The sequence below is a fragment of the Caloenas nicobarica genome, chromosome 1 (assembly GCF_036013445.1).
Source record: "Caloenas nicobarica isolate bCalNic1 chromosome 1, bCalNic1.hap1, whole genome shotgun sequence".
NCBI classification, from domain to species: domain Eukaryota; kingdom Metazoa; phylum Chordata; class Aves; order Columbiformes; family Columbidae; genus Caloenas; species Caloenas nicobarica.
The window spans coordinates 45,288,825-45,360,913 of NC_088245.1; positions in this window are offsets into that span (position 1 = coordinate 45,288,825).

A 72,089-nucleotide genomic window follows, 5' to 3' on the forward strand; every position below is an offset into this window, starting at 1 on the left:
TTTTAATATGCTTTCTTGCAACATGAATTATGATTAATGAATTTCAAGGTGAATGGATTACAATATTGTGATTAAATGTAATACATTAAAATGTATCTGCTGGCTTCTCTATATTATAACGGAATTAGTGTGATTCTTTAGACTTTGTTGGTGTGAATGTTTCTAAAACATATTTTAGCCACTGCATGAGAAAGTTTTTGAAAATTGGAAGGAGTTTCTTCCAAATAAAATTTATAATTAAAGCATGTAAATGATTAATAGGGAAGAAAGTATACCATCCTTTTAGAGCAGGGACTTTTGGCATAGGTACATTCGATCTGTGGAGATTTAATACAAATTTCTTTCATTTGCCTGCTTTTAAATCATACCTTGGTGTTATAAAACAAACCCACGTTATAATACCAGTTCAATGAACTGCTTGAGTACTGTGTATCTCCACTACTGTCATACATGTAAAGTTTTGTATAGGCTTATTTTTCTCATGAAAGCAGGGAGTTTATGATGATTCATAGCACACTGAGAAAATACCTCGTGTTAAGAGGCTCATCATCAAGTCTGGTAACAAATCTAACTTAACTCAGTCACAATTAAAAATGGAACTATTTACTATAAATAATATATAAAGAATTCAATTTTTTTAAATACTTAATATTTTTACAAAGAAAATAATTTTTTATGAAGCCTTGAAGTTTTCTTTGCAAGACTGTTTTAATGAAAAGATTATCGTTCACCCTATTTTCTGACTGGAAGTATGTAAAAGAAACATACACATTCTGATTTTTAAATGTTTTTTCTTTCTGTCTGATTGTAAGAACATGAATGGCATTTTCCCTTTGGCTTTTTGTTTTCTTTGTGTTTTACTTTGGTACACACAAGCTACAGAAAAACAGATAAATATTCCAGCCCAAGGATACAGACTGAAGACTAACAAAGAAATTATTCTGTTTTCAAAAGATTCATATTTCAAAGGATGATGTGCTATGTTCCATGTACAGCTGATGGAGTACATTCTTAAATATTGCATTCTAGTCTTAAAAGTCAAAAAGTTGCAACCTCTCTGCAAGATATTGATGAAAAACTCCACTAAATTGTTTGTGCTACCTTCAATTCCCTGAACAGTGGCCCTTAAGTATTTTTTTCTAATAGGAATCATAGATCCAGGCTGCAGCATACTAATGAGACTAAGCCTACCAATTACATTTTGCTCTCCATTTCAGATCAAATGACTGTCTGTCTACATACTCATGCAACCCACCCCCTCCTCGCACCACGCTGTCCTGGTTTTCAAAAATAGAAATAATAACAATAATAATGTACTGTATCTTTCCAGTTAGCTACAACTCTATATGCTTTGTTAGGCTAATGATAAAGAAAATGCTTGAATCTCAATTTTATGGTAGCTGCTTCATGAGGATAATCAACTTGCCATGCGTCCCTGATGCTTTGCATAGCAGAACAGAGAGATAGGCTTTAAGGAGCCAGAAACAGCAAAGTGCATATAGAAAAGAAAAATAACCCACAGATGAAAAAGCAGAAGAAAGCTGATGGGTGAAAACAGTAGAACTGCTTGGAATTTTCCATTTCACTCTTTCCTCTGGAAAGGACTTTTTTCCATGAAGTGCCCTTTCTATTATTTTTCTTTTGAAGATGGTCCCTTCCAGCTTTCTGGCATCCCTTTTCTCCACAGCCCTGGTGTAGAAGATAACTAGGGTAGCTGCTGTCTGTACTCCATTCACCCAACCTGCCAGAAGAGCAATGGTTTGGGGTGCTCAGCTTCCAGCAACACATGGGAAGGTTTTTCTCAGTCTCACCACTTGCCTGCCAGATTCAGGTGGACAATCTACCATGCAAAACCATCACACCTCCTTTGAGCTCACACCCTGTACATCTGCAAAAGCAAGGAGATTAAACCAGACCCATTCCTCTCATGATCTGCCCTCCACTTCTGTATGTCTGGCCACCATCTTGCACATCAACGCTGTACTTGGTGTTTTATTAGTTGTGCCAAAATCATAACCACACCAGCCTGGGACTTCTGAAATGGTAACACAGGCTTTGCTGTCAATAAAAAAATGCCCCCTAGCCCAAGTCTTAGCCTCTTGGGTTTCACAACAGGTGGGGAATTAAGAGAGGGAGAATGAGGATACAAATATAGGCTACTTTTGTGGGAGCCAGAGGTTGGGTTTCTGTAGAGTAGCTGTAGGAAATATTTGACAGAGACTTGTAGGAGATTCAAGAACCTGAAATCCACATGCACCCAGGAGTACCATGAGCAGAGTTCGGGCAGGACTGCAAATAGACAGGTTGCATAAAATGAGAGTTAAGCTACAGTCCTTCAGCATGCTTGTCTTCACACACACCACTGGCTTCACAGACATTCGGTCTCTGATCTGCCAGAAATGGAAAGTGTGCTTCCAAGGGATATTTCTCACAGCTCTTGCCCATAGGTAGTAGCTTAGTTCATTCCCTCCATACTGGGAGGATGTTTTGTCCCAGGGGGAGAGTATTTTAGTCCTGTGGACCTGTAGCAACTTGCCCGGCTCTGGAATTTTAGAGGATGCAGAGCAGTGTGGGGGGCTTTGGTGCACCCATCTTTATAAAGGAGAGGTTCACCATTGCCCTCTGGAACCTCCCAACACTCACCTTACCTGTGGTAGCAGGAAACTAGTTTTAGGTTGATGGCTCCACCGTTGGCCTGTGGGTAGCTGAGATTTGCATTGTTATTTTACTGATGGACAACCTGTGCAGCTGGGAACTGGGGGAACACACTGAGCAAAGAAATATCCCCATTGCTTGATGAGACCCCTATCTACTGCTGTACACAGCAGAAGAACAATGCTCGGGCCATTCTGGAAACTCCTCCTTGCCTCTAAGTGCCATGGCCTTGCATTGCCCTTGTTGCAGCTGCAAACCCCTGTTCATTGTTATTTAATTAATTTCTCCTGAGCATAACACGCATTTCCCTTCCTTCCTTTTTCCTCTCTCCACAGTTTGAGTTTTGCCCTGTGCCAAGCTCTTTTGCTCTGCTTTTAAAGCAAGAAGAAAACCACCTCTCTCCAGCCTGATAGCTCATGCATGAAGAGAGGAAAATGGGATACTGACAACAGGTTGGCATGATGCCTGAAGAGTGGATGCAGCAGCCCTCAAATTGGCTGAAATTAATGAAGGAGGATGTCTGACCTATACTGTAGAGGCATTCTTGGATTGCTTAATGATGATGATGAAAGGTAATAAACTTGCTGCCTAGACCATGTGTATCTCACCTTGTCCTGAGCCTCTGAAACATTGAAAGACTTTATGGGAAGGATGATTCTGTTTCCCAGCTCCCTTCCAAGGCTGATAATATGTTCCCAACCTCCTTGCTGTCTGTTGTACAAATGTGCTGGCTGGCTAGAAAGGCCCAGGTACCCAATTTCATCCTCATCTAATTCTCATATGGCCATTCCATTTAGAGGATTCTTGGGCCATCTTCTAGTATAGATTTGAGTGATGACTCTGATTACCTTCTCTGTACAGACTCCGGAATGGGAGCAGAATGCACCCAATAGACACACAGGAGGGTGCATGATTACCCTACTGAAATTAGTGACAAAACTCCACATGTGGGAGCCATAGGTAAATTTTAGAGAACTCACTGTTAGGTTACAAGTCACTAAATGGGTCCCACTGGTTTTGAATCAAGCACATGCACTGTAAGAGAACTGAGTTAACCTACGCTAGGGCTGTTAATTTTGCCTGGTAGGCACAACTGAAAAAAAATCCCTACCACAAAACATAAAAGTTACAGGTATTCTGTCTCTCCCTTTGGAGTTCAACTACATAAACTGCTGAACTGGTACAGCTACAGGAGGGAGCAGAAAGAACTCAAAAAGGAGGGAAAGGGATGGAGAATTGGTGGTTTGCATTGGGAGTTTTCTAGGGCAGATCAGCAGTTGCTGAAGGAAACCTCTGTTCCACCAGAGAAGACCACTTTTGACAGTTCTCTATCCATCCTGTTCATCCTCCCCTCCCTCTAGGGTGCCAAATGACAAATCAGACATTTTGGCACCTATGGAGAGGCAGGATCAGGAGATCTTCAAAAGAATGAGCTAAAGAAGAAGGGATTATTGTTTATGAAGGTGACCATTGGCAGTCAGGTGTCCACCTAACAGCCCTAATTTGGACTTGATCGAACAACCTTGTTGAACAAAAAAAGAGTCAACAGGGGCAGCTCTGCTTTGATTACAAGTGTGAAGAGACATCATGACCAGTTGCAGTTTGCTTTTAACTTCAGTGAGATTAGGATTTCACCCAGTGAGTCTGTTTAATTGATGTTTACCATATTCAGTAACTTTTTACATTTCTTTCCCTTCAAATATACTACTGTCAGCTTCCAGTCAGGAATCAAACACCGGCTGCAGCCTTCAACATGGTTAACTCTACTGCAGAAACAATTTTACTGTCAGGTAAAATCTTACTCAACTATATCAGTAACTTATCTGAAGAAGAGTCATTTGCCAAGAAAGGTTAATTGACAATTAGAGGGCCTAACTCATGGAAAGGTGAGAAACCTAAATGTGACCAGGTTGGCCCAGTACCAAATATGACTGTGAGGATATATTGAACCATCCAGAGATACCTGAGCACTAAGGACAGAAAGGAGTTGATCAAAGTGATATCACAGGTAAAAGCAGGAGCAGTAGTAGGATAATCTTTTCAGAAATGTTACATTCACAGCTAAATATAAATCCAAGCTTTGATAATGAAACTTCCTATATAGAACAGTTTTTCACAGTATGCATTAAGCCCTGTTTTCTGAGACCTTAAACTAGACTCAGAAAGTATCTTATAAGGCATAGACAAAGCTGCCACAGACTCCACTATGGAAAAGATGACCTGATATATCTCTTTCTTCCATAATTTCTATAATTCTATGAGCTTTCATATTTTGAAAGTAAAATTCATTTCTGTTCATCAAATGGTGCCACTGCCTGTTGCCTTGTGAAAGTAGAAACCTCTTCCCAAAAAGTTTCAGCTGCCCTTTATTGCAGTCTTTCGTCATTGTCACATCATCATCTTCAGGCTATCTGCACTAGCAAAAAATGTTTAGGAACTAAGATTAATAACGGGTTTATTGGAAGGAGTGAAAATGCAATAGGATGCATGATTTGTAGCCTCTAGCTGTTAATGCAGCATCTTACATGTGTTGGCACTCTTTGCCTATTGAAAACAGGAATGCTGTTTCTGCTGATACTGGAAACATGGCACATTCACAACACTCTGCTCTAAGAAGACAGGTAATCGTTGACCAGTTGCTATTAATAAACAAAGAAACCTTGACTCAGACTATAGAGTGCTTTCTGAGAAGGACATTTTTTCCAGTTTACCTAACCCTATTTTTTTAGCAGTCTTGAAATGTAGTGTGTCATTTCAAAAATGAATTCAGGTTGAAACAGTGTAGAACAATAAAAGAAACAGTGGGAATGGAAATGAATTCTTGATTAAAACAGGAATGACTAAAGCTAGTTATACTAAAAAAGCTTGCTGTGGAAGAAAACTGCTCTGTCTATAGCAAGTGACTTACTTTCCCTTAGCACTCACTATGAACTACATTCTCAGAGAGAAATCAGAATTTCAACAGGACCCAGTAGGTCCAGAAAGGTGACACAAAGGAGAGCTGGACAAACAACTGTGAATAAATTCCCTGAATATTTTCTCCTGTCCTCTCTTCCCCCTCGGGTGACAACAAATCTTCATCCTACCCATTTACTCATTCTTGTGTATTGCATGCTAAGTAGTTAGTCCAAATTTCACGGAGTGAAATTTGTTCCATTGGGAAATAATTGCTCAGTTGGGGGTGAGGAAGGAGAATGTTTTATTACACATCATGGAAAAGGAGATGCGTTCGGATCATTAAGCCATTCTTTTCTCTCTGGGTAAAATCAGATCAGAGGGCACTGGAAACATGACAGCAACAGGAGCAAAGATAAATGGACATATACACAGATAAGATGGATAGACAGATATGACAGATGCTGATAACAGGGTTTTAATAAATGGGGTGGAAGAGATTACAAAAACTACAGTCTTCCTCTGGCCAGATGTGGAAACTGTTTTCTGGAATGTTACATTTGCTGTTAAGAATTCTGTAAAAGCATTAAAGTGATCTGATGTATATGATTTATAATAACTATAAAGAAGCTACCAGCCTGTAAATGGAAAAGTGGAAAGGCTCTGAGGAGCAGAAAATCACGGGACAACAGAAATAATTTGAAAAATAGTATCCTCAAGTAATATAGGCACTTTCTCACAGGCATCTCCAGAGAAGAAACTTCTTACTGAAATACACAGCAATCTTGTATCTAGTCCCTGTAACTGATTACATCATCTGCTATATTTAGAATACCTCCAGTGTAACCATGGAAACTGCTTTTGCTTAAACTCACATTATTCCATTCAACATTGGTTGACACTATAGAAATACTTTTGGAAGCTCACAAAACAATTAATGCATCACTGTTGTTATATGCCTGTGTATATAGCGATGTGGTTTTTGTCTTTTCTTGAAGTATGCATTATGCATTCCCAGAGATGTCAGATTTCTGACAAAGACTACAAAGAGCCAGATGCATGGCAATGGAGTGAGCGTACAAGACTACAGGAGAATTCAGAGTACATCCTCTGTACTTTGCTTTCAGTCCAGCTGCCTAAGGAAAGGGCTCATGCTGTCATACTGCATGCACGTGTCTGTGTGTCTGTCTTTCCCACACAACTTTTGAATCCGGTTTCAACCAAATTTGACAAAGACAGGAAGAGGAGTTTTTAAATCTCCCACAAAGTTTACAAAGATAAACACTTACGCAGAAGGAAAACTTACCAGTGATCGCACTGAAAGAATAATAAGGGCAATCCTTATTAGACCTAGGAGAATCTACAAAATGTGTGATTTGCGCAAGTCATGGAACTATTTATAATAATTATAATAATATTAGAAACCAAATAAAAGCTATACCTATGCATAGCATCACAAAAGTGCAAAAATACATTCTGTATAAAAATACAGCTTTGTAGAAGTCATTAAGAAATTGTAAACAAGTATCAGACCTTCAAGCAAATACCAGAAAAACTAGAGAGGAATTTAGAAAAACACTTGCAAGCAGAAGTCCCAGAACCAGCCTTCCAAACTGGAGGCAAATTGGAGGCAAGGAGCTACAATCTTTTCAGTAGGAAATGGTTTTAAATTTCTGCAAGTGATTATCTGAGATTAAAAGGTAAAGTTAGTACCAGGAAACAAAGTACTATAAGGTAAGTACAGATGCCCAGTTTTCACCGTGCAGGAATGTTACCATGAGGTCCCCGATTCATCTGTGCTTTTCAGCATATTTATAACTGAGCTATAAATGGGAACAAGGTGGTCACATCTGCAGACTACAGTTAATTTTGAATAATTGCAGAAGGATCTACTGCTATTATGTGGCTGAGTGATAAAAAGGCAAATGATATTCCATGGTAATAAATATGAAGCAGAGTACGTGTGTCGAAAATAGCCCAAACTATACATGTACAGGCATGAGCTCTTACCTAGCAATTATTACTCAGAAAGAGATACCGGGTTTGTGGACATGTCAGCACAAGGATGGGTTAAAAAGGCAAATAAGATATTCAGAGTTATTGGAAAATTTATCAGAGCAAACCAGAAAAAGACCTTATGTTACTTAGAAGTTCAGGGCACACACACATTTTTATGACTGTGCAGTTTTAGTCACCTCGGAAGGAATGTGAGAGAACTGGCTAACATGAGGAGGAAGAAGCAAACAGAGAGCCAAATTACAGCATCTTTTCAAGAAGAGTAGATGAGAATTCTTCAGCCCGGAAGAGAGTCAGCTGGGAGGTGGGGGGTAAGATTAAAGCCTACAGAGACGTGAATTGCATAGAGAAGATGAAGGAGGAGTAACATCCTTCACGCTGGGGAAAGGATGAAACAGGAAGAAGGGAAATGGCCTTGACCCAACTTCCACTTCGTGTGAGTGTTCTGCCATTGGCGTGTCTCTTACATGTGTCTCAGGTCCTGTATCCTGCCTCTGAGTGGTGCTAGCCAGGAATGCACCACCACATAAAAGAGACTGCAGGAAAGCAGAGGAGTCATCACAGAAGCAGGGAAGAGAGGTTTTTAGTAACTACATATCCAAATGAGCAAAACACTCCAAGACATTGCTTTTAATCCTTCATGAGCTTCATGGGTAGCGTGCTGTCACTAGCCATATCCCAGTTCTGCAGTGGCATCATGACAAGACCGACCAGATACTTCAACTGAGTGGCACAGCGCTTGCTTTGAAGACACTACAATTTTTCAGCATTTGCATCCCTTTTCTCAATAACAGCAGCCAAAACTTGCTGTTGCCTATACCTACAATTACCAAGTTGTAGCATGGGACCAGGCCTTTAGAACAAAATGGATGGTGCTGAACACCCGACATTTTCAGTAAATGGTTTGGGGAAGTGAAGGTGCTTCAGCTTAGCTCTTGTCAAGTGCCATGGTCTGAAGGCAGTAGACATCCTGCTGCCCTCCTTCTGTTCCCAGGAGGGCAACCTGCCTTCCCAGCCCTGCTCCAGGGCTAGCCTGGCACCTCTCCTTGTGCAGCCACGTTGTAGAAGAGGTTGCTGAAATGACCTAAATGAAAAATAACCAAGCAGAAAAATCTACACAAAATATTACTTTGCTGCAAATGATGGCCAACAGCTTGCCAGCTGCTGGGTGGGTTTTGTCCACATTACTTCTGTGGGAAAGCAGCCAAATAGATTTTCAGTGCAGTGGCTGAGCAAAGGAGGACAAAACGAATTGATAGTGATGGTTAGTTGCTCCAGCAGCAGGATGTCCCAAAAGTGACCAGAAAGAGACACCTAAAAGTCAGTCCTGCAGTGACGAGTGTTGAGGTCCCTTACATAGCAAGGATCAGGGAATGAGTCCTTTCTGCAGAGGGGAACTCTCCAGTCCCTTAATGGTGGCAGATCAATCACCAGTTACATTCTGCAAAAGCTTCAATATTGAACATATGAAATCCATTTTAATGTTGGCAGAAAATTATCACTCACATGTAATACACTGATTTTCAAACAAAATGCGTCTGCGTTTTTAGCAAACTCTTCCCAAGGTATGAATGCCTATTCAGTCTTAGGAGTCTCAAAGATGCTGATTTGGAAAGTATAACCTTCCAAAATATTTAGCAAACATTTCATGGTATGTCCACTTGCACCAGTGGAATTCTTTAACAGAAAAATCAGATTGTTACCAACATCCAGAAACTAATTAGGAGAGAAAAGTACATTTCAAACTGCAGATATTATTTTCTATACTCCCAGAGCATTACAAATTGAATGACAACTTGATTTTCAACCCCCACCCCTTCTGCAATGTTAAAAATGTGACTGGAAAATAATATATCACCAACCTGAAACCTTATTTTACAAATACAAGTTTTAGCCTAAGGCAATAGTTTCAAACAATCGAGCGGGAAATCCTGAAAATAGGGGCTGGAGTGTCCTCTTGGAATGGAAAGTCATGCTGAACTAGTGCTTGTCTGCATGTTGATGTTTTGTAGCATCCTTCTAATGGGGCAGAAATGATTTCAGATCTACATTAATTTGCTAAGCAAAGTCATTAGACACCTCCAACCCATTTGCATCTCACTGTAATCCTTCAGTCTAACATAGACAGTTCCATAGTCCCATATAATATGAACCAGCTGAATGGATTCCAATTTATCAAGAAACTATAAAATGCAATATATCAAGCTGAAATGGCAGTAACAAACCCAGTGATCACTGTCCCATACATTTTAGATTGTTATTTAAGGCCTCCTGGGAGATCAGTGCTGTATAACCTATTTCTCAGGATTCCTGTCAGCTATATGAACTCTTTGCAACTGCTTTCACTAATATATTATGACTTGTTTATGATACTGAAGAATAAGTGATGGGATTGGCATGGTCACGGTAGAATGGGAAATGATGTGGAAATTGTCTGGAAAGAATATTTTTTTTTCCTGTCTCAATATGTACCTACTGAAGGACAATACTGTTACTAGCCTACCCACAGGCATCCCATTGAGGTCCCTGAGACATCGTGTTTGAACCTAGATGTTCCCTGTTTGTAAAAAACATAGTGTCTGGGATACTGATCAACTGCTAAAAAATAATCACAGAATTCAGGCTCAAGATTTAACTTTAAAAGTAAATGTAGAAGTTACAAAGAAGATCTGTAGGCAAAACTTTAAATTTGTAGATTTCTTCACAGATTACCTGGCTGCCAATCAAGCAACCCCCCATTTGACAGCAGTTGATATAACAGCTCATTTTGACCTCCACTGTGTCCCTGCCTTCTCCCGCTGGAGCATAAGGCTTCCAGGAACCAGGAGACTGAATCTCTCCAGCAGAGAATTCCTTCTCCAGCTGCTGCAGATGAGATGGATCCAAAAGGTTCTTTTGGGGAAGTAACACAGCAAGTCCTTTTGGAGTGGGAAATTTCTAGTGACACCTCTCTTACTTCTCCACTTCCTCAACCAGAACTTCTCAGTGAAGAAGACTAGCCTCATCGGCAAGGCGCTGGGAAGAGCAAGCAAAAGGCAAAGCTGATCATCCTCCCTATCTTAAGTGGAAACAGCTTCTGATAAAGGAGTCTCGGAAAGCAGTTGTGGTTAAAAAGGTCAGAGAGGGCAGCTCTGGCACCATCACTGGCAAAATTTCATACCCCTTGCTTCTGATCCTTCTGGAAGCTAAGCTCCCTTGCTCTGTTTCTCAGTCCTACATCGTATGTGTTCATACCTTCATGTGCAACCCACAATGTTGTCAGCACCTTGGGAACATGTTTTTCACTCTGAGAGCAAAGGGAATCATGTCCCTCGGGTGGCTGTTGTATCCAAGCTGTTTTCAACATTTTATCATGGATTTCCCAAAAGGCTCATGCTATCAACACAATTACTCTCATTTTACAGAGGACATAACTGCAACTGAGAGCTTACCAATTTTCTGAAAGATTTCTCATGTGAATTATAGATTTAGCTCAGGAGTACATTTAAGTATATACTCAAAACCATTTACATTGCTCTCTAGGACTACACTATTAAAGACTTATTTTAAAGCCCACTTTAAATCCTGTTGATTAAAGTCCATGTCTATATGGCTTTCTGACTAAGAAAACTTCACCAAATTGAAGTCTCAGGTATAACATGGAGAACTGTAAAAAATAAAATCCTGCTCACTACAGACATCCAACAGAGCAAAGAAATATATCAAGGGCTTTCATACTTGGTGTCAGGCATGATCAGATTAGTTTTGGGTTTGCCCCAAAGAGAAAATACCAGCAGACTGAAACTGTTACACATAAAATAAGAGAAATAAACACAACAATTTCATTTGATAATGAGAATGTAATGTGTTTTCTGTCACCTTCCTTTTCCACCTGGACAAAAAAGTCTATTTGTTTTCCACAAAGCATTGAAGAATAATAAAACCATTAGTCTAATAATAGAAAGTTTCATTTCCCGCTGCTTGCAATTCTTCAGTATATCCTGCATCATTCCTACAAGGTAGTGCGTTTTGCAATCAATATGGTCCTAACTGTGCTTCTGTGACAACGTGCTTTAAAAGATTATGCTCTACTGTCATTTGCCATGCAACTCGTCTGCTCCCTCTTTCTTCCCTCGCTGCACAATGATTTGCAGGACACAGACAGAATAAGAAATTTGTAAAGCCATCACCTTATTTCATACACACAGGTACACACATCTCCCACAGCGAAGTGTTGTACACTGCATTGAAATAAAAGCCATAATGAGTAGAAGTTAAATTGTAGGATGTGTTGCAGTTGTTAAATAGAATCTATTGAAGCCTCTCTCTTTTCTGTCATAAGACATGGTATGTATCTTCACAGTATTACAATTCAAATAAATACTGAATTATAGTAGTTAGCTTCAAGTTCCAATTCTTAATCTAGTTATCTGTGTCGTACTTTTATAATTCTACATTAGAGGATAGTGTTGCTTTGACCTAATGGGAAGAGACTAGTTTTTTTGAACCTCTGCCCAACATCACGATTATATCTTGCTCACAGCACTTCATCATAGACATATGCATGCCCAGATGTGCATACACACATTGCCTAACTCAAGCTGTCAACAGAAGTGCCTGGTCTACAGATAAAATATGACCTTTTGAGGGTGAAATCTTGCCACTATTTAATGGCATGCAGTCATGCACATTAATTTTGAGAAGTTGGTGCCTTGACCACAGAGGGAGCTGCAGGTAGCAAACTGATCACAAACTGAGATTTGTCAAAGCCATCAGGAATAATAATGAGAGGCTTAAATCAAAGCTGTCTGCAGTGCACAAAGGTGTGAGGACCCTCCACTTCATGGCTCAGTTAAACCAGGACATTTCCAGCAGCAATTTGGACTTGCTACTGGCTTAGCCTGGACCTACCAAATACTTATCACTGTTTCCTGCAGTGATACTTTTCTATACACCTATGCAGCACAGGCCGACAGTGCGCAGTGTACCTGAGCCAGCTCTGGCTGCGCTGGCTTGAGCACAAGAAACAACCTCGATGAACTATGCCTTGTTCCTCTTCTGCCTTGGTAAGAAGCATGTGGTATTGATATAGGCTTCTCACCTAAGAAATGATTTACTTCCTCCTTGCTTAGCATATCAATTCAGACAACATCAAAGTTCTAGCTGACATGGTTGAAAACTAATCAGCTTATAATTTGCACAGGGTACCATGCTAGTATTGTACATCATTAATAAATATGACAAAAATCAGACAACTCTGCTTGCTGATCATTCATATTACATAGGAAATTGACTGAGAATGTAATTTAAAAAAATCTGTATTCACTCAGAATCAGGAGCACTTTTTCCCATTTTTCTTTTCAGGAGCTGTCCAAATCTTTAAAAATATAGCAGAACAGTTGATTTGATTTTCTAAAATGTCAGCTATCCCTAAGTGGCTTTTTTTCTAGATTATGAAAAGTATTGACAGGCTTTCTCATTTACAACTCTAGGAAAGTTCCGCAAATCATTTTTTTTTGTATGATTTTAAGTCAATATGTATCAGCCTATATGCAGAGGAAATGGGAGGAAAAGTGAAGCAGCTGAAGAGTCATCAAGTGAATTGCTTCTTTTCAAAGATCTACTAATTTAAAACAAGATTTTTTAGACACTGGAAATCACTCAAAGTCTTTGAAACAGCTCCACACTCCTTTAACAATAAAAATATTTTGCAGAAGACAATCTGAAGAGTTCATCTTTCTCCTCTGACTGTAGGTACAAGTGGCTTTGAAATACTCTAGCAGGAGGCAAAAGGTCCTCCTAGCAGTCCTGTGAGTTTTCTGGTGAAAATAGTCAGTAAACAAAAACCAACAGAAAATTTAGGATGTTGTCAAAGTGCAACCCAAGGGGGTAACCAGGACGCTGGGTTTCTACGACCTCTGTGTGATGCAACCCGCCTTCTACGTTTGTGCTGCCATTGCACTGCAGTGGTTGCCCATGGGCTGGTCTCAGGGGGAATCTCTCCTGCATTTCATTAAGCCTTTTACCCCCTGATGCCAGCTGTGCTGCCAAGTCCTGTGCCAGACTATTCGCTTCTTCTGCACAATCATTTTCGCTTCGGCTGCCGGCCAGGCCTGCATTGCTTTCGGTGGTACCTGGAGCTTTGTAGTGCATCTTTGCTGGCTGACCTGATGTGATCAAAGGCAACCACCACCTGACATGATCAGTGGCTTCACTGTAGATGCAGGGATGCATTTCATAGTCAAAGTGGAATTTAGGGCTTTTGATGACCATGTCTGGCTAGTCTTTCTCATTAAATTAGAAAATATTAGCAAATATCAGCAAGGGGAAAATAACTCAGAGAAATTATAGGGTCTTTAAAGACTAATATCACACATAACACATTTTTAAAAAATGTTTTGGCTTAGAAAGATCAATTAACAAAAAGAATAGACTAAACTAATCTCTAAGTGCAAGCATCATGGAAAGGACTGAATGCTTAATAATTTCAGACCATGACAAATAATAACTGAGAATAATGCTTCTCTCAAGTATAATAATACTAAGGATAGTGATGCCATTTTAGCTGGAAAAAGTGGAAGAAATAAAAGTGTTTGCTCTGCTTTGATATTTAGGATGCAGTCTTTGACTTTCTTAAGATAAAGTTGAAGAAGGAATGAATTATTCATATAAATGTTGCCGTAGTAACACGGCAGCAAATAAAATAATGAAAGCAGCTCCTTGTTTTTAAGGGGGAAACTACAAATTTCAGCCTGTTGGCTCTGCAAGTTCAACACTTTGTACACTCTGAGGCAACCATAACTCATGCCTACAATGCAACATATCAGATCTACATGATCCTGATTCCCCCCGCATGATCATTTTTTGCATTCAGAATATTTGAGCATCACCCAAAACCTAGTCCTGCAATGACTGGAGATGAGTTTTTTCTCTTTCTAAAAACCTAGGTATCTCCATTCAAAATGCTCTATTAAAAGAAAACTAAGGCCAAAAGGCAAAGCACACCAAATCAGGAAATTTCAGTGCAAAAATGATAATGGGAAGATTTTCAAACAACACATCCTTGTGGAAATAGACATGGCTACATAGCTTGGCATTTCCAAGGCAATTAAATCAATTAGGATGAAACCAAAAAAAAGAACAGAGTTTTTGTACTGCCTACTGAAAATGAGAACCCTGTGCTTGCAACATGAAATCCCATTTGGTGCCCGAGGAAAATTCAACACCTAAAACTGTCACAGCTGGCATGGTGAAACTGGGTTGCCTGAAAAAAGGCAGTGGACAAGAAGTGAGCATCCCAAGCCTACTGGCATAGGGGACAGCGAGATGCCAAAAGGATGGTTCCTGGGACAAGGGTCTCTGCCCCACATGCTCAGCTGAGGAGCACTGGGGGGTGAGGCTCACTGTGGGTGAGCACTACGGGATGCTCACTCAGACCAGGGGAAAAGCATCACAGGGAGCTGAGTTGTTAACCTCCCAGAGCAATTCTAGTGCTCAGGACACTCACCTGGGAATGATGACCCCAATACGTCAGACAGGGCAGGCCTACATCAGAGCATTAGGAGGATGCCTGGTGGTCTCAGATGCTCCTGCTGGCTTTCAGAGCCCTTCCTGACCTTGTTTGCTAAGGCATGAACATGCACACAACTGCTCCTCACAGCTGCAGGTGCCCACACTCATACAAAAACATTTGCTACTCTGTGTTTAGTGTTTAAAATGAGGTTATTTTTCAGTGGGGTAACAGCAACACAGCTGGTGACCAGGGCACCACAGGGAACGCTCACCAGTCAGTGTGGACAGCCCATGGTGTGAGACTTGTTTTCCTGAAAGTTGTTGTAGTTTTAATTGTATGTGCTTCGGTTTATTTTGCAAGTCTTTTTCTATTCAGCTTTTTCTCATGTCATTAAAAATCAGCTCAGCAACAGTATTTGGCTCTGTAAATAAACCTGAGGCTAGGCTAGGAGCAATACCAGTCTGTACCGTCAGACAACCTGGCATGTATTCTTTCATATTCTCTCTTTTTTTTTTTTTCTCTCTCCTGCCTTTTTTTTTTTTTTCTGGAAATATTTCTTTATTTTAAGCAACTGTAGAAAATATCAGAGAACACAGAGCAATGTGGTATCTTACTTAATGTCCCAGGTGTAATCAGCTGAGACAATCTCTAGCAGTTGAAAGTTTAAATAAGGGTCAGACTGATGTCAGCAAAAAAACTTAGAGTTCTTCTGCTTTCTAAAAAGTTGTTTTTTTTTTTTTAAATATATATTGTTTGGCCAGCAAATTTAATATGCATAGATGCTTTCAAACATAGCACCAATGTATCCTCTGTGTCTGGTGTTTTTCCCTTCATTATCATCTAAGCTTGGCTTTACAGACTACCTTACATCAGATCATTTCAAAGAAACATCTGTTGGTTTCAAGGTTAAGCTTGCTGTTACAATAAATTACTGCTAAAATATTAGCTCTCTATAGAAATACCTTGGCCAAGGTCCACTTTATGCACAAATTATTGTCTTGGAATACTACCTGAAAACTAGAAGAAAAGATATGTTAAGTTACAAGGATACTTGTTTAGAACCATCACTTTTGTTTACAATAGCTTCAGTCTGAGAACACTGAAAGACCCTGGCTTTACAGTATTTTTGAGTCTATTTTTCTTTTTTTTGAGTCTATTTTTGAGTTCACCTAACGGGGGCTCATCCTAGCATTCACATAACCCCAGTCAAAGTGCCCAAAGATCTGAAGCCACTGCAACCTGTTGGCCCATGCAAAGGACAGGCAGGGTTGGAAGAAGTGGTGCCATGGTTTATAGGGGATCTCCGTTGCTGGAAGCCACCAAGGAGTCTGAGCAACTCCAAGTGGACCCTCCCAAAATGGTGCTGATGGATTATCACAGCTGTACTCCAGGGACAAATCTTCAGCTGGGGCAGGACTCACTTGACAGGCCAGTAAAAAAAGTATTTTAGTTACATTTATAGTGGTTATTCTCATTCTGCTGAATTTAATAAGCTGATATTAAACTCCTGGCAATCTTCATCTTATTAATTTACCTTGCTTGTTATACATAAAACTGCCTTCTATTCCACCTAAGCTAATTATTAGATCAACCTGTGAGGGTAGCTGTGCTTGTGAAGCAGACGATTACCTAGGCATTGCCACTGCTACATTTGTTTTTTGTGTCGATAGCCTGAACACCAATCTCAGAGCAGGGCAGATTAATACTTGTACCAGACAGCTCCACTAGGATTGTGGGTTTCAAAAGTTCTCCTTAGCAAATAGAAGTTTCATTAGAGGTTAGAAATATAAATTGGTGAAGTGACAAATTCTATGATATGATGGAAGCTCAATTATAAGTGGATAACATAATATAACAAGTGCAGATGAAATCCTATTAAGGTCTGAAAATCCAATATCTCATCTTCCTGACTTTTAATTGATCTTTACACATATTGTCATTGCAGTCAAATATTTGAAATGATTCCTGTACACATAAACAAATGTAAGCACATTAACTCTGTTAATAATTTTAACAAGCAATTTGTATTTCCCATTAGACTGTCTTACAATTTGCTTTACTATAATTAAAGATATCATCAGTGATAAGCTTTAATGTGTTATTTAAAGTCTGCCTGTTTATAAGATTTGCTTTTATCATTAACTTCAGGTTGATAAGATCCACACATACCCTCATTAAGAAATTAGATTTTATGTCTAAAGCAAATAGCATGTTCAGGTAGGGAAGGACTGCTGATTTTTTCATAAATCCTAAATATAGGTCTTTCTTCCTAAAGTTGATCTGTGGTAAGCCAAGCAAGTTCATTACACCATGGCTTTCAATCTGTCTTACCAGAAAAGCAACAAATTTGCCAAACAGTATATCCTTCACCCGCCATAAAATCACATGTCTCTGTGGTGTCTAGAGTACTGACGGGCAAGAGGAGTTCTTCACATGAAGATAGTTATGGAAACTTGCTGTAGAGCAAAGTTGCTTTGCTTTTGGGTGGGATGAAAAGCCCTGAAGAAAGGAAATCCTTTTGCTTGGATTGCTCAAAGACCAGGCAGTGGCAGCTTTCAAACACCCAGCTAGAGAAACAAATGGGATACATGTGATATGGGGCACTGGTTAAATTATTTGCAAGTACTTTGCTGTTTATGCTCTTACAATCAGATACAAAACAGCCCTCCTTTATCCTTGAGTAATACAATGGGAATCAACACACTGCCCACCTCCGCCCTTGCTCTGTTTTGTGCAATTGTTATGCCCCTCTTAACAGCAGTGCTCCGAACTGACTTTCGAGATGATTTCTTTTATGTTACTTGCCAAGATGAGAAAGAAAATTAATATGTATGTTTTCAGCTTAAAGTTTGAACTATTTGCTTGTGGTACAAATGTGACATTTGTGAGTCTTTCTTTAGATATACCAGACATACCACTTTGTAAACAAAAACAACTTTCAACACTGGCTATGACTAATCCATTGCTTTAGTTCAGAAAGTAGAACATAGGTTCAACATAGGTTCAATTCATAATCAAACAGTTGAAGTTACCCTGCAAGGCTGGAAAATTGATGAGTGGTTTAGCTTCATTTTTTTTTTTTTAGGTTATAAGACTTTTAGACAGAGGTAAATAATGTCCTAGTGGATAAATTGGCAGAGTAGGTGGAGGTGAAAGTAATTTTCCTTAGTTTATTTTTCACTTGTGGTTTGTTTGGAAGGTTTTTTGTCCTCAATTTTATTTTAAGGGACGAAACACTTATTCTCCAGCCTCAGCACCTGCTGCTTTACTGTTCTTATTTTCATGTAGAGAGGAGATGATTTGGACCTTAATTCAAATTGGAATCGCTTCTTACCACGGAATGATACTAAACATTTTGCTAGCAAGTAGTAGCATGCAGTAAAAACTTTCTCTTGCTATTATTTCGATGACACTGAAGATTTCTCCAGGAGATGAAAAAAAGACTACATAGACTTTACTGGCAAGTCATAGACTGATGTTTTTCCATTCCACATGGCATTCAGTGCAGCAAAACCATTTGCATCCTTCTTCCCTGAGATCTCAGCTACCTTTCCTCTAAAGCTTACATTTTACAGACTGTCGAGAGCAGAACAGATTCAAGTATAATATTAACTGAGAGCTGTTTAACTATTTATGCTGCTATAATTTTGTATTGATTTTATGTAAACTTTTAACCAAACACAGATTGCACTTCTTAAAGAAGACTTTTGGGAGTTCTTGATAAATTGCCTTTCTGATCTTTAATGGAGCATTAGTAATTATCGGATACAATGTGATTTAAAGTCATTTAGAAGCCACATAAACGCAGCTTGCTACAGCACATTTAAGTCTCACTAATACGTTGTTATATGCACTTTACATCTGACAAAAATACTAGAAAAAATACTGGCAATAATTTATCTTGATTGTAAAAATTTATGTGATCATCATAATATCATGTGTTATATAATATTTTCATCATTAACAACTACTGCAGTGACTTAAACATTTTTACAGGAAGAAAGATTAGCACAAGTAGAGTCTGATGCACAATAGAAGGTTGTAGCAGAAACTTGTTCCTATTTTCAACAAAGCCTAAGCAAAGGGAAAATAACCAGGTCCAGAGCAGGTAATAAAACGAACAAATAAAAACACCCTCCTGCTTGCAGTTGTCAAAATTATAACAGGCTGCCCATAGAAAGGCCACAACAGGGAGAGATCTGATTATTCCAAAGCTAAGACAGAAATCCTGGTGATAACCAGATCTTTAGATTTTCCCTTCAGTTGTGGGTTAACAGCCAAGGAAACCCAATGAACACACATCTCTGGGTAGCAAGGACCATTGGGTATCCAGAAGCTGCTGTGATGCAGCAACTGGACGCAAACGGATTGGACTGGGCTGCACGAATGGCCTGACAAGTCCTCTGTGTCTTGCTCATTTTGTTTCCAGCCCTGGTAGCACCTCTGATACTTGTTTCGGATACAAAAGTCTTCAGTAATTTTTCCATAGTCCTCCTGTTGGTCACCTGGCACAGATGGCTTAAGGAAGATGACTGTGCAGTGAATAAGGGATGTGCTGGGGAGAGAATTTGTTTCTCTGTGTTGCTACTGCTTCGGTTTTTGCTGCTGACAATCCCCATATTTTCAGCAGTCTGTACCTAAGGCAATGACTTTTTATTAGGCACTCCATAGCCACAGGCAAAGCCCCATCACCTCAGCGCTGTACACAGAACTAAGAGAAAGTGTTTCCTATCCCTTGTCCCCAGCCTGCTCGGGATACTACTGCTTTTGGTTCATCCCTCTGTCCCTAGCACACCTCACTACATTTACAGTCTGCTCCTAATGCTCATTGTCCCCTTTCATCATTGCTCCCTTCTTCGCTGCTCATTCCCACATGCCTCTGAACCTCCTACCCATGTCCCGCTCAACTGCTCATCCCCCATGTCCCAGACTGTCACACTTGCCTTTTGTGCACCCATTCCCCCCATGCATATTTCTCCATTCAGTATCTGAATCACCTCTTCAGTCTCCTTTCGCCATTAGCCACTTCCATTTTATCTATCTGGCTGTTACTGTCACTCAATTCTCTTTCATATTTCCACTCTATCCACAGCAAGCACTGCCCAGGTCTGTAATAAATTTCAGCTAACCCATTTCTTGTTCCTTCCATCAATCTACCTTGATGCCTTTTATCAGTTTCCTCCCTAGGGAATTACTTGCCCTTTACTTGGCCCCTATAACACTGTTGGAGTAACTGTATTCCTATCAAGTCTGCCCATCTATCTTCAGCATTTATGGTGCTCAGGTCATTACAGAGCACAGATACCACTACCTTTCCCAAGATCACCAATTATCATTGGAGACACTTCCTTAATACTCAACCCATTAATTAGATATTCTTACTAGTAGCCTCATCCCTTTCTCATTACCACATATAAACATTTCAATATATTTACCAATCTACATACAAAGGAACAAGCCTGCATGACTTTTATTTGTAGGTGTTTTCTGCCTGGCACAGCTTGACAGGCTGCCATGAGAACCAATGCTGCCCACCTGCTTTGAAGATTGCCAGATCCCCAGGCTTGGTGCATGGCCCATAAAAATTGGTCCATTGACTTGTTGGAGCAGATAAGAACAACACGATTAAGCAAACATTTTTAAGACTTAGGAGAGGATTTTTTTTTTAACTGCTCATTTCATGATGTGTCGTAACTCATGAAGGTCGTGAGCCTAACTCTAGAAAGCAGAAAGCCCACAAATATTCCATACAGCACTCGCTGGTGGAAAGAAATGCAAATGTTAACAGCCAGAAAGCAGCTAGCTTACCTCATCCATTACCTCAATCAGTGTATTCCCATGTGTGCAGGAACCTTCTTAGGTAGATCTAAAACAAGACAGTGATTGATTGTGGAAGGAACTGTTATATAACTTAGACATTATCTCGGTTTCCAGAACCCTAATCACAAAGTTCCAAATGCATTCAAGTGACAAACCAATTTAAAAACAATTTGACTCCCAAGACAATCACAACAGGGAAAGACTTTAAACTGAGCAGGTATTACAATGCAATTAGCACAATTAACCCTTTGTCACAACAGCAAATCAAGAGTTTCTACCTTTCAGCTTTTTTTTGAAATGTCTGTGACTGGAAAATTGACTTCCAGCAGGGAGGAGTTAACACTATGGCAATCTCTTCCTTACAGATTTTTAGCAGTCACCAGGTGGCAAAATCTATTTATACACCATATGTTTGTGATAGGATCTCAATTTGTAAGATACAACATTAAATTTCTTGAATGAATATACTGAACAGAATAGCATGACAACTGGAGCCGCAATAACATGATGAAACGTATTAAAATCGGTGTTAATATAATAATCAGCTGTGTTTTGTTCCATATGGCAATTTATGTTAACAGTTAATCTAAACCCCATCTGTTTCTTCAAAAGCTGACTGTAATAAAAGAAGAAAGGTCACGATCATGAACTTCTGCCTCCAAGTCACACTGCATGTATTTAATAATGAATGTATATCTCACTGGTTTTCTATATGATGTGTGCCAAGTTAAAAGGCATGTTTTTTCTGCATGTAAAAATGAGCGGTTTTGGAGAGAATCTCGCTCCCTTTCTCCTAACTTATTGAAGAGCCTTGAGGAGATGTACAGATAGCAGCAGAATGGTCAATGGCAACGTAAAGAGCAGACCTAAATTTTTCCTGAGCTGAAGACTCTGTCAGCTCAGTGCATACCTGATTTTGCAGCTATGACAAGACAAATGGTATATTCCACACATCTAACAGGTGTGCGGTGCTACCCTTCTGCTTGTACTGAAATGCGCTGACAGTACAGCAATGGAGAACATTTGTCTTTATCTTTATAACAATTGACAAGATGCATGATTACTGCTGTAAGGGTATCAGGGATTAAAAAAAAAAGGCCCTGTCCATGAGCCTAGTTATTAGTCACATGCTGAAATGCTGACCAAATCTAGCATAGTAGGAATTATTTGTAAAATTGCCTTCAAAGAACATTATCTCCCACCTCGTTTTCAATAAAAAACATCAAACAGATATTACCTGCACCAGCTTTTTGGTTTTTTTTCTGAGAATTTCTGGCAGTTTTGTAACTTAGCCAAGTGCAAACTATTAATGACTGCCTGAAATTCATCACATCTGTGGCTTTATTTCTTCAGCCTTTGAAAAAAAATCTAATCATTACTCTGATGGGTTTTTATCAAGATAAACATCTCAGAAGAGTTGCAAATTGTGAATTTGCCCACTGTGGGAAAAATACATATACTGTGTTTGGTTTTGAAGGCAAACCTCTGCTGGGGTACCTTCAGAGGAAATATAATTGTCAAGCTCCATATTCAAACAGAGGGTCCTCACCTAGGCATCTACCTTACATCTTTTACTGCACTGGGATAGCTAAAGAAAGGGTCTAGGTTGTCAGTTTTGTCATACACATGAGAAACAGCCGATTGAACACTTCTCATGTCAGCCCTTTAAATAGTCCAGTATTCCTGAACTATCCTCCTTAAAGTGGATGGATTCCTTCCTTGCTGCCTGGAAGTTAACCCGGACTGTAACCTTTGTAGTTTCTATGAATACATTGATCTGTGAATATAATCCTGCCATAGATTAACAGGTGCAGTGTCCTCTGCAACATGCAACAAATGCGCTGTGTAAACAGCTCTAGGCTTCTGATTTGTAATATCTAGGAGCTGAGATACAGAAGGGTAAGAGTTTGTATAGCCTGAGAGATCCCTGTCAGCTATATAAATAAAAAGGATTTGGAGCAAAGTTTATTCCTACCAATTATAATTTAAGCTCCATGAATTGCCTCCCAGGGCACAGTAAAGGCAAATGTAGGTTTTCCCCCACCTACGAAAGCATAGTTTTAGCTAAACCTTTTCCGTCCGCAAGAAAATTGCACATACGGCACAGCTAGCTAGCACACAGGCAGGAGATCCTCCTGTTCCTTGAAGGATGTGGATAGGAAGAGATCAAAGGTCTCTCATAAAATCTCCCCTGAGACCCCTCAAGCGAGGGTATGTGCTCCTCAGTGAAGATGGTTGGTATAACCAGCTCAGCTGCCCTGACTTAACTGGATGTAGGAGCACCAGCAGCCACTGCTCAAGGCAGATGTGACATTTGAGTCTCCAGGATGGTGAATGTTATTTTCAAGGTATTTTCTCCCAACAGATGTTAGAAAAAGGGATAACTGGTAAAAAAAAAAAAAAAAGTGTCTTTGAAAAGCTCAAAGATCTGGCACCACTCAGAGCCACACTCACATGGTTTCACTTTTCACCCTGGCAAGCCCTATTTTTCTGTTGCCTGTCCTCTCTGTAAGCTTCTTGGCCAGGTATTTTGTCTTTATATCTGCTTGCAAAAGCTGTCAGCAAATTGTTTAACTAGGCAAACGTAACTAGTAAATAATAATCCATTTGGAAAGTAGATCTTTAGACAGGTGGTAAAGAGTAATTTATACCATGGGCAAGTATAACCCTAGGAGAGCTGTTGTGGCCTCTTTCCGTATTCATGTTCCTGCACTGTTCCTTTTTATTTATGATATAGCAAAACAAAAATTAATTTAGAGGGAAATGATATCACTTCTATGCCATTAAAATTGAGATATAAACCACAGAAGCCAAGAAATGCAAAGGCACAACTGTCATTTTTCCTGACACCATGCAGTCTGACATAGTGTCAGAGTTAACTTTGAATTTCCTGGCTTTGGTAGGTTCTTGTTCTAACCCCAAGACATCATTTAAATGTAGTTTGTCATCTCTGAATATAACTGCAAGTCTTATATTATCAATAATAATAGGATACCTTCTGCTCCTCAGGGGCAAACTCTCAAACAAATGGCTTGTGAATCAATAAATACGTTAGTCTGCTGCAGCTGAATTTATTTATTCATGCGATGCTTATCTCTGTAAATTCTTTAGGAAAAATCCTTAATCCTACCATACTGAATTGACTATTTATCAGTTTTAAATTGGACTTTATTAATTTTTTTTCCACACTGGAAAATGTCTCTTGCACAATATATCTTTTTTTACAGGATCAAATTTCTTTCTATCTCCCTTTTCTTTCCCAGGGACTAAACCCAGTGGTTAAGAATGGGAAATAACAGATGGCAACAAGCTCCCAAATACAAATTTCCTGCATCTGAGCATCCTGTAAACTCTCTTTGCAATCTACTTGCAGAAGCTTGTATGCTACAGCATAAGCACTGTCACATTTGGGTTCTCACTCATCAGTGACAGGCTGAGCTGTTTCTCCCTTTTTTTTATTGCTGGCTCATTGGCAGCTGCTGTAAGTAGAGATCAGCTCCATCACAACTGAGCGCAATTATATTTATGGGGTACAAAGGTACTTACAAACCCTTAAGCATAAAATTGAATTTGATGCTAAGGTGGTGATTCAGGTTTTACCTTCTGACTGTGGCAGATGTCTTCTCAAGATCTAGGAACTAAGAAAACAATGTTCTGCTGTGGGCTGATTTGAATAATCTCACCACTCATTAAACACAGCTGCAAGGCAAGGAATGACAGAGTTCAAAGGCAAACCGGGGGAATATATTAGTAACAAAATTATTGTCAGAGCCTTTAGGTATGTTTCCCCAATATTCCTCAGCATAATGCCATTAATTACAAGAGGAACAATTTCGTCATTTGCAAACACGTGAAAAGGTTGGAAGAATACTCTGTGCTGCTAGCTTAAAAGTCTATTTTTAGAAACACTGTTGCTAGAGAATTTCAAAATGTTATATGTTTTTATTAAGTACCAAAGGAGGGCTAAGGTTTGGGTGCTTGTGGCCTATTTAATTTTATGTGATTGGTGAGCTGTAGAGCCCAGACAGCATGTTCTTTTCTAAAAATGGCTGTTGATGTGATTTAAAATATATTGCCTAATCCTAATATTTTCAAGAGTCTACAGACTGCAGGCAAAATCCAGCACTCAGAGATTCACATGAGGTTATGTTTTGCTTGTGTTTTTACATATCATTATCATCAGGCTACTTCTCTGGCCAAATGGCATCCACTGGCTCATCAGAAATGCACCATTTTCTGCCTTTTTGGCAAACATTCCCTGATACACCTGTTAGGACAGAGACCAGCACAGCAATGGGGCAGTCTCTCGTGATTCAATTCCTGCGACTGAAGAGTGCCAAAATGCTTCAAGGATACCAAAGTGTTGACAACTCCAGTGTAATTTTCATAACTCCCTTTACTAACTAAAATAAGCTTTCCAATATGGCTCAGGAGATTGGAGTAGTGGTTTTTTTCTTCTCTGTGAATCAGAACTGCTGCCATTCTTTAATATTCATCAACTCGAATCCAGAGGGAAATATTCAGTCTCTCATTTTCCAGAATATGTGTTTTTCCTCACCCAAAAAATCTGCTGGATTCTATGAGGCAAAGAAATTCAAATGTGTCTGATTTGGGAGAAGGGGGATATTATGAGTGCTTGGAGGACCATGTGGCAAGTGGCCATGTTTCAGATTTGCTATTGTAATCAGAAGCAGAGTGACTGGAAAGTATTTTCCATGAAATACCTCTCTGGAGCTAAACGCAGGGACTGGGGCATTGTTTGTGAAAACACCGTCATGTATACAGGAAATGTGCGTGTTTACACATCATGAAAAGTTTAATCGATATTTCTCCTTTAGGGAGAAGTGCAGACAGCTAGAGTTGAAGAAAGTTGTTTTACGAATCCTTCAGGTGAGATGGAGCACTGAAAACTAAAAGACTGTAAGTGCTACTTATGGACGCTGTCACTTTTATCTTTTGTAAAACTTGGAAACATTTCACACAGAGAAGAGATAAGTACTCCCAACTAGACCTTGGCTTAGACAGCACTTAGGCACCTTCTTATCTTTCAGCCTGTGAGTAGTAATGCTGACTCCCAAAGGATGTGCTCACAGCTGAGCATGGTCTTCAGCCTGGACAGAGAAGAGGACCTGGAAGAGCAGCAGTGTGCCGTGCCGTGCCGTGTTATGCCGTACCATTTGTGCTGTGCTCCTGACTCCCCTCCTTCTTCAGGCCAGAGAGCAAAGGGCCCTTCCAGGCACAGGGCTTAGTCTGCAGTGGAGATCAGCGGGCACAGAAATGAAATTTGATCATGGCCACTGTTGATTGAACTCTTGTTTTGGTCCTGCAGATGCTTTATTTAACCCCGCAAAGTCATTTGCAGGCAAGTTCACAGGACAAAGTCCTTTATTAACAGCAAGCCAACACAAGCTGCTTTTAGCCTTTCTGTGTGGGAACAAATGTCATAAAAAAGAAGGAAAGAGAACATGCTTTTATTTTTTTTCATAGGGAATTAAAAGCACTAAAAGCCACAGGCCTATCTCACTGCACAATTTAATTAGACTATTTTTCAGTGGTTTGTTTAGTTCTCTTATTTATATTTAATGTGGCTGCAAACAGCAAGCAAGGAGTTTGGTTCAGTAGCGTAATGATGCATTATGCTAGTGACTAAGCTCCCGAGACTTTGTGATCCTGGCATTTCTGGTCAGGTCAGCTCCTGTTATTCAGTTTCTGGAGTCACATGTGAAGAATATTAGCATTTGTTCTTCTATCAAGGGGAGGAAGAACACACCACCAGCACACCGGTGGATGCTGTTGCTAGGCAGGAGGCAGAGTCCTGCGGTGGGGTCACGCTTGCTCCCTCCACATGGTATCTGGTGTCATCACAAATTACTGCAGATGGATTGAGGAGAGCAGACCCATACTCTCTGGAATGACAGAACATAAAGAGTGGATGGAACAAATACAGTGTTAAGAGCAAATTGTTGCCATTAGTCGGCAGTGCTTGTCCCTAGCTCATTCTGCTGGGAGGACAAACAGCACAAAAGGACGGACAGAACTGGTTGTGTCAACAGCACTGCACAGCTTGATACCCACTTCGGACACAAGGAGAAAGTATTGAAACTGAAACATGCACCCAAGCATTCAGGTCTCCCATAAAAGAGAACTGCAGGTGGTAGGATTTGGAAATTCTTGCCCTCATCATCCCTCATCCCTGTTAACTCATCCTGCTGCCCTGGAGTTTATCTGAGCTCCGAAATCTCTTCAGACACCATGCTCTAGGGTAATAGTTTCCACTTGCTGAGACGGAGAAAGCAGAGTTGCCTGGGGCATCTGCCAATGACACAAAAAAGTGACAAGGGGAATTTACATTTCGGTTTTCTGGGACTTACCTTTTAGCAATCTTTTTTTTTTTTTTTTTTAATCAAGCTCTGATAATCTAGTGGGTGAGGTGCTGATTGATTTAACTTTTTCAAGTTGGTTATATTTTGCGATTTCTAGAGCACATTTCTGTGAGTATATATAGCAAATGTTGGATTTAATTTAACAGGAATGGATATTTTTAGTAAATTTTGTAGAGGCTGTATAACAAAAAGGCAGGCTGATAATCCTGTGGCATTTTTGTCAGGTTCTAGAAAGTAAAAAGACCTATTGAGAGGTCTCAAATATTAACTTACACTTCTAACTAAAGTAAGAAATACAACTGGAATAAGATAATAACAAAAAAATTACTAACCATTTCTTATGCAGAAAAGTTTCAAAATCTTTGTCCCAGAAAAGAAATAACTCAGGGACAATTCATATTCCAATCAAGTCTTACGTATCATTCCAGTCATATCATAAAGCATTAGTATAATGGATTAGACTCTGAAAGAATCAAAGCAATAAAATGAGATAATCTGAACCAGTTCAACATACACAGGGCTTTACATCCAAAAGCAATGTTGATATACTATATATACTTAGCTGGAAAGAAGGTAAGCAACTGAAGTCTGCTAATGGTCTTGTGCTTAGAAATTTTTTTTGCCCCCTCTACATATCTGAAAAAAGAACTATACTGGCTTTAAAATGAGTACATAAAAATAGAATGGTGGAAAAATCCATGGAAGAAACTCAAGCTGAACCTGAAACCTATTTTAAGCAGTGGGAGGCAGAAGTCTCTGCGTGGAAAATGGGCAAAAACTCTTAAGAAACCTGATTAATATCTTGCTGGTGCTTAAGAGCAGACTACGTAAAACTGTCAGATGGAGTCAATGCAATACTTTCACAAAATTAGCATGACATATTTTAAAAACTAATAAAAAAATGCAAAGTTTATAATGTTTCTTGGGGTTAGCATACATGTTGCGAGCAATTGGTAAATGCTGGCCTAAGGTGTGCCTGGTGCAGGTTATAGCCAAGGAATCTATACCCTGTGCTGGGACTTGTTTCCTCACTATCTCCTTAAAGAGCTGAAGTGCTGGAAACATAGCCTTGCTCCAGTAGCAAGGAATTGAGAAGCGAAAATCATTAACAGTATGGGACTTCACCTTGGGATTTGACAGGCCAGTCAAACATAGGAAACTACACAACACATCTACTGGATCTGAATGCCCCAGGATTGCACGTACAGAGCTTCATTAACATTGGCATTGCTTGTCTGGAGAGGACCATCCAGAAGAAAAGGAAGAAGATTAATTCAGATACTACAGATGTTTTGATATGAAAATGAAGAGAAAATTCTCCAGAGGTGCTCAGAAATTTCTTAGGACTCTGCCTAAGAGTCTGAAGAGACATCACAATTATTCATCCCTTTCTGTCTGTACCTAGATTTTCCAAAAAAGCTGCTATTGAAACATGAATTTGACTTCTATGTGTATAATCAGTTCAAAGTTCAAGGCAAAAGATTGTTGTTTCATAGAGCTCCTTGGTCCATGAGATTATATATGAATGTATATGATAACAATAGTGATAGTTGAAACAATGAAAAATTCCATGCACTGGAAATGCAGACAGACTATACTTTGCATACAGCATTTGCATAAGAGAATTGCTTCACTTCATGGCTTTACAGTGGCTATGGAGCAACTTTATGTAACTTTTTTTTGCTTCATCAGCAGTGCTGAGTGATGTGTTAAGATGGTTTATATTACACAGCTGAAATGATGGAAGTCTAGAGATGCAGTCTGCAGTAAGCCAGGTTGGACTGTAGCCAGGACGCTCAGCTAAGTAACACTACTGGAAGCTCATGAAAAGCAATCTTGAGATCTTTAATGACTGCAGAGGAGCAAGCTAACTGCTTTGCAACTCATCTGAAAGGCAGTTCCTCATCACAGTGGAGACATTCAGTCTTAGAGCTATGGCACTGATGGGCAGCTGGAAGGTCTGTGTTTAATTCCTCACTCTGCCATGTTCTTCCTATGCAATGTTGGGGAACTAAGTCCATCTCTCCACGACTCTGCTTCTCCCATGACACACCTGACATGAATCAACCTCCATTTCCTTCTGCCTTTGTCTGCTTTGTCAAACAAGCGGAAAATGGGATGTGACATGATGTGTTTGCACACATGCACCTTGATGTGGCCCTACCGTTGGTGGGGGCTGTACCTGCTCTGGGAAACCACCTTCTGAGGCTGGGGCAATGTGGTGGGACTGAGTACCATGTCCTGTGCATGTGGGAGAGCACATGATGAAAAGTGACAGGTATCCCAAGGGGTAACTGCAGAGGTGACCTTGACAAGGAAAGCCCTGCTGGACCGTGGAGCTCTGCACTGATGTCTATTCCTGCAAGGAGGTCCCCACGTCAGGCACACCTCAGTAGAAGACCTGGGCTCCACAGCCACTACTGAGGCTCAAAGGCAGGAGAAATGCCTCAGTACTTTAATGCAAACGTGCAAGAAAGAAATATCACCATGAAAGAGTGTGAGGCCAAGGCCAAAAATAAGTGACATTTGACAGGCCTGGTCTGAGAGCATGGGCAAGAGCAACAGTAGCCAGATGTTAGAGCAAGGGCTTGTGAAGAACAAGTAAGAAATACTGAGGGACTTGCTGCCAGACATATTAATCTGGAATTAAATAATATTATGTACTTCAAGGGAGGCATAATAAATTCCCCAGATACATTACTATAAATGTTCTAACTTTAACCCCCTAAAATATTCATATTTCTAAAGTGGTCTGATATTGAAGTCTAGAGACAGGGCATTCCAAGATTTAATTTTGTTAGCTATAGAATTATAGGCATTCAGTCTAAATCACGAAAGACAGAGGTAGTTTTTGCCTAAGAAAAACACATAATACTCATTCAGACTAAAATTACCTAATCACAAATTGCTAGCAAGCTTTTGAAACAGGTACTACTATATGGTCTGAGATATGGCAGAAAATACTTCAGAATGAATCATATTAAATAATAAACATAGCAAATTAAGAAAAAGAAAATGTAAATAAGCAGACACTGTTAGGAAACTGAAAACACAAAAGAGAGTGGACCATAAGGACCAAGAAGCTGTTCCACACAAATTATCAGTGGAAATACAGCCAACCAAACTGTTATATAAAACTGAATTGGTATGCTAGCATGATACAGACAGAGAAACATAGCTCTCTGAGTTCTAAGAATTAGTATAATTAACATAAAGGAAAACTAATTGGGTTAATTCTAACAACCATTTGAAACTTTTGAATAAAGAAACTCTCAGATGACAAGCATCTACAGAAACATATTCACAGGGTCAAATAGTAATAGTTGTTATAGTAATATAATGAATTAAATGAATGGTTATTTCTCTGTTACAATAAGAATATCTGACAGATATATCAATACTTCTCTCAATTTATATGAGCAGATCAAATATTTAAGCTAGACATCGAACATGTTAATCTGTCTTTTCATTCATGGAAAAGGGTCATTCTGAAAGAAAATTAGACAGTCTATGCAAAAAAAGGCAAGTTAGAGAACCCAAAAAGCCAGTTTAAAACCTAGCACCACACTTTTGAACATAAACATATTGAACAATGGAAAGTGCATGTTGTGTTCAGATGGTGTTATGTGACAAGGTGCCAGATCGGGACCCTGGAGGGCACGAAGGAATTGTCTTGGAATCCTGATTCTTCTCCTGTGTTCAGATGTGTCAATCTGAACTGATAAGAGTGAAGTCAGTCTTTAAAAGCCCTATTAAAATTTCTCTGTTAGTTTTCCCTGTCCCGCTTGGAATCCTCCATTTTGCTGAGCATTCAAAGCAAAGTAAAGCATTACATCAGAAAAATCACAAAATTTGGGTACAAAGTGGAACAGGAGAACAAATGAATGGACTCAAGAGCAAGAGCTATTTCAGAAAACTGGACTTGGAGTGAAGAGCTGACTTCTGTGGGAAAACAATGAATAAATGATTTGTGGGTCAGGAAGTTGTAGACAAATCTTCTTATACATTTTAGGCAGAAAGGCAGGCATACCTGTAATGTCTAGTGGAAAGCTCACTGAAGCCACCATCTGTATGTCCAGATTGCCTTTCAAGTCAATGGAGTGAATAAACACTCCAAGGGTACCTTCATTTCATCCTATTGTAGGTGCCTGGAAATAGGTCAAATTATTCACACTTTAAAACCTGCTTATTTCATTCATGTGGATAAAAGAGATCTGGCTGATACAGTCTACATGGATTTCCAAAAGACATTCTGCAAGGTCCTTCTACAAAGGCTCCTAAAGTAACTAAACAGGCTTGGGATAAAAAGGTCGTTGCATGAATAAATAATTGATTAAACAATTGGAAGAAAGGATAAGAATAAATGCCCAATTTTCACAGTGGAGGGAGGTCACCAATGGAGTCCCACAGGGACTGTCCTGGGACTCATGCTGTTTAACATATTCTTACATGCTGTGACACAGAAGGTGGGTGGTGAAGTGACAAAGTTTGCTGAGAATACTAGGTTATTCAGGGTAGGAAAATTGAAGACCAACAATGGAAAACTGTGTTAGAACCTCTTAAAGCTAAATGACTAGACATCAGAACTTAAGGCAGAGAAATGTACAATGAGGAAAATGAGGAAATACTTCTGATATATAAGTGTGCAATTTTATCTAATATTACCATTCAGGACCAAGATCCTAGGCTTCTAATGGATAACTAGAAAATTCCTTGAACATGGTGGCAAGGTGTGGAGTTATGGTTAAAAAAAAAAAAAAAAGCCAACATAAAGAATTATCAGGAAAAGAACACAGAACAAAACAGAAAACAACATTATGCTTTGAAAAGCAATGACTGAAGGAGGGATATAATAGAAGATTATGAAATTGTGATGGGCAGGCAGAGACCAGGCAGGAAAGAACTATTTGCCACCTATTTCTATACAAGAACAAGAAAGCATCAATTGGTACTAGGAGGTGGTAAGTTCACAAAAAAAATAAGAAAAGGAAGGCAAGGTGTTCTTCACACAGCTTATACTTCAGCTACAGAATTTCTTGCCTCAGATTGTTGGAGGTTTACACAGAAGTTATATAGATTCCAAAATTAACCAGTCCGATCGAGAGAGGAAAAATTGTTGAAGGGTAATTAAATGTAAAATAAACAAATAAATAAAAATCCCCCCAGTGTATTGGTTTAGCTAAGCACTGACTTGCAACGTGTAGGATGCTTGAAGAATGTTTCAGTATTATCAGAGATGGCCATGAGTTTTCCAAACTCATCATTTGGCATCTGCTGTCAGCTATTACCAGGAGTAAGATACTGGGCTGGATAGACCTTTGCTCAACCCAGTCTAGCTGCTCTTGTCCTATTTGGTGCAAATATAGGGGCATTCTTGACAAATCTTTGATTTTTATGCCACAGTGATTTCCATGCTCAGTGCTAGAGTTATAAAAATACATCTCAAATGTGATAATGAAAATCGAGTAATTTCAAAGAAGGACAAAATGCAGAACAAAGTGAAACAAAAATCCGAAGAAAAGTATTTGGAGGAACAAGCACAGACACTGCTGTAATGGTTACCAGATCTGCAAAACATGCAAGTTGAAAAACAGAAACTGAGAGTGGCAATGCAATGAGTCCTTTAAAAGAAATAATAAGCTCAGACTCGGCTGCACAGAAACTAGTTCCCTTGACTACCAGAGACTTTTGGAATGGAAAAAACCCAGAGGTGACTGAGAGAATGAGCAAGTGCAGAAAGAGGGGAAAACAGAGACTCCAATTAAAATGCACCAATAGAGTCTGAAAAAGATTCATGAGGACACCTCAGATGGCATTATGCAAAAGACTGGGCAACAAGCAGACTTTATTGGGCCAACGTGAATCTACGGACAGTAAAAATGGTCAGAAAACATTGCCACCGTGCAAAGTACCAGAGACAGAAGCACCAGGAGGCTCTGACAATTTGTGATGCACCCAGCAGAGCTTGGCAGCAACTGGCAATTGATGTATTTGAACATGGAGGAAACCACCGCCTGCTGATAATTGATTATTACAGTTGTTCTTTTGAAACTAACAGAAGTAAGCAACACATTAGCCAGCACTCTAGTGAATCACACTGAGGTAATATTCGCCAAATGCTGTATTTGCAATGAGCTCATTTGAGACAATGGGTCACCATACATGTTGGAGGAATTCTGAAGATTTGCTAAGTACTGGGCTTCACATGCAGCAGATAGTTCTTATTACTGATAGTCTGATGGGCTGGCCAATGGTTACAAATAGCCAGACAGACAGCAATGCAGACAAGATAATCCTTTAGGTTTGCCAATGAGCCATTATGGAATCAGATGCTTTACTGGCTGAGAGGCTAATAAGCTGAAAACTTTGCTCATAAGGCCAATGCCATGTCCCTTCTACAGCCCAGAGCTGCAAATAACAGCCAAACAGGACAGAGGGGGTAGAGGGGAGAAGGAGGCAGAAAGCCCAGCATGATCATTCAGGAAACTACAACACAGTTCTAGGTAACTCAGAGATAATAACATGTCTGGTGGCATCCTTGTGTAGAAACGGTACCTGTGAAAAAATTCACTTGAAGTGCAATACAGGTAGAAAATGGGCAGAACCAAGATTAACCTCAGATGTTAGAAGACAGCTCTGGGCATGCAACTACTCTCCTCCTCCAACAAAAATCTGATTCATGATGCTGAAATAGCATCTGAGAAAATTGCCAACTACAATCCCACCATGGCTTTAATGCCACTCGCTGTGCAGAAGGGAGATGACTCAGGCCTGAGCATCAAGTGATACTTGAACTGTAGCTTGCCACTCAAAAAGTTCAGGCCCAAAGAGCTGACGTCCTAATGCTGTGATGACACAGAAACGTTGCTAAGAGCATCTCCAGTTTTATGTTGCTTTCATGCACCATTAGGTAATGGGTGCAACATCATTTACAGAAAGGCTCTTAAAATGACACCAGGAGATTGCTTCCTGCTTGCTTGCTCCACATGCTGAGAGCAAAGAGTGTTTTTGAAAAGCCCAAATAAAAAAAGTGTGTTTAAATTTACACGTGTGGAGCATCATTCAAGTGAGCAGTACAAATAAGATAAAATAAAGGTCAAATAAATAAAAATGAATAGTTACATACAAGACAGAAATTCACATCTCTGCTGTGGAAGGGTTGGGGAAAATTTGTATGGCTGAGCTGCATCTCTTTCATCCCATAGAGCATGAGGAAAGCCTCTGTGACACTGCAGCCATGTCATAGATATTCTCTCATACAAATATTCCCTCAGCTAAGAAGATAAATTAAAGGTATTTTGAATGTTACAAAGCAGTGCATTCAGGCAGGAAGGTGATTACCATACTCAGTATAATAGTTTACCGGAAAAGTAAATGCCTTCCAGTTCTTTTTCATGCCCATGGCATTGTCTCTGGGAGCAATCTGGCTGATAAACCACTAGGTATGTGAGCTGAATGGCTCTTTTGATTCCCCTGTCTCAGCTAAAACTCCAATGAACACAGCGGGAGCTTAGACACGCAGAGCAGAGGAAGAGACATTTACACATAGCCACTTAAATTTAGTCATCTTAAACTGAATGTCATACATCATGACTATTTCTCTTCTCCTTCATAGCTGCCCTTATTCTCTTGCCCTTATTCATCCTAGTTGAAAACGAGGGAAATTGTAGTTCATGTAAATTAGCAGTTTTCTCTTCTATTTTCTTTGTTTGTACTGTCTATCTCCAGTCCATTTGCCTCTGTCTGACTGGAAAACCTAGGGATAGTTTCTTTTTTATGCTTTTCAGAATCTAGTATAATGGGATGTGGGAACCAACTGGGTATTTTTTAAGCTATATCATGATATAAGTTTATTTTACTCTTTTTAAACTACTCGTTACATATTCGATCCTGTACGATGTCAGAACAGCAGAACTTGGCTCTTTATTATGTGTATACTTAGAATCGTATTGCGACATCTTCATCTGGCAAATGCCAGGCTGGAGAATATGAAGCTGATCGTATATACATGTATATACACACACACATACACATGTAAATGAAGCAATTGTGACTGTGTTTATAAAATTTCTGTTCTTAATTACAAAGTAATCATCCATATTTTGCATAAACAGCTGCAATCACATTAATTTTTTTGAAAACGGTACGGTCAATTAATTTTAATTAACTGTAATAAGTTTTCCTGTTGTTATTTTTCTTTTGCTAATAACCTCTTGTTCTCTCAGCTTTCTTTAGCCCTCAGGATTTTCTTTAGTTTTCTATTCAAATATTGATGAAACTTAACCCTGGTTAGTGTTCATATCTGACAAGATCGTAACTTGATGTATACTGTTATCCATTAAAAATCACTTAAGGCAATTGCTGTTACCACTGTAACATGATAAACCTGACAATAGACTGTTAGTTCAAAAGAACCCAGTAATTTCATTTATTTCAAATTCCTCAAAACATCCTCAGTGACGTAAAGAAATGTCAAGTTAAAAATAACAATTCACGGGTCATGGTATCAGCTGTGGTTTCATTACACTATATTTGTGAGTAGATGAAAGCTGCTCTGGCATTCAGACTTTAGGTGAGCTGGTAAATGAAGAAAAGCTTAATCATCCATGCCATTTTAAGATTATTCAAATACTTACAAAGACTCTTGATTGTCCCCATGTTCCTAAAAGGAGAACAGAAGATGGCCTGCATAGTGGGGGGGGCAGGTAAAACCTGGTGGGCTCTGCTTTCAGTCTGAGCCTGCAGGGTCTGTATTAGCCAAAAGTGGGACACTGGGACCCCACGGCTAGTGTGGTGCCCACCAGCTGGGGAAGCCGGGACATCAACTCAGTCTCAGTATTGTCCCAATGTGGCTTTCTGCATTTTATATGGAAACCGTTTTGCACTCTGCAGACAAATCTTGCCCGCGTCTGCATGTGATGGTGTGTCTTAGCCATGGGAGAACTGAGACTTAAAAGAAAGATCTTTCAAGTCCCTTCTAAATACCTTGCTCCCTATGCTGACAGTCAATTATTACAAAGCAGCTACCTTATCACTTAGAAAAATTAATATATGAATACAAATTGAAAGAGCTGGCAATATGACAGAAACCCAGCAGAGGAAAGTACAGGCAACACCTTCTCCCTTCTATATATTTATTGCAATTGTATTGCAGTATGTAGGACTGATAGGACCTGATAAGCTCATATTCTGCTCTGAGACACCTATGTTAAGAAAGAAAGTAAACTTTTATCCTAATTTCAGAACTACATAGCTTTAGACTAGCAAACCTTCAGGGCTGGCCTTACTTTTAGGGAACAAGAATTGCTTAGTCCTAAGTGAGACAGACAAAGCTGAAATCCAGCAGAAGAACCGATATTTCAAGACATCCCTTGCTTTAAACTATCTGCAAGAAAAATTACTCTTAAATACAAGAGTGATTTAGGCACTTTAGAAATCCCCATATAAAAAGGCAGAGACACTCAAGAGATATGGACGGTTATAGGTGCCCATTTCAGAATGTATCTACCTGATGTCACTGCCCAGCATTTGGGAAGAATGGATCTCATATATAAGCATGACATAGATAATAAAAATTTAAAACATCTGCAAGCAGAGAAAATCCATAGACAGAGAAGTTTTCACCAGGGATTTTTTTTTTCCTGAAAGCATCATGTCTGCAGCTAGTGGTTGAGTGCATGCACGAATTAAGTTTACAGATTTCATAAAGTAATTCATTCTGCTTGAATGTAATAGTAGTAATTTTTCATGTAAGTCAGCAGAATACAATCCATAAAGGAAAAATACTGCCATTGTTTTAAACTCTATTGTTCTTATTCAATCCAAATGTGAACCGAAGCTAAATAATTTACTGTGTAAATTTCATTTTTAATTTTATGTCATTCCAAAAGAAAAGAGAGTGAATGAGAGAGAGAGAGGGAGAAGCTTATAATCTTTAAATCCTTGTATCCTAATGTCTCAACAGTAAAATAATCTAAGGAGCGTGCTTCAGTAAAAATGATTGCTGGGATCTATAATAGGATTGTTATAACTCAATAGTGTTTTATAAATTTTTGATTCACTTGAAGTTTTTGACAGCTTGCCAAGTTCCAGTTTTTATCTGATCATCTTTGCATTAATAATACATTACAATAAGTTTCTCTGAAAAGTGGCCATTTTTTTCTCACTGAATACTTTACTTTTGCCAGCAAAATATTGACTTGGGTTTATAATCAATTCCTGTTTGATTTGATCATGCTTAGCATGAAACTAAAATATTTGCTGCTAGGCAGCTGCCAATACAAATGTCATCATTGTTCTACTCTAATGAATTCCATCAGTTGCTAAATGATCTGCCTTGCAGGTTGCAACATGTAACGGACTGAAGCCCAGAGCTTCAAAGGCACCAGGATGTGAGTAGTTGTACTTACATGAGACTCCTGTCCCCCTGCTTCAGAAATACTTCACAGAATCACAGAATCACAGAATGTTAGGGATTGGAAGGGACCTCAAAAGATCATCTGGTCCAATGCCCCTGCCAGAGCAGGAACACCCAGATGAGGTTACACAGGAAGGCGTCCAGGTGGGTTTTGAATGTCTCCAGAGAAGGAGACTCCACAACCTCCCTGGGCAGCCTGTTCCAGTGTTCCGTTACCCTCACTGAGAAGAAGTTTCTTCTCAAATTTAAGTGGAACCTCTTGTGTTCCAGCTTGAACCCGTTACCCCTTGTCTTACCGCTGGTTGTCACTGAGAAGAGCCTGACTCCATCCTCATGACACCCACCCTTTATATATTTATAAACATTAATGAGGTCACCCCTCAGTCTCCTCTTCGCCAAGCTAAAGAGCCCCAGCTCCCTCAGCCTTTCCTCATAAGGGAGATGCTCCACTCCCTTCATCATCTTCGTGGCCCTGTGCTGGACTCTCTCCAGCAGTTCCCTGTCCTTCTTGAACTGAGGGGCCCAGAACTGGACACAATATTCCAGATGAGGTCTCACCAGGGCAGAGTAGAGGGGAAGGAGAACCTCTCTCGACCTACTAACCACCCCACTTCTAATACACCCCAGGATGCCATTGGCCTTCTTGGCCACAAGGGCACAGTGCTGGCTCATGGTCATCCTGCTGTCCACCAGGACCCCCAGGTCCCTTTCCCCTACACTGCTCTCTAACAGGTCATTCCCCAACCTATACTGGAACCTGGGGTTGTTCCTGCCCAGATGTAAGACTCTACATTTTCCCTTGTTGTATTTCATGAAATTTTTCCCTGCCCAACTCTCCAGCCTGTCCAGATCTCGCTGGTTGGCAGCACAGCCTTCTGGCATGTCAGCCGTTCCTCCCAGTTTGGTGTCATCAGCAAACTTGCTGATAGTACACTCAATTGCCTCATCCAAGTTGTTGATTAATATATTGAACAATACTGGTCCCAGAACTGACCCTTGAGGGACTCCACTAGATACAGCCCTCCAACCAGACTCTGCCCCATTGACCACGACTCTCTGGCTTCTCTCCTTCAGCCAGTTTGCAGTCCACCTCACTACCCGATCGTCCAGTCCACACTTCCTCAGTTTAGCCATGAGGGTGCCGTGGGAGACGGTGTCAAATGCTTTACTGAAGTCAAGGTAGACCACATCCTCCGCTCTACCATCCTCAATCCACCTTGTTATGTCTTCATAAAAGGCTATGAGGTTGGTCAAGCACGACTTCCCCTTGGTGAAGCCATGTTGACTGCCCCTGATGACCCTCTTATCCTTGATATGTCTTAAGATGGCACTAAGGATAAGGTGTTCCATCACTTTCCCAGGGATGGAGGTGAGGCTGACTGGTCTATTGTTGCCCGGGTGCTCCTTCTTGCCCTTTTTGAAGACTGGAGTGACATTTGCTTTCCTCCAGTCCTCAGGCACCTCTCCCGTTTCCCAAGACCTGGCAAAGGTGATGGAGAGTGGTCCAGCAATGACTTCAGCCAGCTCCCTCAGCACCCGCGGGTGCATCCCATCTGGACCCATGGATTTATGGATGTCCAGGTTGCTTAATTGCTCCCTAACCCAGTCCTCATCAACTGAGGCAAACTCCTCCATTGCCCTGCCTTCCTCTGGGGCCTCAGGGGTACGGGGCTCCACAGGACAGCCTCTGGCAGAGTAGACAGAGACAAAGAAGGCATTCAGTAACTCTGCCCTCTCTGTATCTTCTGTCACCAGGGCACCCACCCCATTCATCAGTGGGCCTACATTGCCTCTGGTGTTAGTTTTATCTGCCATGTATTTGAAGAAGCTCTTTCTGTTGTCCTTGACCCCTCTCGCCAGGTTTAACTTGAAGGAGGCCTTAGCTTTCCTAGTTGCCTCCCTACATCCTTTAACAACAGCCTTATATTCTTCCCAAGTGGCCAGCCCCTCCTTCCATGATTTGTAAACCCTCCTTTTCCACTTGAGCTTACGCAGCAGTTCCCTGTTTAACCACGCAGGTCTCCTGGCTCCCTTCCTTGACTTCCTACATGTCGGGATGCTCTGATCTTGAGCTTGGTAGAAGCAGTCCCTGAATGTTAACCAACTATCTTGGGCCCCTTTACCTTCAAGCAGCCAAACAGCAACAGCATCCATTTCCATACAGTCAGCCTCTGAGTCACCTGTGGCTTGCTCACTGACCAGGTTCAATCAAGACAAAAATACTGAATAAAAGAAAAAATGTCTAAAATTATTTAAGTCACTTTCCCCCACTTTCTCAGACATGGATGAAAATTCACTTTCAAGAAAAAAAATCACTAGGAAAAGGATTTATTTGTCAAGAAATATTTTAGAAAATTTTCAGCTAGGTGCAATTAATGTATCCTTATTTTCCTACATAATTCTGATATTTATGTACAGATTAATGATGCTTGGTATCAGGAAACAAAATAGTCTGAGAAATACTAGTGTATGACCTAACTCAGTTAACTTACTTCCTGAAAGCTTAATATTAATTACCTCTACCTTCACGTTAGGATGCCATCTAGAAATTCCCATCAGGTTCTGGCACATCAACCCCAGTCCCTGAGTTTCCCCTCTGCAGAATGGAGCCAGAAGTCCTGCAATTCTCTCTTTCTGCCTTCAAAGTTGACAGCACAGCTCTCAGAAAAGTCTAAGATTGGCAGTGAGCCGAATGTCTACACTGTTGGCAAGAGATTACTTTGCAAGCATGCACACCTCTGGAAACTCCATGAAGCTGGTGGATAATGTGTATTCTTGGAACAGGGGAAACCTTGCCACATCCTCAGTTACTCCTGTTGTTGATAAGGGTAGTGCAAGCAACCTTTCTCAAGCCCCAGGATGAGGACTGCAGAGCGCGAGAACCTACTTGGAGAATATAAATGTTGGAGACTAGCCTAAATGAAGCCGTGCTGAGGTCCATCTGTCTGAAAGGCGAAATAAGCATGCAGAAGTGTGACAGGAACAGAACAAATGCCAAACACCCTACCTGATCCTCACAGTGCCATCTTTCCTGCGGTAGATCTCACTTTGACAGGGTTAAATGGTCTGATGCTCTGGCACCTTGTGTGCATATACAACAGATATCATGTGTTGTTCAGTTCATGCCTGTGCTGGTTTAGTTAAAATTGAGTTAATTTTCTTCATGCAGCCAGAATATTTTATTTTTAGTAGCTAGCATGGTCTTTTGGTTTGGATTTAGTATGAAAATAACGTGATAACTTGCTGAACTTCTAAGTTGTGTTTTGGAGCTGGTATGAAAGGAATGTAAGAACTTACTGATATTTTGGCTGTTGCCATGGAGAGAAAGAACTTTTTCAACTTTCCACTGGCAGATGCAAATAGCAGCTGAGGGGAAGAATAATGGGAGAGCATCTAGATTGACATCCAGGTTGGTCAATGAAATATTCCCTACCATTAGCATCATGCTCTGTATAAAGCTGGAGCTGTTTTTCCAGTTCATTAGTTCAGTTCCATTTGGAGTTCCGTTTGGAGTTCTATATTCGTTCCATTCAGCTTCCCCATCTCAGTACTCTGCTGTTTTGCAGTTTTTGTCCTTTTGCTGTTCTGGACCTTTTGGCCTTTTGCCTTTTTTCTCTCTTGCTGGGATCAGCTGTTTGGAACCTGGGGTACTCTCCTTTCTGTCAGTGATTTTTCAGTGTATCTGGAGTTCATGAGCAATTGCATTATCACTTACTTTATATGTTATTATCATCGTCATCATCATCATCATTATTGTTGTTGTCGTCTTATCAAACTGTTCTTATCTCAACACATGAGTTTCTGTCATCCCACCTGGGGAGAGGGGAGAGTGAGTGAGCAGCTACCATGGTCCTAGTTGCAGGCTGGGGTTAAACCACAACAATGCCAACTTAGATATCCAGAAAAGGAGAGGAAATAAAAACCAGGCACGTGCAGTCACAGCAAATCCCCGGTGGGCAAGTGCTCCTTGGTGTCAGGCTGTGGGAAGTCCAGAGGTCTGGGGCCATAATTTCCCATGTCAAACAGATCTGACCAGAGAGCAATGTCCTCTAGTAACTTACAGCCTCTATCATCTCACTGTACCTTTTCTTTTTCTTTCAGGTGCCTGGATCTAAGATATTTAAGTCACCTAAATGTGTTAGCATACTCTGCTGCTACAGCACCAAACACCGCAGACATTGGGCCCTCAGCCATTGAGCGAGGGCATAGGGCTATTGGCTGCAAGGAAGCACAGATCTCAGGTTAGGCTTCTGCATCTGAACACTAAACTGGTGGTGGTGTTTTCAGGGGTAACGGCTGGGCATGCTTAATTTTTACATTTCATTTCAAGCTAACTGAGCTAACCTGAAGATCCACAACCTGGAGTAATTTCTGACTGAGCTTAGACCTCAGGGAAGGTAGTGCTGCAATTTCATGATGGTTTCTTTCAGTTTTTCTTGCATTCAGTTGTAAAAGTTCTGGGTGATGCCGCTGTGACCAATAGCTGAAGAAGACCGTGGGACAAACATTGACTATGTGATTTGTATCTAGATTATTAAACCTTCTCCTTCCCAGTACTTTAAATGCATCCCAAAGATTCTCTTGGCTAATGTTATCTTGACCCTGATTTCCTCCAGAAACAAGATTTATGTGATGCTGTCTGCATGTTTCTGTGTTTAATGACTCATGAACCAGTCAGTCAGTGTCAATCATAGAATAATAGAAACATTTTTGGTTGGAGAAGAGTCTCAAGATCATTGAGTCCAACCATAACCTAACACTGGCACTAAACTGTCCCTAAGAACCTCATCTGCATGTCTTTTAAACACCTCCAGGGATGGCAACTCAACCAGTTTCCTGGGCAGCCTGTTCCAACGAGTGACAACCTTTTCTGTGAGGAAATTTTTCCTGATATCCAATCTGAACCTCCCCTGGTGCAACTTGAGGCCATTTCCTTTTGTCCTCTCACTTGTTACTTGGGAGAAGACACCAACACCCTCCAGATCTGTCATAGAGGCACAGGGATAGAAGAACACATTCACAGACAGATTGACACTTTCCTGCCCATGCATGATCTGTGATCCTCGTACAAGAAAAGGAATTCACCTTTTTTCTCCTTTTCATTTTCAAGCCCAGGTGTTTTTCCTAGTGCATGACATACTCGCACCAGAGACCACTAAGAGCTCCTGTGTTCCATACTCCAGACAGGAGAAAACAATCTTAAAATCCATTAAATTTTATGCATATAGAAAGAGCAGGAGAGGACTGAGATTTCTGGATCGGCTACACCAGAGGGAAGACTGTGGCATGAGCCCATCCTGTGTTAGACTTCAGCAAATCTGTGTGACACTTAGACACACGTCCTTGCAACACGCCGTGCATGCGTGACCCTCCCAGCTGCAGGGAAAGCTTTGCTTGCAGTTTGCCCTTTGTTAGCCACTGGGCAGACCAAGCAGAAGATACAAATACATTGGAAATTCATCTCCATTAGTTCTGCTGTTCACAAATATTTGTCTGAAGGGGAAAAAACCAACCAACCAACCAAAAAAACCCTCAATCAACCAACCAAAAAACCCCAAACAAACAAACAAAAACCCCCCACAGCACTGTTTCCTTCATTTTTCCAACTCATATGGTTTTATCTTCACACTTTGCTAGCCCTAAGCCTCAGTTTGTGCAACATTTTGTTAGAGACTATAACTGTTTTAGAGACTGAAAGTCAAAAGCTCTTGAGATATTTAATTTCAAGCAATGCTATCTTATGAAGGGGTAAACCTTCAAAGAGGCTAAATGTCTACCAGAATTATATGTTAAAAGTTAAATTTATTGAATTATTAGATATAAAAAAATAATTCTGGTAGCTTCTGCAAGTTTTCTTTTCCTCAAGTCCTATAAAATAGCATTTGAAGTATTTAAACATCTTTTGCTTTATAGGTAGGTATGTGGGGAAACAGTGTATTTAAAAAGCAATGATTCAAAAGATTTCTGAAACTATCTATAAAATATGTGGTGTATATAAATATATATCACTAAAGAATGATGTGTCAGTCTAGAAACTGGGAATGGAAACCAGAGTTTCCTTAGCTGGGGCTAAACCTGAGAAAAGAAGTGTCAGAAGGAAGCCCAGGATGGGTTGGGGACAGTTCAGGATAAATTAGTCTTTGTGCCCTGCCAGAAAGTTCCTAGGCAACCATCTTCTCTGAGTGAATCACAAACAACAGATTCCTCCTCTTGAAATACAGGAAGTTCCCAGTCTGATATTGGTGAAAATAAATAAAAAACCCATGGGTATTTGCATTTTAAGTTGAGCACCCAGATAAAACCCATGAACAGAAGCTCATGAGAAAGTAAATACTTTTGTTTGCAAAGTCTAACATGCAGAAAACAGACCATGGGCCCACAGGGTGAAGGCTGAGGATGCTAAATTTAGTCTTTGGTTAAAAATAAATTTACTCGCTCTTCATACTTGCAGGGTGGTTGTCTAGGTATCATGTCCCTGGTAGGAGCAGGTCTTGTGGCCAGGTCACCTCACCTCCAGCATGGCCAGGGAACAGTCCTGACTGGGGTTCTCAGCCTCAGCTGTGCCTGGGGACAGAGGGACTGGGACATCCTCTGCTCAGCCTGAACGTCTAGAGGTCAACAAAGGAATAAACTTCCATTTAATTAAAAGCAAAAGGAATTCCACTGAAAGGGCAATACACATAAAGAGGAAGAATTTTTGAGGTCCAAGTTCAAACAACTTTATGGAGTCATTTACTGTTATGACCTTGTCTCTGTGACATCAATATTCTTTCAATACCCAGTTTATGTATGTGTAAAAGATGCATGTACATACGCACACATGCATGCATGTGTTAATATAAATATATTTCTACAGTCATTTTCAATCATTTTCACACTGTTAGATATGCATAGGTATAGAGAAACTATCAATAAATCAAGGAGAAATAGTGCTGATAAAAAGCAAGATGACCCCAGGGTAGAAAATGAGAAAAGGTGCTATAGTAGTTTAAAGACAGAGAATAAACATGGAAAATTATTTAAAAATTCTTTGGGATAGGTCAGTTGTGAACATTATTAAAAGAAAGAAAGAACAAGATGGAAAGAAAAGCGTGGAATGAGTAGGACTTAGGCAAAGAATATAGAGTTTATTCAATAGAAGATTTGCTAGCTAAGGTTAGTAATGAAATATAACCAGATTGCCAGTGAGGTAAGACAAAGTATATACCAAGATCTAACCCTGATGTGCATGCATCAGTGCCTACTATGTACAGGCCACAGGCTGATGTTCCCTGGCCCTCAGACTTTCTTTACCTTGCTTACAGATATTTCAATCCTACCTCTCTCCTTTCAGCACTGCTCAGGGCTCTTCAGACACATGCAGTGGTTTCAGTTTCAGATTTGGCTTGAAGTCATTCTTATTCTTGTTTGTATGTGTGGCCAGAAAGACTATATTCTTCTGTCTCCTAATATATGTATCCACTTCTTGAAATACAAAAAACAGTAAAAGAAAAAAAAAATATATATAGCAAAGGGAACATAAAAGTTGCAAGGTCCAACACTGAAAAGTTTGGCAATGTCAGGCTGAATTTCTCAGGGCATCCTTAATTTCGCCTCTTGGTGAATATGCATTATGATACAGTTTTAATTACAAGGCTGCATACTATTACTTTTCCCCAGGACACCTGCTTCAGCAGGGCACAGGATGGATGGTTCTCACTTAATGAGCAGCTATTCAATATGTTCTTTTATCCTTATTGCTTGGCGTTTGGCCCCAGGCCTTATTTACTGCACTCTGCTCAGGCATGGCTCTAAAGACAGAATTATTCATTTCCTACTTGACTGTTCTGCAGCTCTTCTCACTCTGTCTGAACACATTACAAACTTTAATGAATCTTTACAATACCTTAGGAAGAGCAGGATCATCTGACCCTGTTTTATAGGTAGGGACCTGCAACTTTTCCACTTATCCTTGGGTTTAACATTCGTTTGAATTACTTTCTCCTCTCTCCTTTCAAGATAAACCTTTTTTTCAAGATGGGCAAAAGAGTCTTCTCACCACATCTTATTTGCTGAATGTTGCAGCTGAAATTTTCAAAAAGCGGTGCACTTTGAGGTAGCAATACCACACAGAAAATTCTGCTCCCTTTGACAGAGCAATAAGCCCTGTGAAAACACAGAGCTGCCTCTGCAAGACATAAGAGTGACAGGTGTCACTCTGAGTTACAGAAGCTGTGACTAATCTTTCCTGTAATATTTATATAGGTGGCAATTTATGTACATGTGCTCGAGATGTGTGTGACATGCAGACCTCCATGTATGGGGATACATATAGAAAGTCCTACGTTCAGGGAAACAAAGAACCCTTCCCCAGGCTTCAGCTCAGCTTTGCCAAGCCCTTCCAGCTGAGGAGCAGGTCAGTGACCTCATGGCTGCTTCCTTAATGATATGATGGACAGATTTGCTTAAAAAATCTAAACCTTATGAATTATGTTTATTTAAAACCCTAGACTCCTTGCCTGCATCTTACACTCTAAAGCCTTCTGTAGCATGCCCGTTTCTAGTAACGCATGTAGTTTTAAACCACCTTTATCTGAAAAGAAAAGGAAACTGGGCACAAAAATCAGATCTTCCCTTTCCTTGTTTAACCTCTTTCATTTACCACATAAAAGCAGTGAGTTGAAACAAAGACATGGTGATATTCTACCCCAGGCCAGTGAAATTCAATATACAATATCGTTTGGTGGATTTTTTGGCTTAAGAAGGTGGCAGTTTGCAGGTGCTTCAGAGAGATTAGCCTCTGTTTGGGAATCACTGGAGGAAATGGCAGAAATGATAGCAGAAAGGAGCTCTTTGGTGTGCAGCTGGAAGAAGATTAAAACATCGACAAATTACTTTGAGGGGGTTTTTATTTTCTTTTATAGAAATCAGTACAGGCAAGTTGGGTAAATTATACCAATTTTTAGCTGAACATGTTTGCCGAAAACTCAGCCAAGTTGAGATTAGATGGAGAGTTACTGGTGTGCAAGATGAGAACTCCTGAACCTCCAGAACAAGGTGACCAGCTTTGTTATTATAATAAGCAGGTAGACAGGCAGGAGGTTCAAAGCTAACTGCTTTTCGCAATTTTTCCTTTTTTCTTTTTCTTCCTTTCGGCTAGTCAGAGCGTTCAAGCACTTTGAATACCCTGATCCATCTTATCTGCATTCATCATACCAGTCTATGAATCCGTGCCTTTAAACAGACCGATCTTATTGATGGCTTTGTGAACTTCGTTCTCTGTATGAGAATACCTTCTTTTTCTGGACTATATGAATCTACCTAGTAGGAGAAGAAGATCCACTAGGTTATGGAATGGTATTTGTAGCTAAACTTCGTCACTGTTCATAATGTCCCATATTTAATGTTGCAATTTTGAGTATCTCAGAGTTCAGATGCAAATTCAGGTGTCCCCAGGTTTTGGGTTAGGGCATATGAGCTTCAGAAATCAAGATTTGTTTGGAAGTCATAAAAGCATTCCCAGAGACAGGACCCCAAAACAGCCCTACCCTCCATGGCCTTTGTGCAAGGATTTTATAGTCACTTTGATTTTCTGGTAAAGGACCCCTCCTCTTCTCTTTTGGCACTGAGAATGCAATGACCTTTTTTTAGCTTTGACAACTAATAAACACTGTCTTCTGAAATGCCATGAGATCAAGGAGAGAACTTTGGATGAACTAGATTAATCGGGACTGTGTTGTTTTTCCCTTTTCCGGTTCATGGCATATTCTCATTTAGTTCACGGTTTACAGTGCAAGATAAATGGGTAAAATACAATTACAGGAGACTGAATTTTCTTTCTTCTCTTGCCTGATATTTGTTGTGTGTATATTCTCTTTGTATCTTTCCTGCTCTTAGGCTTAAAGATAAATTGAATCTTTCTTGAAGGACTGATGGGAGAAGGAAAATGTGTTCTCCTTAAAACAAATGTACAATCAAAGACTTTATTAACAATTTCTTAGACTGTAATTACTATTAAAAATAAACTGTAGAATATGTGTAATTTGATTTTCAAGTGGTTCATACTTCCATTTGGAACAACAATTTAAGATATGCTCCGCCTTCCTCCGTTGTGTCTTGTTCCAGACAAATCTTTCTTTGACCATGCGTTGAACTACTTTTCAGAATGGCAACCCAGATATTTTTTGTTTTAATTATTCCTGTTTTCCTTTTCTTTCCCCTTGGAATCTAAACAGGCTGTTTTTTAAATTACGGGGTATGTAACATGGTTTAGAAAATAACCTCAGTTTGGATAGTAATATATTTTGCACTGATTCTGCACTGTTAAATATAATATAGGATATCACTGTGGTAGAGGAAAGGGCTTTTTCTCCAGAAGACTTCCTGGCATTTCATTGTCCTTCACCATCAAAGATGGTCATGCCCACTTAATTCAGCTACCAAGGAAATGGCAAAATAGAGGAATAGTGATTGAGAGGAACCTGGAAATTAAAAGGCAACTTCATTGGGCAAGTACTTCACTGCTCTGCTCTTCTTGTGGTAAGCCTCAGCAAGTAAATGCCTCCAAAAGCAACAGGTTATTCTTGACATTGATAATCTCTCTCTAATTCTGTCACTGTTTAAATCTATAATATATTTATCCCAGACTTTGCCATGAGAGATTCAGCAGACTCCATTTGCAAGGAAATCAATCTGTTTTCTGTAATTAGAACAATCCTGATACCAGGTATGACTGTTTTTTATTTGAAAGCAGAATATTTTAATCTGTCATAATACTTATTTTTCACCTAAGCAGTGAGAAAAAGGCAGACTCTGAGAAGGAAGAGGAAAAGTTCCTGTCCTTGTGCCTCCCCCCGGGGATCCTCCAAGAAACAAGATTCAAAAGATACTCTGAAAAATCCAGCAAGTTCAACATCAATTATCTTCCTGTGGTGTTTTCTCCATCCTGGTGACTGGTGGCACACAATATGGTGCCAGAAAGTCATCAGTCTGGCAGCTGGGATGTTTTTGTTTTGTTTTGTTTTGCTTTGTTTTGCTTTTCTTCTCTAACATTCATCCAGTAAATATTTGCTGGGCCATTTGCACCATCTGCCACACAAATGTTAGTCCAAGGAAGAATGGCAGACATAGGGGAATATCAATGTTAAAGCACCATTTAAAGTGGAAATGCTGGTGCCAGTGACAGAAAACCATGAGAACAAAGAAGCTGAGGAAGAAATACAGAGGAGAAAAGGGCACAGTTTCTGCAGCTTTTTAGAGTCGTCCGTTTCCCAGCACCTCCGACCAAAAGGAGGGACCATGCACCTAACATGTTCCTCTTTCCCCAAGACACTATGAACATGGAAAACCAAGGACCTACATGTGAGTGGCTTGGCACTAGGAGAGGACAAACTGATTTGGCTCAATTAGAAAAGAAGCTGAGCCTTTGTCCAATATTTGCAACTAAAAATACAAATTAATGTGGCTCAAAACCACTTTGGTTCCTGTCTGTTGCTCTTGCATGCTCAGGAGTTGCCATCCGAGTCAGAAGCTGGAAGAGGCGTGATTTACAGCCAAGAAGGGATCATCTTGAGATATGGCAGTGTTGTTATAAACAAAACACCATGAGATGCACTGATGTAATGAAATGCCTATGTTGCCTCAGGCGAAAGAGGAGAACTTGTGATATTCTTACAATAAGTACTTGGGTTTTGGTCCTTTCTTCAATTGCATGAGTCAGCTCTGCATTTAATAGATGAAAAACTCATCCTGTTTTTGAATGCTTTTCTACTTTATGGAACCAGCTTCCTTTTGGGTATCTTTGATACCCACTGTATCACTTCACATGAACTCTCTCTCAAAAACAAGTAAAAAACACGAAAATACACCTTCCTTTTGTTTGACCTGCAGTACAGAGAAAGGGGAAAAGACCATGATATCGATTTTCAGAAGGCACATACCTCACCACAGGCCAAGATAGTTTACAGTAAAACACAAGGATCTGTGTAACACAAAAGGAAGCAATAAAAGGTGTTTTCCTGGGCATCAGCCACTCACTGTTATTGTTGCTGCAGCCATACAAAACCCTGTGTACTCGGGATGCTTGACCTTCAATCACTGTAACAATGACGTGTGGTTATGAAAGCACCGAATTTCGCTTTCTTCCATTGTAACATTCTCCACTGGCATTTGTGATAGGAATGATTGCTGTCAGAGAAAATGAGGTGTCAAGATGCTTGGACAAAGCCTCACAGACATCCATAGTGCTAGGAAATCACACAAACAAACCAACAATGTCATGACCAGTGTACATTAATGGAGGAATGATTGTTTCAGCAGGGGGAAATAAAACAAGCTTCAAAACAGTAAACGTCTTTCTCCTTTGGCAAAGTGATGAAGTGATTACCAGTGTAATTCATTCTTATTAGTGACTCCTGCTTACATATTGCCAGCTAAATATTTTATGCATTTTTGCAGTCTGGTGGTATTTCTGGTCATTTTTCTTCACTGTGTGAAACCAAAAGGATACCTGTGTGCAACAAAATGCAAAGTATCAACCTTCTAGCTCAGCTGAAGTCATGGTGAGAGTTCACAGACAAAGGCACACTGATCAGCTGCCTCTTCTGATGTTTCAGTGGAAAGTAAAACCAAAACCAAATAATCCTTCCTATGGGAAGAAAGTTATAACAAGTCAGATTTCGGAAAGTCAGAATTGAATGAACTTATTTATTTTTAGTATATAAACAATACAGTTGTTTTCCATGTGCTTTATTGCATTGGGTTGATATTTCTCATTTTGAATGCACACGACATTGAGAGAGAGGTTTAATTTTTTATTTCCCATCCATTTGCTCATTGAATTCACTGACTCTTTCAAACCTGAAAAATAGAAATTATACTTTCAGAAAGGAAATCAGGATGGAATTTCTTGCTTCCAGACTTCCTTTTCTGCCATGTAGGTTATGCTTGCCTGCATTGGAATGGGGAACATTATACACTGTGTCAGTGATAGACTTGATGTTGTGGATTTGCAAAAAGACAGTGATGTGAGTGAATCTGAAACTGTCATCTTTTTATTGTTTGGTGAGACAAAAGATAATTTTTAACTCAGTCCCATGTGTCATTCACATGTGTTCAGCATTCTCTGCAGCACCATCCATTTGCCACCTTCACCCAACCTGAGGACTAGGAAGCCCACCTCTAGCAAATGGAAAGCATACATTAAAAATAACAAGCACTGGTTCTGCAGCATTCCAGAGCATTTTTTTCACTGATGCATATGTGCAGGCTAATTTATTTCAGTTGAATCTTGTTTTCATTGTTTGACTTTCATCATGAATATATCATTAATTGATTTGTCATAGATATATTGATTAATCAGAGACATCAAAGAAGGCCAGTGCCCAGCGGTTTCAAATTTTAATTCCAAATGATGCTTTTTACCATCTTGATTTAGTGGGCTCCCACTATATGCAGTTCTTTGTGTCTTGCTATGAGAGGGGGGCATTCTCCTTTCCTTTCAATCTGATTGACAGACACTTCCAGGCAGGAGATAGCAGCTGCATCAGACTCACATTCTTGTCTTCCTTGTTTGCCCCAAGTGAGATGAAACTATATAAAGGGAGTTTATTCTTTGAGATCACTAACGCTGAGACTTGGGGCACTGTTCTCTCATGTGTCACAGGACTGCAGTAGATAAGCCCCACAGTTTTCAGAGACAAAATTTCACATGCTTCTCTGAAAGGGATTTAAAGTTTTGGAAAGATGAAACTTATATCTGAAAGTACCTGTGTAATGACCAGATCTAGGAAGATGACTTTCATAAAGGGCATATTGTTACGTTACAAATTTCAGTCTCACTGCTACTGTGACACTATAGATGTATGCAATGCTTTAAATGGCCTGCATAGTTTAGCAGCTCACATATATTGTATTTCTCACGGCAATTGTCTGTTGCCTGTGGGAAAGGAGAAATTTACTATATGAAGCAATAAATATAATGTGTGGCTGTGTTTAAGTGTAAACTCATATTTTTTGGGGGGGATTTTTGTTGTTTTGTTTTTGTTTTGGATAAGGCAGCCTGAAGGTAATAATTAATTACAAAGAATGGCTGGACAATACAAGTGGCTTTCTGAAATTCTAAGGCATCCTTGAGATACAAAAATCTTCTTCACTGTGGTCACGGAGGGGCCAGCTCTTTGAAAAGCCACTACCGAAAGGCCAAAGAGGGAAAGAACCAGAGACTCTGTAACTGAGGGACTTCCTTGTCTCTTCTCTGGCTTTATAAAGCCTGCAAGAAGAAGAGGAAAGAGCAATGCCAACGATCAAATGTGAGGGAGAGAAACAGTGCACGAGCGTGTGGCTGGATCCTCTATTTTGCATCCCAGCCACCATTTCCTGTGTTTAGAACAATAAGTGGCATCTTCCAGCAAAACTGTTGAGAAGAACATTTTCTTGCAGTTTGCTTCACCTGATGCCAGGCGTAGAGTGTTCTTCTGACAGTTCTGGAAAGCCACAGAGACAACAGGAAAAAACAAGGAGGAGGAGAAAAGCTGAATAATAATAGTAATAATAATAATAATAATACCCAGCTCCTTTGTTTATGTTTAGTATGAACGGGTAGCACAAACCACAAAACATAGCTGCATTTACCTGGAGAGGGAAACTCCAACCTGAATGGGTCATGAGTGGCCAAAAGTCACCTTGACTGTGCAGATTCTCAGACATACCTGTGCTCTGAAGGTACAGACACCCTGGTCTGCCACATCTGGAGAAACCAAGATGAATTTAGCCATTTTTTGTTCACAGTGCAATAAAATGGTAATTGTGTCACTTATTTTAAAGATGAGAAGAGTGAACGAACAGAAGGAGGATTATGAAAGGATAGTTGATAAAGTTCAGTCCCTTGTTCTTACTCATTTCTTCTTCTTCATGTGAGACCTTTCCAAGAAGGGTCCTTTTGTGAAAAATATCTTTGTGTGTTATGGTACTAAATTCCACTTACAGCACATTGAGGTTCTAGTGTAGCAAAGTTTCTACATTCCTGCTTAATGATGAGCATTTATTTAAATTGCATCCTTAGTCAGCAAAGGATTCAAATCCCTTATGGGCCTCAAGGACTTGCAATTACTTTTCAGACTGGAGAATAATACATCAGGGTAGGAAAAATAGACCTTGAAAAACAGCAATGTGACAAATGGAATCAGAATCAAGCCTGAAAAGTGCATTTTTAAGTATCAACAATAATAAAAAGTTATCCAGAGTATATGAGAAGAACTATCTGAGCACTGAATTCTTAGTTATTATTATTCTAACATGCTAATAACACCCTTGTCATTTGGACAAGACATCCTACAACTCTATGTTGATTTTTTTTGCTCCAGGCAACTGGAACATATAGAACAGAAGTCTAAAGCGTATTGTGGCTGCCGTGGGCCAAATCGTCCCTACCAAATATGTCCTCTACATAGCCAGAAAAGAACTTCTCAAATGTGGATTTGGTATTTGCCCCATGGTAATGAAAATTCACAGTTTGGTGTCAGCAAATGCAGCAAGTGCGGAACCCATCCTACGGACTTTATTAGCATTCCAAAGGTTTATCATTTCACTCTGTTCAAGGAAAAAAGACAGAAGTACCGCAGACAATTTTCACTTGCAGTCCATCCTGTTCCAGGGTATGAAATGAAGCTATTTGTTCAGCATTACGGCATTTTAGTTGAGGTTTTGGACACCTCACGGGAGCCTGTTATATATTTATTTATACAAATGTGAAGTTGTGGAGTTTACAGCATGAGAAGATAAAAGCAGAGCAACATCTGAATCAGATCTTAGCTTTTCTGAATATTTTAAAGAATAGTTCATATATTAAAAGAAACCTGAATATTGGAAATAAACAAATAAATTACTGAAATGACATAAAGATTGTCAGTAGCTGATGAACAGTTACTTTGCCTCTCAGTTAATTTGTCTATCTTACATGAGAAATAAGTTAGCTTATAAATCAATTTCTGCTAAAAAAAAAAATTAAATCACAAGTCCTATATCAATAGAAAAAGTTAATAGAAATTTTAATGAAAGTACAAACTACACAGGGTTTGAACTCAATATCCTTGAAATATAAGGCATCTATCCCCCAGGCTAAACAGCTTTTGGTACTATCTACAAACAAGATGCATGATTTTCACAGGCTGTCCTGAAGAGCAGAGTTATTATCACACATTAGATTTTGCTTCTTGATTAAAAAATCATATTAATTAAATGCAATTAAATTAAATTAAATTAAGAGCTGAAGATGCAGCAATCCATTTATTATTATTTTCTCACAGTGTGGGCCACATTCTAATAGAGTGATCACCCTCCCTCCCAGCCTCCCAGTTATGATTATGTAACATCCCTGGAGCACTCACTGTAGCTGTGTGTGCAGAATAGACACGTTAAGGAAGCATTTACAGTTTTTAATTCTCTTTAGTGAGATTTTTCTCGCATGAAGAAAACTGGTTGTGTGGCCTCCTCTTTATCTTTGGGGTCATCTTTTCCTCTGATTCTTTTTTTCTTTGTCTTGCTATCTCTGAATTGTCTTTTCTTTGTCTCATTATTTCTTGTCTCCTTGCATTGTACTGGTCTACTTCACTGTATCCACTCTAGAATTCCTGGAAACCTTGGAAAGGACAGACATCTCTGCTGGCAGCTACTCTTACCGTGTCTGTGTTGTACGATCATTGATATCATACATCTCAATGATTCTTGAGAAGAAGGAAGCGGAGAAGAATGGAACAGATTCCTCAAAGTAAGAACAAATGACTTCAGTCATCCAAAAGGCACTTTTGCCTTCATGTACAGACTCCTGAGCAAAGTTTAATCAAGTCACTAAAAGACTAGTTGTCTAGGATACGTCCATTTGGTTAGTGGGGAGGAGCTCCCATGCTGTCAGGGTAATGTAGCCCAGAGGAAGCTGCATCAGGCAGCAGGCAGATTGCTCCTGCACATGATTTACTGTGTCAAGTCCTCCTGCACTATTCTATGTAGGCTGGCAGTATGAAACACATGGGCTGCCCCACCAAACCAGAGCTGAAGAAACTTGTTGCGTGCCCTGAACCACATGAGAAAAGGTAAGCCACTTCACCCAGCGCTGTGGAAGTGGGTAATGAAATCCAAGCAGTCTGAAGAAATGACAGCAGGTGGAGGAGTCTGAGGCAGAAAAAAAGACCTGCACCAAAGAAACCATTTCTTGCTAGATAAGTCTCAGAACAGTCCTTTTGGCAAACCTGTGACCTCGTTAAAATGAACATGTTCTCCACAGATTTTTATCTTCCTGATAGTTTGAGAAAAAAATTCTACGATTTGCAGTGCTTTGTGAGCAGGCAATCCGCATGTGGGACAGCTATTGAGAACCTGAGCAGCTGCCTCTACAAAACTAAAACCAGAGTCTTCATCGATGAATGCACAGACATGCCACAAAATTACACCAGAGACAGTTTTTTAATGTGAATATAATAGAACGTGTAATTATTTTCTGCTGTTGTGCTCTCCTTCCCTCCACTAAACTGGCACAGCCATGCCCCCTTTTCTGAAATGCCTGGTCCTCTCAGGAGCATTCACCGCTCCTCCTCCATGCTCCCACCATCTGCAAGAAACTTCTTCCTGTATCATCTGTCTCACCCGTTCCCTATCTCACTTCAATTCACAACATGACGACATGTTCTCTCCCTTGTCCTCCTTAATTCCTTTTCCTTTCTCTCAGCAATATCATTTTATATGTTAATACTGTTATTTAGTGTTGTCTCCAGTTCCTGGATCCAGGTTATACCGAAGTAGCTTGTTGCATTGCATTTGCCACAGTATCTTTATACATTATGTTTTTATCTCATATGGCAGATTTGTTTCAAGGACATTATGAAAACGAGTCTGTTCATGATTATATACTGCTGATTCAAGACACAATTTTGTTTTCCTTTTGGAAAATCATGTTGGCTAAATGTCTTTTTGATATCTCTGGACAGCTTCTGCATTGTGCTCCCTTATGACAGTTTGTTTCAGAAACAGATTAAAATATACTGCAAAATAACCTCTTTATACTATCCAATTCACAGCAAATACTAACAGGGACTGTACTGAAAGGAAGAGGCATTCTGTAAACAGAGTGAGTCCATAACAGTTTTTCCTCCAATATTTATATAGTCAGAAACATGGGCTTAGTATCCATTCTCCACCGCATAGTCAAATATTGTTCAGATTTTCCACTCGCTTAGCTGTGCAGCTACTCAGGGACACACCAGCCTATACAACAAAGCAGGAACAGTCCAGAAAGGCCAAGCCATTGCTTTATAGACAGGTATATGCACGTGTATTACAGTCATCCTATCAAATCCAGTCCTGCACCACAGGGACAATTTCTGAACCCAGGTGAACAGCAGCCAGATACTTCATCGCAACCAGCTCCTCAGTCTTTTGCAGTTCACTTATTCACATTGATCACTACTTGTTAAGACTGGCCTTTTGCTCATTATCACATTTAAAAAATAGTTTTAAGGGTTTATTTGCAAGGTTTATTCGTAATGTGTTCACACATGAAACAAAACAAAAAAAAAAGCTTGCAGGTGTCCATTAGTTTTCAAAGAAAACTCTAACCAAACTAATCTTCTGAGTCTGAGAAATCAAATTGTAAGCCTTTCAGGAAAATTACACTATAAAATAGGCCATGCATGAAAATATAGTTAAAGTGGTTAGTAGTTTTCACTACAGGAGCCCTGTTCTGCTCTCTGAAACACCAGCCATTGCTCCATTCATGTGAAATTGGATCAAATCTGCCATACAACTGCTCCATAGTGAGAATTCTTGGGCACATGAAAACATGCTCTACTCTATGCTCATCCGTTAGACCTTCTCCTTCCTGCTGTTCAAGAGTCCAGCAAGTACTTTCAAAGCAGAGGTTTTTGCACACTAGAGGGCTTCCCACCAACATAAAACCATACCAAACTAGCACTTGCTCATATACCATTCAAAGAAAAAAAAACCCACATTTGTTTATGGAGATAAAATACTTAACCAAGGGATCATTCACTTTTCCATGACAGAAGTTGCTATACATAGTCTAAATTTCCCCCCTAAAAAGACAAGACTTATGTCCTAAAACGAGTCTGTTTGATTGCTTGTTTTTTAGTGGGGGATGGCAGAAGGACTGGTAGTACATCTCTAAAGTTATGAAAAGCAATAGATAAAATTGATTCAATATATTAAAAATAAAGAAAGGTAGCAGATCCACTAAGGAATATATCACAACTTTCCTAAATAAAGAGAGTGGGATATTGGGGAAGGAAGAAGAGTGGATTTAAAGGAAAGCTTGGTTTTCTCCAGGGATATTCCTTCTCATTTCTAAAGCTTTTGCCCTGGAGGTCCATTTATCAGCTTGCTTAAATAGTACGTATACGTATTTCAAAACAATAACTGTTTAAGGATATGAAAAGCTATGTATGATTCCACTGAAATGTTTTCACATTATTTTCTTAAGCCAAAGAATTCTGCATTCACATTTTAAAGTATTATAGAAAGTTGTCCTGGATTGTATTATCTAACCATTGAAGCAGGGAACCAGCTGCAGATTCATTTTCTGTATGATTTCCCTGATGGATACATTCAGGATGCCATGGTCAGGAACTGGTAAAACAACCCCTGGGAAGAGGTCAGAAATGATGCTATCAGAAAACAGAATGCTGTGGGACAGGCACAGAAAATTAAAAAAAAAAAAAAGATAAAGAGGGTACGGCCAGGGCCACCACTAATGTAATAATTTTATGTTCTCTTATTTAAATCTCCTTTAATCCTTCATCTACAATTAATAAGATTTGCTATTTAAAAAAAGTTCAGAGGGTTCCACATTTATTGCTGAAACATAAAAGTAAAATTCTGGCCTTTCATCATCTAAAATACATATAAAACTTTGTGAATCAAAAGTCTCTTTCAAACATCTCTGAGGGTGACAAGTTAAAAAACTGCCCAAAACGAACAGTTTGTTGTCAAAATCCCTCCACAGAGTAGTGAAGATATAAGCCAAGAAGATACTCAGTGGTATACTGAGCTGGCATCAAAGAGAGTGAGCATTCCACCTATTTTGGAAAATAATTTTTCACCTTAAATAAAAGGTAACCCATTAATAGTGCTAAGATTTTCTGTCTCATATCTAATAGTTTTAGACGGACTGGGTACATGGAGGGACGGAAGTGATGAGTACAGGGAAACAATCCTAAATTAATGTTAAATGTGGGCTCTTATAACAGCAGTGACAACAATAGCAAGATAAAAAAGGAACGTAGATACAGGTATTTTGTGTTGGTTTAGAGCCAGGTGAGATATTTGCACATGCAAATCATACAAAAGGGCTGTTTTCATAGTCCTGGATTGCTAAACAAAGTCCTGTTTAATATACAGAGATTAGCCTGATATGGCATGTAAGGAAGGCAAGAGCCTTTGTGCCTTCCCTCTGTGAGCATAACGCAGACCCATGCTGCTCTCAGCCTGAGTGCCAGGAGCCGAGGGGAATACAGCCAGTCCTAGCAGAAAATCATGGAATCCTCTCTTTTTCTTCCAGCCTGGCTGCCAGGTGAGGTGATGCACAGTGGGACAAGCCCTGCTCGGATATCCCTGGATACTGAACACCTCTGGCCAAGGAGCTGGTGTTCCTCTGCCCAGGGATGGGAAGGCACTGGTGGGGTGTGTAGGGGCCATGTAGGCACTGCAAAACTGGGGGGGCACAGAGCCCAATCTGTTCACCAGCCTGCCTCGGAAACTGTAATACTAAAGGGAAGTGAAGTAGGGAACAGCCAAAACAGCTGCAAAATGGGTTCCCCTTCTGACCAAAGCCCGAGGCTAATAAGAGGACACTACTATGCTTTAGACAACATGGACCAGCTCCAGAGCTACACTGCCATAGGAAAAAAATTATGTTTTCCATTCTTTTCTACACATTTGCTTTCGATCTGATTGGGTTTTTTTCATCTGTTGGATAGCCAGGACCAGTTTTTCCACCTTTGAATGTCTTGTTGTGTAGTAAGTTTCTGGAGGTAATAGTATACATAAAAAGAAAAAAATCCAGCCCAAACAGCTTAACAACAACAATAGGTGTAAATGAGACCTTTTTCTGATTCTTTTTCAGAACTGGAAAAGAACCTGTGCATCCAAATGTTTGTCCTTTTTCCTCCTCTTAAAGGATATTTCTTCTAAACTTGTGGCCATCAGAATGACCTACAGAGTTAGCAGTGGTCCTGCCTTGAGAGATTTAGGATGTTACATTGTTTTAACATGAGACACGACATCATTGCTCTTCATCATTTCTATTCTTATTATACATAGAGAGACAGACATATGCACCCAGGAAAATAAATTAATCTACTGTGAATCTGTCCACTCAGTCAAGCACTTCCCCATCTCTCTTCAACAGCATGGTTCAAATTTAACCAGGAAGTTTCTGCATTTTGGAGAGGTTTTCTCCCATATCTTTGAAAGCAAGTGGCACCCTACCTGCATCCAAACAACCAATCTCTTTGGTACCTGTCTCTGCTCCTTCGTTTCCAGCCTCATCCTCCCAGTGTGCAGCATCAGAATGAGGTAGAGGTAGGGAATGGGAAGGTAGGATCTCTCCTGATGACAACTGCTTGCACATAGATGGACTCTGGTGGGGCTGTCCCCTGAGACCATTAAACAAGCTAAAGACACTTTATTGATGATACTGTAGCTGTGGAAGATGGCCGGCACCAGCAAGCTGTTGTTTTTCAGTAGGATACCTGAACAGGCATATCTCTTTTTTTCTGCCAGTGCCATACAGATATATATGCTGTGTGTCTCTTTTAAATGATGTACCTTTATATGCACGGATAAAGAGCAAAACACAGAGTATATGTGTATTGTATGTTGGATATATTTGCCAAAGACTTTCAACAGTGACTTGCTTGTGACTGTTCAGTTTAATGGCATTTAAATAGACCTGATGTGAACAGTTAGCCTTCTGAGATGTCCTAATTTGATCTCCGCTCTTAAGCTAGCAGAGCTAGACTGAGTTTCACAAACAGGTAGTTTCAAAGAACACTACTATTTCAGTTAAAGTATGTAAAAATGACATCATTCACATTTCTAAGATAATAAATTCCACATTACTTCAACACATAAAAATTTCTAAAATCCAAATTTCAAACAGCAAAATACATCTTGTTTATCAGCATGTCTTTATTCCTATCAGAGATTAGGTTTCAGTTGTTCCCAAAAGAAACAGTTGAGAAGTACTCTGTGATCAAATCACATAGATACCTTGAACTAAACTGCTCGCTGTGACATTTAAAACACTCAGGTTGCTGCAAGGCAGTATAAACACACTGAAGGGACATTTCATACCGTAAAAAAAAAGAAATTTATTACACAATAAACATAATTCAGATCAACCAGGAGAATGGCAACTTCCAGAAGAAAAGCCTGTCAATCGCCACCCCACTGCACATACAGATGTGCATCCAAGGAAAAATAACGGTTCATAACTTCCATTAAAATATATATTTAATTATTTACATGGCTGTAATGATGCAAAGAGATTTTTCAAACAATAAAAAAGTATTTCCAAATGCATTTCAAGGAGTAAAGGCTACTAGCAAATTCCCTGCCAAAACAACTTAAATTACCATGCCACTTTTCCATGCGTGTTCAAAAGCAAAACGGAGATGAATATGAAACACCAAGTCTAAGATCTATTTTTCAAAGTGTTGAAGCCAACACATGAAAGTGAAATATTTCTTAGTCTCCCTAACTATAGATCTGCCACATTAATGCAAGACAACGACTAAAAGCTATACCAAAGCATTTAAAGGCTAAAAAACAAGCAATCTGGTTTTCTCAAGGAGGGCATAATAAATTAGCTGTAGAAGAAACAAAAGTGTTCAGAATTCTAAGGCAACTAAAAAATGGCCTGTTAGACACTGAGGAATACTTAAGTGAGAAATTTCAAAATCTGAAATATCTAATTTACTTTTATTTTTAAAATGCCTGTTCCTCTTAGGAATATGAAATAAGGTACATGCACAATAACCTGAAAAACCTCAAGAAGATGTAGAGACAGATGGAAATGTAAACAAGTTTGAAGGAACTCTGCCAAAAGTCTGCTCTAATCCACTGTCCAATCATTAAAGAATAAACACCACACAACCCCCTTTGTTTTGGATGAATTACAACCTGGAATTACTTGGCAAACACACAATGCAGAACGTCACGGAAATAAAGAAATAGAATCGAGCATAGAGGGACATATTTGCAAGTCATCTCCTTCTGTGCAAGATCACAAAAAGGTAAAAAATATGCCTTTAGGGCTCTGTTGACTAAGGGCAAAGAAAACAAACTTTTCACTTGTTGCTCTATGGCCCTGGCAGCAGCAGGTTGGAGGCAAGGGAAACTGCAGGATCCATGAGAAATCAGTTTGTCTTACAAAAGTTGCCTAAGACCTGCCCTTGGGACCTGACTTTCTGTCCAAGCAGGCAGTGAGCCGCCTGGGGGGCTAGCAGATCCTGGGGCAGCTGGTCTGCTGGGCAGCCGGCACTCCAAAAAGGACCCAAGGAGCAGCTCATTGTGGCTCTGGGTGCAGGAGAGATGATGTTGTCAACTTCATAGCTGTATCTCAAGTGTTGCATCTTCATAAGGTATGTAATAAAGAGACTGACTTTAATCCTTCCCCAGACCTAACCTCCTGGTAGTTTAGTTGGCCAATTTCCCTGATGTGATTTACATCTCTTTCACAGTAAAACACCTCTTGTTTTAGGAAGAGAAAATCATCCTTAGCAATTTCCTACTCACTCCACTCTCTTGTGACAGCACGCTTCTTAAATTAAAGGTTATCGTCAGAATAGGTGCCCAGCTCTGAGATCGTACGTCGTAAAAAGAAGCTATAGATGTCTACAGTGCAGAGCACTAGACTTGCAATGAGGCCATCAATATTCAATTCCTCTCTAACTGGTTTTGTGCTCCCAGCAGTACCCTTCATTTGGTGGCATCAGCAACACCCACCAGGAGCTGTCTGGCCAGACACGAAAACAGACACATTGCTTTTAATTACATGACTCATTAGCCAATGAAATTAAGTTTGATCAGCAAAGAAAATCTGTATTCTATTTCTCATATAGATTAGATTGACTAGATTCACATTGGTAAAAACCTTTCACTTTCAAATCCCCTGTATCTGCAACAGTATCCCAGACACTCCCCATCCACATATAGTAGCAACCATGAAAGAATGACTTTTTGCTGACAATAGGCACAGAAAAGGACAAGACGTTCCTTTCATCTATGCCAGCATAGATTGGAAGTAATTCTATTTAGGTCAATGTGGACCTTTCAGACATTGCAAATCTATATTTTCCAGGGAGAGAAGAGAGCAGCAGCTGGAGGCAGGAACTCAGTAGAAAAATAGTAGGCAATTGTATGAGGAAAACATGGCATGATAAGTTATAAAGGCTTGGTTATGTTTATATATATACATAGAAAATATGTATCTAAGCAAGAAAACAGATTGTCTTACTTATCTGTTGGGGAGGTCCATTAAGATGCATTCGTATAGACCTGTGTTCCTTGTCTACATTCATCCCAGTTGGTTTCCCCTTTTTCCAAGGAACTTCACCTCCAAATTATACAAATATTAGAGTACTCTTTCTGTAACTAGTTTTACTTACATATGCTTTCTTTCTTTGACAGGAGATGTGGCTAAGCCTAGCTGAAATGGCTCCTTCCCACTGTTTTCCCTCTGGCCTTTTGTATGAAGTTAGGTAACTTTCTGTGAAGAGCCTCTGCCTGTGCTCTCTGATGCAACAACAATAGTGCCTTTATTTACGCAATACGTATAATACCCTGTCTTTAGACCATTGGCAGGGAAGATCGAGATACAAAGGGGTCTCTGGAGTGGATTGGTGTGAAAGAGCATGATTAGGGAAGAAGCTAGCAAGGTTCTTCAGAGATGCATCTTACATTTACAATGTATATTCATTTTCCATGCAGGAAAAAGGCTAAGACATCTCAAATGTCCTCCTCCCCACACACTTATCCCAAAAGCAGCTACTGGAGTGCCTGATACAAAGAGGTGGCATTCGGATGTCTTGTACAGCTCAGCCATGGTGTAAGTCAGATCAGGTGTACAGTCCTACTCCACTCCCTCACAACTCGCTTGTCAGCCTCCTTCCCACGTCCTCTTTGCTGCCTCTTGGAAAGTCTTTCCCCTTCCATTGTCATTTCTGTAAAAGCAAAACTTTTACAGAGTTCGGGGGTTGTTTCGTGTGACATCTTTGTGCATCATAATTAGGAAATGTGTCGAATCGGCTGCTAGCTTTAGAAATTAAAACATGCTGGCTGGAGTCCATGAGGTGTGGAGTCCCCCAGCTGGGACTAACAACAGCCTTGGAGCTGGAAGCAGAAGCTGGGAAGAGCCAGGAGAGCAGGAAGGTGGCTGGAAGCACAGAGGAAGGCTTGGCAGCGGATTTGGAGAACGTGGCCCGGGGACCCCATCATACCTGGCACAGTACAAAACACAGCGCAAGAGCCAAGTGAAGATGCCCCCCTCCACAGCTGCCAACAAAGACATAATCGTACCCATTACTTTCGTGGTGGAGTAGTGATGAGTGAACTCATAACAGTTTGGAGGCCGTTTTATTATGTGGTCCAGGTGATTAGCTGAGCCCTTTGGGGCTTCAAGACCAACCTTATATCTCATGTAAACAAGCTTACTGTGAGATGGTGAACATTTTTACTCCCTCTTCCCAGACAGTGCAGAACAGTTCGAAAAGACTGATGATTTTAAAAATTCATAGAACTGAACTTTTCAAACCTGAAAAAGACTTTCCTTCATTTTCACTTGCAGATGAGAGCTTGTAACATTTCTTTTTTAATCGAACACTTTGGGCATTGACATACACATATAAGCGCAGCCTTTGCTGAGCGTTACAGACACTCATTTGGGGTGGCAATATTATAGCACTGGTATACATGTCCATGTATTAAGGAAAATTGATTTGCAGCATTTCTTTCTGTATGTTCAGCTGATCCAATCTAGTATCTATTACCCCTCTCTCTCAGCCCCAGACATCCAATCTCATCAGCATTAATAAAAATATCAAAATGAGAAGAACCCTTTTTTAGTTATTTAAGAAAGAATCCTGATTTCTTTAAACTTAAGGCTTTCATTCTGCTGGAAATAGTTGTTGACAGTGAACTTGCTTTCATATATATTTTTCTGAGTAAAACTTGTGAACAAGGAATCTGTAGCTTATATTTTCACCCAAATCACTACTACACGGTTTTCTCTGCCCAGCTGCACGTATTTACCCAAATGGTCAATACCTCCTTACTCCACAGTTTGCTGAACTCCATCAGGTTGCTTTCTACTGAATTGCACTGCAGAACACAACCTGCAAACGTTAGCATGTTACCTTGTTCTCTGGCTGTCAGCCCTGCACATGCAGATGCTTCCACTGTTCTTTAAACCGTCCCAAGTTGCCTGACCCTGCCATTGAAATCTGCTGGAGTCTTTGGCAAGACAGGGTTTATGTATGTGAGGAATTACTTCCACAGCCTAGCAGAGCAGAGGCTCTGCAAAATTACCCTGATTCTTAAGGGGCCACAGATTTCACAGGCACCGGTGTGCTAAAATGGGAGATGCTCCTTCATTCACTTTTAAAGCCTTGCCAGTAAAGCCCTATGAGACAACAGTTTCCCGGCTTTTAATTGATACATCCCTGGGACTGATAGGGAACAGAGGCAGCGCTCCCACCTGCTGCAGCAGCACACGGTTTGGAGTCCAGCCCTTTGTTCAGTGCAGCTGGGTGCAGCCTTGCACGTCGCTTAGGGAGCCCTGAAACATATACATGCTTAAGGCCATCTTTTACAGCATATATCGTCACCACAGGGAACTTCTCCACCCTTTCCCAATCCACATCCCCAGGACTAGGCTGGGATAAAGCCCTAGTGGGATGATCTCCACTGGCTGTCTCAAGGACTTGGCACAGTGGCGACAGGGACAAGGCCTGACTAGGTCACCCTGCTTTGTGCAGAAATCATGCAGTTAAGTCTGGAGATCCTGGGTGTGCAGAGAAACTCTTAACCTGAAAAGCCAGAGAGCTTCTCCAAAGGGTGAATTTGATTTTTAAGTTAAGACCAGAAGCACGTTTCCCCGTCGGAGAGGTGGCTTGGTGAATCCCATTAACTGCTCATCTCTCCTGGCTATCTGCAGGTATTATCAATATACCTTCCACCGCCTCTCCTGGGATAGCTGAGACACTTGGCAATTAATTTGCAGGATCTCAAGCAGAAAATTATCTCTCTGTAGAATGAGCAAACCCTGACTGGTCTCCATTTTAAGACAGAAAGTATAGAAATGGCTGCTATTCCTGTGAAATCCTGAGTATGCACCCCCCTGTCCCACTTGTCCCCCCTTGCTCCTTCTGGGATCTCTGTAGTTGATAAAAGACAGTGCTGTTATACAGAAAAATCACAGCTTGAGGACAGCCAGGACTGTACCCAAAACTGAGCAGCAGATCTGACTATCACTGCCTGCATCTGTGTGAAAATGCTGGATCCAGACAGCCCTTTGGAGCAGGCTGAAACAGCTGGGGATACAGAGAACATTTTCTTCTTAATTTTCACCGTGGAAAACAGCACCTATAACACATAAGAATCAGGAGCTACACATTGCAGAACAGAGACGGTATTTGTATTTTCTACATGCAGAGAAAGCATTGAAGCGAATATGTTTTACTGATTATTTTGCTTGTGGATCTGGAGAATAGGATCTATTCCAAGTGACATCTACCATTTTAAAACTTTAGCAACATGATAATTAAATAAAAGTCAGTTAACTTTTAATTTATTTCTATCAATTTATTTTCCAGAACTGCTAAACAGTGCTCCAGACTAGATAGTGCCCTCAGAATTTAAAGTATATCATATTAAGGTTCTTTATAGATACTTGGAATTTCCTTGCAAAATTGAAATCTGTTGCTATGAATACTCATGTTCTATACAAGTAACTATTCCTCTTACTATGCAAATCAAGAAGAAAAATGAATTCTATCTGAAAGAAAGGTTTTTCTCAGAACAGCTTCACGGTGATATCAAAAATGGTAATAAAATGACGATATAAAAATGTATACAGACTGAAATGTTAAATTATATACTTTCTATTTAATATTTATCTAGAATAAAAATCCTAGCTTTCTGTGAATACTGTAATCTGCTTTCAGTTATTATAAACCTGATAACACCTACTCTAATAGGAATTTTCTTTGACTGTTGGGTGGGAACTTTGTAAATTGATCAGGTATATGAACAAGAAAGAGGAGCCAGATCAGTGCAAATCTGGTGCTACTCATTCATTTTCCCTACTTCCAGGTGAGTTAGTTCACAACATCTCAGTAGATTCAGTCTTATATTATTAATGAAATCGTGAACATTTCTTCAAAGTTCCCACAAAAGTGGTTAATTCATAATCAGGACATGAGCAGTAAATTTCTTTTCTCCCACTTAACATTAAAGTAACATTAATTACCTAACATTAATTAAAGCAATATTAATTATTTTACCAAAGGAGCTTTATTCTCCCAAGTTCCCACTCAATTAATGTCTCACTCATATTTTGAAAAAACAGACCCTAAAAATAAACCAAACCAAATCCCAGAACCCCTGGAAGTGCTCTCCTGTCTGGGAAAGTCTTGGCAAAATAGGTCTGTGTATCCATTTGAGATATTGATATTGCCTCCGACAGCAGGCTCCCTGAGTACCTCTCTGTATTAAATATGTTTACCGCCCATCGTCTCTGTGCCATTATCCTATGAGTCAGAGAAACAAAGCACAATGTTTATCTGCCCTAATTTGAGTAACTGAAGTTGCATGTCACTCCAGGCCCATCCACTGAATGACCCTCTGGAAACATCCCCATCTCCACCTCTGCTGCCAGGGCAGTGCAAAGCCATCAGCTCAGACTTAGACATCTTAATATTAGATCAGAGTCAGATGAGATGTAGCCCAGTCTAAGTGATTTCGCTAAAGTGTGACACTGGGAAAAAGATCTCATCTTTCAAGCCCAACTAGCTACCTGACTATTCTTTCTCTTCTTCAGTTCTAAATGGAGCAACAACCATTTTTTTCAAGTAGTACTTACACAGCTCACATTTTTTAATGCTCTAGTATTGCTGTCTGGTTAACTAGACAAAGATTTCCTCAAACGGAAAAGTTAGAGAGCATTTTGCAGAAAAAACCCCTTGATTTCTATGCTGTTTGGGCAGAGATTTTTTGTTGTACATTATCATCACTTAAATTGTAGAATTCACAGTATCTTTCAAAATTAAATGAGATTGTATTACCAAATGCATATAGTTGGGTGCTCATAATTCTGTTATTCCCATAGAATTATTTGGGATGAATCGCAGAGGGGTTCAGTGCATCCCATTTTTATATACAAATTAGAAGAGATTACCAGAGGGTATAATGAGTCAGTGTACTTGATGCATGAGTGTAAAATGTCCCACATGTTTATGAGGTGAAGAAAAAGGCAGCTACAAAGTACAAATGGTCATGAGGACATAAATAGAATCAACACAAGGAACCTGTCAGGACATATGCTGTAAGATTTGGTTAACCACTAGGTAAAAAAAAAAAAAAAGCCATTAATCTTTTATAATCTGTTTATAAATAGAGCATCCTTGTAAAGTCTCACCTTAAAAATCTATAAGGATTTAAAGAGGCATCATGTCAAAAATATCCACTAGATACTTTTATTGAGAATGCTGCACCTGATGTCCCCAGCCCAGAAGATGCACCTTTCCAAGTCTGCCCCAAATAAAAGCAACCAGCAGCCATGTGTTTGTAAAAAGAATTGGCAACAGGCACCAAAAAGCTGTATTTAACTCAGAAATCATGTATTTCTCATGTTACAAACAAGGGAAAAAGATTCCTTAACCAGACACAGTTTAGTATGCATGCACTCAAGGTTAAAGAGATCTGTTAGTAACAAAAATCCTTCGGATAATGCTCTGCCTCTTCTACAAACCCAGTATTTGTTTGCTTTTTAACCTGGATAGAGCAATCCTGTCCACCTTCAAGTCTGCAGGTCAACGTGGTAGTTGTTGGCCAGTCACCAGCAACTTTTTAATAGTTCTTGAAAAGATGTGAAAAGTCAACTCTGTATAATTGGCTGCTAAGAAGAAAAAGAACACCGAAGGGCTTTTTTGTGTACATTTATTTATACTCCTTATGAGTCTCCAGGTATATCATGTAGCTGTATGAGAAGCCGCTGAAGTCACTTGGTTTGTTCAGCCTGGATGAGACTCAGAGGAGTCCTCATCACGGTCTGCAGCTTCCTTACAAGGGAATGAGGAGGGGCAGGCACTGATCTCTTCTCTCTGGCGACGAATGATAGGACCCAAGAGAAGGGCAAGAAGACATGCCAGGAGGGGTTTAGGCTGGACATAAGGAAAACGTTCTTCCCCCAGAGGGTGGTGGAGCACTGGAACAGGCTCCCCAGGGAGGTGTCATGGCCCCATGCCTGGAAGTGTTCAAGAAGAGACTGGACAACATCCTCAGACACATGGTGTGAATTTTGGGGTTGTCCTGTGCAGGGACAGGGGTTGGACTCAATGATCCTTGAGGGTCTCTTCCAACTCAGGACATTCTATATAATTCTAGATGATTCATTATAAACTGGGGAAAACATGAACTGGGGAATCTAATGGCTTTGTTCTTATATTCTTGTCTTAAAAAAAAGACAAGACAAAATGAACTGAATTCAAATTGAATTTACATCCAAACTGATGGTAAAAATTAAAAAAAAAATGAAATGCTTCTACTTTGATGAGCTACACTGTTCATCTTAGATAGAACTGTCTTCTATATACCCCTGGACATTATTTTTTATAATTCTTATGTTAGGCTGTTTGTTAAACTTTTTCATTAGTAACTGTTAAGGTAAGAAAACATAACATTTTATCTGATATGTGAGTGAGAACATGCTGTAAACAAGATATAAACTTTAAAAATCTTCCTTGGAGAGTTTCTAAATCCAGCAATGAAGCACTGTGTCATTTATTTCCTTAGTTTAAAAGCCCATTTAGAATATATCACTTTTCATTTTCAGCAACAAATAGCCTCCTAAAATAATTTTGATTTAAAGGGTCTTATTGCCAACCATAATGGGCCATACTGAGTATATCTGATAAAATCTCCACTGAGATGTGATTTCTGATATGCAGAGATCATAACTTGTTTAAATATAGCGGAAATCCCAGTTCAGGGTTTGGCTCATGCAAGAGGCACATTTTTTTCTGCCGACTTGCTAGGCTGATCCTCCTCCTGGAAAACCTTCTGTAGATTTCCCCAGAGAAAAACCACCAAGAAATGCATTCTTGACTGTCCAAAAAACAAATGGGAGAAAAACATTAGTAAAACAAAAAAGAAAAACCCATGAGGGCATAGAAACCTTGTACGAATGGGTGGGCTGTAAGAAAGCACAGCATTGCACACACACGTCCTGCTCAGCAGCCCCAGGACAGGTGGGTTGGTCCCCATCCACCCACAGCGGCACTGACAGACATGAGCTCTCAAGTGAACGAGGCCAAGTTACAACAGCTTAAATAACTGTCTGCCTCTCAGTTGAGCGACCAAGGCGTGTCTTTGATTTGATAGAACCTTCCCCAGCGATGAGCCAAAACACAGCGGCTGAAACTTCTTCCTAACTGCATTAACCTCAGTCTATTTTATTGAGGTTTGGACTAACCCACTTTACCTCCCAACTCAGCCAGGCTCACCCTGCGCATGGGGGCAATTAGGGCAGCTCCTCTGACAGGTGGTAACACATTACACCGCCAGTACTTAACCTCTGACCATCATGTGCTAGTCTTGTCTCCAGACAAAGCCTAATTCTTCTTTATGACGGATTATTTTTACTGTATATGGTCTTAAATCATCCTGACAAAACATGCTTGCTTTTCGTTTTTAAAAAACACATCACGCTAGTTTTTTAACAATAATACTACTGCATAGGATAAATAGGAAATCAAATATATTGTTAATATATATTTTTATATATCATTTTATTATACAGTATGTATTTATATTCTTTATCAGTATATAGTACAGCTCTCATAGGCATACCCTCCAGCCATGTGTTCAGCGCCACATTTAATACCTGCCATTTATTTTTTATTCCCTCTCTGCACTTGTCTCCAGGGAGAGAGCAGGGAGAGCAGTGGAGCACTCAGTTTTGTCCAGGCTTTTGGTTTGGTTCTGGTTTTAAACATACATATTGCTCTCTGATTTTCTCAGGGGCCAGGAGGTACAAGAGGTGCTTCTTGCCCTGGAGCAGCAGGTAAAGAGGAGGATGGTGTCCCTGCAGGTGGGCATTTGTTCCCCACCTCCTAGCCATGCATGCCAGAAACTCACAGCCCTCTGCACAGAGGAGCTGTTTTAAGATAAATCTATGAATTCATGTGTAAAGAGGAAGCTGGTTTGCAATGCAAAATCCCAGCATAAACATTCAAAGAAGCTTTCTATTATAAAGAAGTAGTTCATATGTCATGAGTGAATGTGCTAACACACGTGAAACTGAAATAGTTTCACAGAACTATTTTCTCCATAATGGTCAGAATAGGCATTTCAGCAGTGGAGGGAGAGGAAGTCAGTTCTGACACTCCACCAGTTCCTTCCAAGAACAAGTAGACAACAGGGAATCTGAGTATAAAATAGCCATCTCAAAGTAAAATGCCCTCTGCTACCATCATGAAGAGTTACTTTTGGCAGCCCGACATTGCTGATTGTTTCGCTGGGAACAAACTTCCTGTATTTCAGATTTCCTGTAAGGATGGACAGATTTTACTCTTGTCACCCATGGATTGCAAAGACACATCTTATGACAAGACCTAAAAATTTGGAGCTCATTTCAGAAGTGTATCTGATATAACATTAGCCATTGGAGTACATCCAGTTTATAATTATAAGAGTAGGAAACTTTAAATTAGGTCAAACTTCAGCTTTAAATTAAAATGAAAGCATTCAAGGGCTTAGTGCATACCAGCAAGACCTGCAATGTTGCATCTGCTTTCCCACTGGCTACTTGAAGGCTAAGTTGATATTAAAAGCAAGAATGTTAAATAAGTGGATTTCTATTTAATCAAGAGTTGATGTTTTCCTTGCTCATCACTTTGTGCTAGAGCACCATGAAACTATCTCAGCAAAACTGTCAGTGCTTGCAGTCCCCGTAGCCTACTCCCCAGTGAAGCTGAGCTACTTATTTAGCTGTAAAAATGTTTCACTAGTTGGAGTTTCTAAAATTACACAGGAAACAAGAAACAGATTTGATAAATTTCTCCTGAATATAATAGCAAACCTCAAGCAAATTACTTTTAAAAAATTTATTTACCAGAAACAATTCAGCTTAGATGAAATATATGTTTTCTGCAAGGTTTTGCTTTTCCACAATTTAACAACCAGGTAGACTGCTAAAACAAAAGCTGGTGAGTTGCCACAAGACATATAATGAAATGGCGGCTTTCTTGACGATAGATGCTAGAACTCTTCTGACACCCAGATTTTCAACCCTCACCAGGAGATCATCCTGATTTCGTATGGGGGATTGGTAGGATCCAAAGAGGAGCCATACTGGGTCCTTTTCTTCTTCCAATCTGGAGAGTGGCAGCAGCACGTGGAGAGAAGTGGTGATGTGCTCTGTACTACTACTACTGTACAGAGCTGCTGGACACAGCTCTGAAATGAGCAAGTAAGAAATAAAAACAACCACCACAACAACAACAAACCAAAAAAACCAAAACCAAAACAAACCCCAAAATAAAATAAAATAAAATAAAATAAAATAAAATAATTACCAGAAAAAGAGATCTAGTTAACTGGAAAATAGTTTCTGTTTGGCTTACGCATGAAATCTGCAGGCTTTGGTGGGAAATGAAGCCTTCCCGAAGCCTAACGAGCAAGCAGCTTAAATTCTTCTTGTTTCTTTTAAAATTCCCATTTTATGACAGTAAGGCTAGTGAACTATCTACGGTGAACCCACCTTTCAAAGGCATTTCATCAAAGTAACAAGGTTACCTACTGGAAATCTAGCACCAAAGGTATGGTGCTGTCATACAGGGCAGGGGCAAAAAGTACAGGGAATTCATTGTTTCCAAATTAGCTGCAGATGGAAAGCAGGAAGTTCAGTGACTATTTTTACTTTTTTTTTTTTGTGTACATGTGTGAAGTCAATTACACCAGAAAAAAGACCAAAAACCCCCCACGAAAACAAAAAAACCACCCCTCAAATCACAACGCCCCTGACCCTTAAAATATCTGCTCCTAAGTTACTACTATACCTGTCCAAATATGTCTATATCTTTTCACTTCACTTATTTTGATATCTGCAAATATTAGACATCATGTTTGGATGATACAGCAGAGAATT